Here is a 71,848-nt window from a genome sequence, read left to right as displayed (position 1 = left end):
GTTGGACTCCATGCCCTAACCCTATGGTCATCCAAATATTGTTGGGGCGGATGCTCTCATGTCCCCTCACAACTCCCAGCCGCTCCTTGGATGTCCATGAACCCAACCCTAACATATATAACCCTACCAATGCATGAACAATAGTGGACCACTGAATCTCTACACGGTTTGGCTACCGTTGTAGGATGAAACAGAGTCACGTCACTACTATTATGGGTCATTCGGCTTCAATTCCCCTACTGAAAGAATAGTAGCATGTATGGGTACCTAGCTATGCATTCTAAACCTCCTAGGTATGTCATCCAACAACCATGATAGTGTTAGGGGCATCAGTAAGCAGTGTCTCATACCACAACCCCTGGTATCCCAAGGAATGGATACCCATCAAGATACCCTCCATCATAGTTACAACACATCATCGCTCGTCATTACAAAATCAGTCATTCAACATCATACAGTAACTGAAGTACATTCAAATCATTATTCACAACATATACTAACCATGGATCATTGAAACATCCTATTACAACAAGTTATAAGAACAATGATGCATGCTAGTAGCAGATAGTTCATCATAGATCATGTCACTACATATATACAAGAATGTGTCCTTACCTATAAAAGTGTAAAAGATTACTAAAGTGCACTTAGACCTCACCCACAACAATTCCAGAGAGCTTAAAAAATCACCCAATATAGGGTTACAAAGTTACATTGTGAATGAGAGTCTAAACAGAGCAACAATTAGACTGACTGGGCTTTTGGGACCCAGCCGATCGCTTATGGCGGTTGGTTGGGCCAATCAACCGCTCTGAGTGACCTCCCTTATTATAGGCAGCAACTCAAGTCCAAAATTCCGACTTTTGATCTCCCAATTTTAATCCGATTTTGGGATGATCTAAATCCGAATTTCATCTATAAAGAGCCTACAACATAAGCACAAACCAAAACCCTAAAAATCTAATGTTTCACTAACCACATCATCTCCTTCAATTAGATCAATCATTTATTTGGACATAAGTATCCGTTTTTGAACATGATCCAATCAAGATCACTGATGGAAGAATAGAACCATTATAACTAACTATCTACAGAACCATGGAAGAAGGATTCACACTATTCTAAGAGAAAAGGAATAGGTAAATAATGTGAGATCAATTACCTCCGATTGATTTGCTAAACTGACGAGGGATTGGATTTTCCTCGCAAATCAAGCGTCCTTCACCTTCCAATACGTGCTCTCTGACTCCTAACTATCCACAACAGGCTCCACGAATATAATATTAAGTAAATAACATGTGGTTGGCTATATATAAAGGTCTAGAGAAAAATAGGTTTTAATTCTCGCAAGCAAGCACGACCGATTGCTTGGGGCAGTTGGTTGATCAATCAACTGCCTTAAGCAACTACCCCCTAGTACTTTTCAATACTTAGGTGCTTTTCTCAACCGGTTGATCCCCAACACAAACCTAACTCTAACCAACATGTGGGGGTGTTCTTACTTTGATCCTGGACATCTTCAAATTCCACTTGACTCTGGTTAATGATCCACTTTACCAGTCCATCAGGGTTTCCACTGGATCCCTTCGAGTTCCCAAAATGGTAGATTCTTCTTCAGTAGAATCCAAATCCATGGACTTAGGGGATGGATCATGGACTTCAATCCGGATTGTCCACAACTTATTCCGGCTAGACCTTCGAGTATTTGGACCTGCAATACGTATCCTAGGTGTTAGAAATATGGGGGTTGTTATAATCTCTTTCCATGCATCTGTAATCTTGGGCTACTTGACCCCTTTCCTTTTGAAAATGTTAGGATCCTGCTCTAGGATAGGATCCCTCCTCCGTGGATAGTCACGTGGTGCTAGTAGATCTGTTGTAGAAGTGGTCCTCTGACTCTGTGATCGGATGAACACACCACGTATACCACCCTCTGTCCCTAGATCTAGATGCTCTAGTCCCTACAACCCTAGAGGGACCAGCTTCTGTAAATCTAGCTCTGGCCCTCTCCTGCTCCTGGTACAGCATCTCCTTGCTCTCGGTCGACGCTTGTCTGTTGTCCCTCTCCTCCTACTTTCTGATATCAACGGGATCAACATCTCAATCTGAATCTAAATCAACTCTATAAGATGATGGTGTCCCCACCGCTTCGTCCAATGCAGCATTCACCCTCCTCTTCTCTTATTTCTTCTTCCCCTTTGCTTTCTCCAGCTCTCTTATTGCTTTCACTATATCAGCATTCACCTCAGTGCATGTGGCCACATCCTTCGAATTGCCATTGATGTGAGCCTTAAACATGCTAATGTCACCTGAGTTCAACTCTTTACCACAAAAGTTGCATTTTGTTCTAATCTTATTGCCATCAATAACAACACAATATTGCCATGCTAGATCAATCCTCCTTGTCACTGCAGCTCCTTGTGGTTGTCCCTGTGGCTGTCCTTGTCCTCGACCCTATTGTCTTCCCTATGAACCTGCTCCTCTCCCACTTCTAGACATGATAACTGTTGCATAAAAAATGATTGCATAAGCAATTAAACAAGGGTAATTTTCATCTGGACCCCCCGAGGTTTGGTTCAAGTCACTTTTAGTCCAGTTTAAGTTTTTTTTTGCATATGGCTCCCCTATGGTTTCAAGAAATGATTAAATAAGGATAAGCTTAACAGAAACGGTTAGTTTAATAAATTTTGTGACAAAAATACCCTTGTGCCTTATGGATATATATATAATTTTAGAAATCAAAACCATACCTGTTGATACTTTTTTGCTTCCTCCCACAAAGCTTCTTCATCTCCAGCATAGCCACTGGCGCCGCCACCTCCTACAACAGTGTGAGCGACGGCCAAAACCCAGGAGCAAATGAACAACTCTAACTCCAATTCCATCACTCTGTTATACCCTTTTCCTCCTTTGCTTTCACCTTTGCCGGCGCCGGCGCTTGACGATCCCAATCCGTCAAAGATTACATATGAGGCCTTGAACGAGACAAATACCAAAGAAAGCAGCAAACACAAGGCTGTAACCCCCAAGTATGGCCCTCGAGACAGCATCGGTCCCTCACACAAATAATAAGCACCTATAGCAACATCCAACAACAATCAAAATCCCCAACTTTTAAAAAAAAATGATACGCACACAAAGCAGTATATAAGTAGGACTTGAAGTTTCCGCTTCTTAATTTAGGTCTGGATTAGAATAATTTCTTAACCACATTTAGAAATTAAGTAATAATTTCTTCCGCCTCCGTTTCTGTCTCTCGTCTCATCTCATCCATGTGCAACGATGTTCACTCGATTACGCTTTACGTTCCATCGTCTCTGGTATTCATATTCGTGGTAGATCATTTCTTCTTCTCCACTTCCTCCTCTAACTTCGCCGGAGGTAAAACAGTCGGCTCAAGCTCACGCTTCGTTGGTGGAAAGGAAAATCGTGTGAAAGTAAAACTACTCTGATGTATTTGCAAACCTGGATGCAGCCTCTGTGTGCTTACTCTTGGATGGAATGAGATTACCTGTGCCCTATAATCGTATCTGTGACGGTTTAAATTGAAGAAACGGAGGAGCGGAATAAGTATGGTTTTGATCTCTAAATGTGGCTCATTCTCAAATCCTTCTCGTTGACGGCCAACATATTCCGACGCTGACCGATAATTGTTCAAAGAGAATCTAATGACTATTTATTATTTAATTATTTAATAATATCTATTTTAATTGATTAAAACTAAAATTTAAAAAAACAAATCCAAAGGACACAAGAGATTTTCGTCACAAAATTTATTAAACTAATAGTTTCTAATTAATTTTGTCCTTATTTAATCATTTCTTAAAACCACGGGGAGCCAGATGCAAAAGGAAACTTAAAATGGACTAAAAGTGACTTAGACCAAACCTCAAGAGTTCCAGATGAAAATTACCGATTAAACAATACCAAAATAATATTCTCTACAAAATGAATATTAAAATTCTTTCGACAAAAGAAAATGTTACCCTATCAAAATTGATAATGAAACCACAAGAGCAGAGTAGCACTTAAAAATACTTATATAGTTATTCCATAATTTTCAAAATCATTTCCTTTATTTGTTTCTAATTTGTTTCTTCTATTTTTTCATAATTAATTATATTTTATATTAATATTTTAATAGTTTTTGAAAAATAAAATAATTATTTATTAGATGGAAAAATATTTCTACTTTGTGACTCTGTGAGTTTGTAGTTCGGCTCATGAAGATCCACATATGTTTTTTCGATCACACAATATATATATTATACAAAAAAGTAAGCATTTATAGTGTAAGCAAATACAATTTTTTATGCACGGAGAATAAATAAATAAATAATTTAGTGAAAAAAAATTTTTTATGACCCCTCGAGTGAAAACCAGCTTAATCATTGCAACCAATACGATACATTTTAAGAATAAATGTAGACTTACGGTTATATGTTGAAGATTAAATGAAAATATTGCAAAAATGCAAGAAGTAGGAGAAAGAAGGTTTGGAAGGAGCTTTAAGAAAGATGGAACGAAAATATTGCCATTTTGCCAATGGAGGAGTAGTAGGATGGTTAGGAACCCGCTTCTCAGTGGAGAGGTCATGGGTTCAACTCCTGCCGGTATATGTAATATCCCTATCCCCATATATAAAAAGCGCCTTTGTACTGAAAAAAAAAAAAAAATATTGCCATTTTCCGCAACATCTCACTAATTCAAGTATCACCTCAAATTTCGATTCACTAAACACTAAAATGGCCGAATCTCGAGATGTTGTTCCTTTGACAATAATAATGCTAAATAATTCGGTCAATTATGTCTTTTTATTATTCTTCTTCTGAGTAAATATTCGGTCAATTATGTCACCTTCACCGATGTCAGGACCGAAATGCTGAAACTATTTCTGCGAGAGTGCGAGGTTTGTTTGTGGTTCAGAAAGTAAACCCTATTGAGGAGAAACGATTCCACCAAGAAAGGGGTACAGAGAGGCACAAAGGTCCAGAAATCTCACAGGTAACAACTTAAAACTCTCAATCTTGACCGAAATTCTGAATTTTCTTCTGAGATTCATCGCATTGTATGCCGTTTCTCAAAGGAAGTCTCTTCTGTTGCCATTACTTTGATCACCTAAATGACAAGCTAGGGTTCCTTTTGCGTGCTTTGAAATCTAGAAATTCTGTGCTCCGAATTTGGTAATTGGTTCTGGTTGTAAAGTTTTTGCATTTATCGATGCCTTATAGCTGAACAATTTACGAGGTTTTGAGGACTAGAAGCAAATAAATGGGAGAAACGAACAACACGAGACGAAGACTTGGTCGATGTTATATTGGGGTTTGCAGTCTTGTTTTACTTTTCTTCTTCTACAATCGAGAAGATATCCTTAGGAATCCATTCCTCAGGCAAGCCTCTTTTATTGTAACACCTCAATGGAACTCAGCGGGCGATCATATAGAGGTGATTCACAGGCGAGCAATTGAAGTTGATGGTAACCTGTCCACTAGTAACTTTGGAGTTGTTCAGAATAATTCGATTTCTGATCATTCACCGTGCTTTGGGTTATATGAGCACAAGGGCTACAAGAACCAATGTGAGTACCTCAGAGCAAATCCAGAGTGCTCGTCTGGAGGATTCTTGGACTACATAAGGTTCTTCTACTGCAGCTGTGAGAATGTTAGCATGTTGGGCTACGCAATTTTAGGTTTATGGCTTGTATGTCTGTTCTTTCTGTTGGGTAACACTGCAGCTGACTACTTTTGTTGTTCGCTGGAGAAACTTTCATATCTGTTGAAGCTTCCCCCAACAGTTGCTGGGGTTACTCTTCTTCCACTTGGAAATGGTGCTCCTGATGTGTTTGCTAGCATTGCCGCTTTCATGGGTTCAAATGCTGGTGAAGTGGGTCTTAATAGTGTGGTGGGTGGTGCCCTTTTTGTGACTTGTGTTGTTCTTGGAACTGTTTCTCTGTTAGTTGCGGATAAGAAAATTCAGATTGACCGGAGATGCTTTTTCAGAGATATCAGCTTCTTCCTATTTACTCTGTTTGCTCTTTCGATTATCTTGTTTAACGGTAAAGTGAGTGTTCTTGGTGCAATTGCCTTTGTCTCAATATACATTGTGTATGCTTTCTCAGTTGCAGCAAATGAGATCTTGAGGAAACATGCGAGGAGGTTGAGGTTGGATACTGTGACACCTTTGCTGCCAGTTCGAGGAAGTGTCTTTTCTCATGGAATTGAAGAGGATGACTCCATTTACAGCTCACTGCTTGATATAGATACTCAAACCAGCAGTCAACATCTCCAAACTACATTGCCACAGTGGATGTGGGCTTCAAATGTTGCAATTTATTCAGATCAATCACTGAAGTCTGGTGTGGCAGATAGCCCAAGGCCTTTATGGGGATGGAGTGATGAGGACCCTGAGATGGATACTTCATTGGTCTCCTGTTCTAAAGTGCTTGAGATGATGAAGATGCCCTTAATAATCCCAAGACAATTAACTATTCCAATAGTTGAAGAGGAGAGGTGGTCTAAAGGATATGCTGTAGCCAGTGCATCTTTGGCTCCCATTCTCTTGGCCTTCTTGTGGAACACCAGTGACAATGTGAGTTATCAAAGTGAATTTGCCGTCTATGCTTTTGGTCTTGTATTGGGTGCCATGCTTGGAATTCTCGCATTTACCTCCACAAGATCTGATCAGCCACCTCGCAAGTTCTTATTTCCATGGGTATTTGGGGGTTTCATGATGAGTATTGTTTGGTTCTACATTGTTGCCAACGAGCTCGTCGCTCTCTTGGTTGTGTTAGGTGTAATCTTAGGTATCAACCCATCGATTCTTGGATTAACCGTATTGGCATGGGGGAACTCAATGGGTGACTTAACGGCAAATGTTGCACTGGCAATGAATGGTGGAGATGGTGTACAAATAGCTCTCTCTGGATGCTATGCAGGGCCTATGTTCAATACGCTTGCTGGTTTGGGGATCTCAATGCTTTTAGGAGCCTGGTCAGTGAAACCTGCTTCATTTATGGTTCCAGAAGATATCAGCTTGTTTTATACAATTGGATTTCTTGTGTTAAGCCTTATTTGGGCTCTTATTGTTCTACCACGGAATGATATGCGGCCGAGCAGGATGTTAGGAGTAGGCCTTATAACCCTCTATTTAATATTTCTCTCTTTTAGAGTGAGCAATGCTGTCGGTTTATTGTCACTGGCTGGCCTAAGTTGACATTTGGTTTGTCCATAATTAGAAACAAAAGTGTGAAAGTGATGACACAATCTGGTTGAAAGAGACGCATATAGCTGATAGACTGTTGATGATGGTTCTTTACCTCAATGAACTTTCTGCAGAAAAAGTCTTATTCACCTGTAGGATGCCATCAAGTTGGTATGGTAATGTGAACATCATGGTTTCTACTTGTACAATACTGTGTACACCCCAAGAGAATAGAGATCAACTCTATACAAAAAGAGTCTCTTTGGTGGGGGGGGGGGGGGTGCATCTTTTTGTGGTCTTGTTTGTAACTGCAAATAAAGTGATGTTCTTTATGATACTTGACCTGACACTCAAAATGTTCACAACAATCAACTAAAGGTGCAAAGTTACAATCTTTGTGCTTGATACATTTTTTATAGTCTCATTTTATTGCTGCAAAGTGAGTAATGTTCTTTATGGTGCCTGACCTGACACCTAAAATGTGCAACAGCAGTCAATTATATATGTGAACTTCCAATCTGATGCTAAAATAATATAAGGTTTGCCATTAGTGGATGCACAATATAAGCTAGCAAACTTGACTGATTTTTATATCATATCATAGTAATATATAGAAGTATGTCCTTTGGTTCCTGGCAAACCTTTCATCTTCCGTTGGACAACAGTGTTCTATTTCTCTCCCATAAAGACTCTCATATAGTTAGTTGAAATCACGTATTCTAGTTGTTCTTTAGGGTGAAATTGTTCATTCATTATTTGCTAAATTTTCATTAGTCCATGTTGTCCTATTTTCTACCTACAAGGACTTATAAAATAAGTATAAGAAAGTAGGTATTTGAAAATTTTCAAAGGGTAAAGATGTCTATCAAACAACAGTAAAATGTTGACCATTTCGTTGTTTATTTTTTCTTGAAAGTTTTGTCCATTGTGGTTCTCGTCAAGCTTGTTGAAACAAGACCCTAGATCAAAGAGCGAAGGTGGTATTGAGAAGAACTGAATGTCAAGTGACAGAGGTAACTTCTTGAATTAATGGCGGAGCACTTGGGATCTATACTCGGTACAGAGAAAGATCGGTTTAGTTGCCCTTTTTATTTCAAGATTGGGGCTTGCAGACATGGTGATGGGTGTTCTAGGCTTCATCTGAAGGAAGCATCAGATCCTCACAAAGTCCAGAAGCACTTTGAGGTAACCCTTTTCTGTTTGTTTTCTTTGATTCACAGTATTTTGGTTCTGATAGACGTAACAAATTTATTCTTTTTCCGGTTTATTAGCCTGGATTTGTTGTTGTCCATGTCTATCAGTTAATTTTATTGTTGGATCGAGTAAGGGTTCTACCATGATTGTAAAGTTGCTCCCCCCCCCCCCTTAAAAAAATAATAAATAAATAAATTATATCCTTAGGGTCGGGATTTCTTATTTTCTTGGTTTCTCTGCCTTTCCTTCTAATTTATGTTTTTCGTGGGCTTGTTTTGTTGGATATGGTTACTGGAACCTCTCATGTTGACCTCTTCAACCAATTTTAAGAATTTAGGTCCAATGTGGGAACTCGTATGGACCTCTCCGATAGATCTAGTAAAGCCCTGAGCCATGTAAAGTGAGTTGACCTCTTTTTTTGCTGCATGTAACCACATAAAGTGAGTTGACCTTCTCTTTTTTGTAAAATTATAGGATTCCGTTGTTCCTTTCATTGGTTACTGAGATTTTTTTGATTATCTAAATTATTTAGTTGCATATTTGTTCCTCGTTTGACTGTTCAATATAGGTTTGTTCCAACAGATTTCTCTAGACTACCACCAGATTGGAATTGACCCAGATTTACTTGGGCTTAATGGGATCTTGGAATCTCCTGGTCTTGGGATTATTGTTTTTATTTTCACAAGTTTGTCATTATCATCCAGCAAGGTTAGCTTGTTGTTTACTGTAGTCATTTTTGGGAAGCTTCACTTTGGCAGAAGAAAAAATTATCAATTCTCACTTCTGATCTACATTTTAAGTTTTAAATGCATTGATCACTGTCCTGGCAGAAGGTTTTATTTTTTTCCCCACTTTTTACAGCACAGCTTCTTGTCTACTGCTGGCATATTGTACGGTAGTTTGTTGGATTATATTTATCAAGGATTTAAATCTTAAAAAAGGGATCCAGATCTTCCATTGGGACCATGCCAATCCTAAGTTCAGTCAGCAGCACTCAACTAATGCTAGTCAAGTTTTTCAGAAAGAAAGGGAAAAACAGATCTGACCAGGCAATTCCTTGGAGGAATTGCACGTTAACATAGCTTACATGCTCAGACAACTCCAATCCTTGGAACTGTGATATGCTAAGAGTTCAGTTTTTAGGACAATGTCTGTATCTTTGTATTAAGATGATAGTTGTATTTTAGCATCTATCAAGGGGATTGTATAGACTCCATGATCCTCTTGAGGCTCTTTATCACTATATTGAAATCCTCTAAGCTGGAACAATTAGGAACGATTTCATCTATGATCCTGTGTTCCTCTTTTTGCATCTTCATGGTTCCATTTTTTTTTCTTCTTTTCTTTCTGTTTTCTCATTTTGTCAAGTATTATATGTAGGTCAGGGATGCCGTTTATCTGTAACAGTGCCAAAGTTTGATAATCTCCCGGGGTTGAAAGTCAAGGTACCAAGAGATAGAAGTTTGGAGGTCACTTACAGAAGGCAGGTCTGATTTTATAATTCTATCATAAATGGATACCTGTGGGTTTACTTCTATAGATTGTTCTGGTGAAATTTCGTTATGGAAGTGTGGTCTGTAAGTTTATCATGAACTAAATTACTTGGGAGTCAGACACAGCTGTTATTGCTGAAGGGGTGCTATGCTTTCTTTTGCTATTGCATTAGAAACCCATGTTAATCTGAAAACAAATATACACATTATTGAAAATTTTTACTTGTTAAGGGATTTATCTCTAATTGATTTTATTGCAATGGATCCCTTCCTGACTTGAAGTTGGAATATATTGCAGGTCCGTGGATGTTTACTTTTATATTCAACCTCTCTTTACTCAAACTTTATTACATATCATGCTTGAGAATTCCATTTATGTAACTCATTGATGTTCAATTTATGAAGTATTCTTTTGTTCCCGAGATACAGATTGTTGTCTAATAATGGAATTTGAATCTTAATAAACAGAATCTTGTTAGTTTGAGATGAATGTTCATTCAAATATGTTGAGACGACTGAGTTTTGTATGTGCCCTGTTATTTAGTTGCAATGGGTTGATTTAGGTGCTCAATGAGCCTAAGTGATTTCCAGACACTATATAAGCTTGTAAAACAGGTTGCTGGAACAAAGCAACAAGTTATTCTGGCACTCAAATTACCAAAGGTAACCTTTTTATCTTTTCTGGTGTCAGCTGCCTTTTTTGTGCAGTTTGCCGTGGTCCTTTAATTGACATGTCATCTTGTTTTCTTCTGATTTGGTTTTCATTCCATTTTTTTTTACCATCACTGCTAATAAATTCAATTTAGTTCTTTTGGATGAATTACCAGGACAAACCTGTTGATGGTAATGTAGTACATTCAAAGCTTAAAATCACTATTCCAAGAAAGCCGGAGCTAGAGACAGTGTAGGGCCCAGAGGACCAGAGCACCAAAAGGCAACATGTATATTCAAAGAGCGTCCTTTGAACTGAGAAGTTGGTTCTAAAGTTATTAGAAATGCTTTTTCTGGGGGAAAGGGGGGTGGCTGATATTTGTGTATGTGCAGCTATTTACTTCCCGGTTTACTAATTATTTTGTTTTTTGGTGAGATTCAGGTTCTCATAGCTCCTTCATTGCAACTTCCACAAGGAAGCACGCCACAATTGCCAGAATTTCAGATACAGCTTTAGTATTTGTCCTACACCCTTGCTGTCCATTAATCTCTTGTGTTGATAGTGGTGCAAGGTTGAGTTTACCTATCTTTTAAATAATTGCTGGCGTTAAGTATTTCCTTATGTAGCATTGCGTCTTCAGAATTCCATTTGGAGACATCACAGAGGGCTTTGCACCTCTCGTCCTCTGCTGTGTCTTCAGTATCCTGCAACATATCTCATAAGGTAGGTCACTAAATTTACTTTTAATAAATTTGACTACCAAGGCATTGAAGGTATCATTGCTATGTTAACAATGGTTACACTTTTTCATTGATTAATTTGTCATAGTTTAAATTATATTTATGTCATTTTTACTCTTTTAAATGATATATGGCATGTGTAATTGATGTCAGATGCTGTCAATAATGTGCAGTAGCTAACAGAAAGCATTGGATTCTTACCTTACGAAAGAATCTTGCTCTCTCTCTCTCTCTCTCTCTCTCTCTTGCTTGGGGGTGTTTTTGGTTGTCTTTTTTTTGTTTGTGTGTGTGGGTGGTGGGGGGGGGGGGGGGGTCTGCATTTTATGTAATCTTGTTTGTAGTTGCAAATAAAGTGATGTTCTCTATGTTCTGCATCTTGTTTGCTATCTGTATTCCTGATACATTTTTTAATGGTCTCATTTATTGCTGCAAAGTGAGTAATGTTCTTTGTGATAACTGACCTCTTTTTTCTTTTTCTTTTTTTCGGTGACAAAAAGTAGCAAACTGTACTGAGTTTATTTATTTATTTTGGTAGAAAACTGGATTGAGTTTATATGTGTAAGACAATGGTAATGAAATTTTGATGTTTCATTTTACTTATAATTTTTGCTCCTCTACCCATTCAATCCTTGAAAAGACTCATTAATCTCCTTGTTGAACTCGTAAGTATTGAATCCATGGTTTTAGGTCCCTATATCATCCAACCTATGTAGAAAATAAGTATGAATTCTGAATTGCAGGAGCTGAGTTCTTGTTAGGGAATTCAGTTTGCTATAGTGGGAGATCTGTTTTGAAGGGTTGGATATTCCATGAAGACCAAAAACCAAAGCAACCTTATCTTCCAAGGGAAGAAAGGAATGTTATTTCTTATTGCCACTTTCTCACAATTTCGTTCAATATGATTCTGAGTTTGGATCCTCCAAATTGGGCAATAAAAAAAATGATAAAAATAAAATTTACATAAATAGAGACAAGGGTATTATGTAGAGATTGAAAACCAAAGCAATCTTTTTTTTGTTTTTTTTTGGGAATGATTCAAATCAATCTTCTTAGGATAGCATATATCATTGTAGAAGCAAATAATGTTATTGATCATTTAGCTTCTCTATTGCTTTCTCTCAAAATTACTCTTTGTTTCAGGATTTTCCTCCGCAATGTATTTGCTTACCTTTGTTATTTGATGCTGAAGGTTGTATTTTTCCTCGGGTTTTAGATTCAAATAAATTCTCCCATTTCAACAAAAATAAAAAAAAATTAAAGCAATCTTGTCTTTAGGGGAAAGAAACGAATCTAACCTTTATCAAAATATTTTGCTTTAAATTGAGTTTGGCAAAAGCTTTTCATGATGTTATAATGCAACTGCCCCTAACATCAACAGCCAAGAGTCAAATGGTTCCGATTCACGGAAGAGAACCATTATGATACGATGGATGCTGTGACATGCTGTTCATATAAAAAAAACAAAAAGTGTAAAGAGAGAATTTGAAAGAGATTGATTTAGTTAGCAAACATGACACCTCATAACTAAAATTTCAAGAATTTAAATCTTTAGAAACCATACAAGTTACATTAAAGAAAATATTCAACCAAGAAAGAAATAAAAAAATAAAAATAAAAGAAGAGTGCAAGCCAATGCCATCTTTTTTTGAGACTCTCCATTGGAAGAGAATAATGCTCTTTGATGCTTTTGAATCACACAATATAGCAAGTGGGGTTCATACAATGCTTGTTGAGATTTTTATTTCTGATTTTTTTTAGTATTACTACTCGTGTAGTTCAAAATCGTAAAAATGCACATTGTTATCTCCTGATGGGGGAGAGGATCCTCTAATTTCTACTTTTGAATTTTTTTTTTAATATATATAGGTAGTCCTACTACTTGTGTGTCGAAGAGGTAGGAATAGATTTACATCCTCTACAATTTTCACCCCCTCTAATTCTTTTCTAGATTGTCACACGTGATAGTTAATTATCCAAGGGTTAGAATTAGAACTCAATTAGAAACTGAATATAAATTAATCCCTAAACTTAAGCCTTAAAAAAAGAAGAGAGATTAAATTTGGAGAAATTTTAAAAATTTATTAGATTCAATTATTAGTTGGGTTTTTATTGTGACTCTTAAATACTTAACTGTCACATGTTATAATTTTAGATAGGAATTACAAGAAATTGCAGGGGTGAAAATTATAGAGGATGTGAACCTTGTTAGGAACTCATTGTTTTCCTTAAAAGATAGGTGATCGACTTTTTAGAAGAAATTTTTTTTTTGCTAAAATTTGGGATTTTTTTTAAAATTTTTTTTAAATTCTTCTTCTCCTCCCTTTTATTTTATTTTTATTTTTTCAGAGGGAATTCAAGGCACAAGTCAAGAGGAATTCGGAGAGGTAAAATAAGGGTACCCTTGGTAATAATGGTGATGCTTCACTAAGCTATCTGAGGGTGTCAATTGTGTACCGAAACCGTTTAACCATACCGAATCGCGGCATTTAAAACCGCACCGTACCGTTCAAAATTCGGTATGGTACGTACCGAAACCGAATTTCTTCGGTACGGTTCCGGTTTTAGGTACTCATACTGTCGGTACGTACCGAATTGGTACCGTACCAAATTAAGATATATAAATTGTAATTTTACAATTAAAACACTTTACCTTTTCCCTATCCCTAATTCCCTATTTCAATTTTTTGTTTCATCATTCACTCATCTTCCTAGATTTACTTGTTTTGTCTCTATTAATTAGATTTATTTGCTTTATTTATGTTAATTTCAAATTATATTGATTGGTTGATCACAATTTCATTAGGATCTTAATGAACTAATAACAAAAATGACATAAGTTCATTCGTACCAAAATTGCACCGCACTAGATATCGTGTTTAAACCGCTTTTCCGTACCGATTTAATACCAAAACCGTACCGAACCGTTTTTGTAAATACCGAAACCGTACCGTACCGTTTAAATTCGGTACGGTACGGTTCTGGTTTTCGATATTCAAAGTTGATATCGCACTGAAACCATACCAAATTACCGAAAGTGTACCGATTGACACCCTTAAACTATCAGTCTTTGTTCACTCCTTCACGGAAGCTAGTTTATGTCATAGTTTATTGACATAAACACCCTCATATTCTCCCGGCCCGATCCATAAACGCCCTTCCGAGAGGGCCAACTGGTACTTTCAAGTTTCAACCACTTGAAAGTTGAAACTTGAAAGGTATTCCTTCTGACCAACAGCTTTTCTTCCCTCAAACCAAACAAAATCCCCCTGCTTCCTCTGCTTAACTGCAATTCTGCAAATCCTCTCTCTTTTCAATTGGTTTCGAATTTATAGAGAAATCGAAGGAAGGAGAAGTGTCGATTAGACAAGATGATGCATATGACCTTCTACTGGGGTAAGAATGTTACCCTGCTAATCGATTCGTGGAAGACCAATTCATGGACGAGTTACGGTCTCACCATACTCGCTTGCTTCCTCTTCTCCGTCTTCTACCAGTACATGGAAGATCGTCGTGTCCGATTCAGACTTTTCGCTACCGTTAAGAATCCTTCCGCCGTTTCATCGATGGACACCCCTTTGCTCCTTCCGTCGTCTACAACTACAATTCGATGGAAAAATCTCGCTAGGTATGCTTCTGCTATCTTCTTCTGTATTAATTCCTCCATCGGCTATCTCTTGATGCTCGCTGTCATGTCCTTCAACGGAGGTGTCTTTTTGGCTATCGTTTTGGGGCTTTCTTTTGGGTATTTGCTCTTCAGGATCGCTGATGATGAAATTTTGGCCGTGGAGAATCCTTGCGCTTGTGCTTGACCGATTGAGATCTTTGTGAAGGTTCCTCTGTACCTGTACCTGTATGATTTCACATATAACTTTTATTTTCTTGGATTGGATTTCGTTTTGGGATCGCAATTCTGTAAATAACTCCTATTCCTCATGAATAAAATCCATACTTGTTAGGCGTTTGTACTCTTTTATCCTTTTGGTGTATCAGAGATCCTCTGCTCAAGTAAAAGGAGTTAATTTTCCCCAATTTTCTCCAAATTTTAGCTAGTTGAATGCAAAATATTGAGAACCGCTTTTTCTCTCTGTATATTCGTTAAAATTTTGGGTTATTGATCTCAATCCTCGAGTCTAGACTGACCCATAAAGATGATTCATTTGGTATTGAAGGACCAATTTCTGTGTTAATTCCACTTTTTCATGAACCCATGAATAATTTCAGATGCTCAACGTGAAGATTTATTTTGGGTGATTAGGGAATAATGCAATTTCTGATTCAATTAGATGATTTGATGTTGTCTTGCTTTAACAAATTTCTCTGTTTGTCATCATTAAAGGAGTTTCAGTTCTGGGGATGGGTCTGATTTTGTATTCGCTGTTCTTGAATTTATCTTCGTTTCTAAAAAGAGGTGCCATTAGATTTTTCACTACTAATATTCGTAAAGAGAAAGAAGACAGATGGCTGTAGAATTGATCCTCCTGTGTCAATTGATTGGGAGAAGGAATTGACATGAATGGCATTCGACCAGTAGTTGAGAAATGTTGCTGATAGCTACTAGAATAATTGTTTGGTAAACCACATGCTTTCTTAAAGGTCAAAGATGATTTCCACTAGCAAAAATGGGTAAAGTGAAAATTGATATTTAAAATTAAACATCTTAGATCTGATGCAGATGATACGCATTATTCATGTTTGAATCTGGGACGGCAGGACCCGTAGGGTTGAGAACGGAAGTGTTTACCCGTCGATCCTTCTTTCATTTGTGCGACTCGTTTATTACTTATTTTTCTTTGGATGTGACATCTAAACCGTGGTTGGTGTCTGTTTTGCCCCCCCCCCCCCCCCCGGGGGGGGTGGGGGGGGGGGGGGGTGGGGGGGGGGGCGCGTGGTTTCCCTTTGTTTCCAATAATAACATACTAAATGAGCTGAATGGTAGAGTTTTTAATAAGAAAAATCCCACCTCCAATCCCAACCCCGAACCATCTGTTAGTTTTTTTTTTTTTTATTAAAATCTATACTAAGTTTCAAAATTAATTTTTTGTACTTTTTTTAGTTTAGTTGTTTTATTAGTGTGTGGGACTCATGAGGTAAGGGTGGTAATGAAACACCCATGAATAAATGAGGCTTTTCATGACCTTAGTTATGAGGCTATTCACGATGTTGATTATGGGGTGTAAGGTGGTGATATCAATTGCAATTGATATGAGAATCTTAAAGGTCTTGATCATCGTGATGAGGTAGGTATACTGTTGACCTTCAATTCTTATTGTAATTTCATGATCATTCATGACCATTGCCATGAGTAGGATTAAGGCTATTGAATGAATTAAATATAATTCATTTAAAAGAGATGAATATGATATTTAATTCTTCATTTAGTGGGGAGGTTAGGTTAATGTGGTTTATTCCCATTAGTGGAGAAGGGACAAGTTCATTGATTCTCCATTAGTAGGGAACTGATTTTCCCCCTTATCAGGAGGTGAGTCATTGTGATTCAATGACTCAATTCATTATCTTGAGAATCTCAAGAGTGTAAGGTGTGGTTTAGGCCTATGTAAACCTAACCCCTTCCTTGCATGTGGTGTGTAATAGAGACACTCCTCACACTTATATTATTTGTTGCTAGGGGCAGGCCCATGATGCAATATTGGGGGAAAGGGGTGAAGAATAAAAGTCATATAACCTTTTTGTCGGGGAAGCACTAATGTTTTTTTACCACGCATATTGGGTGGCCTTATAAGACCCATTTGGTGTCCCACTTCTAAATTATTTTATTATATTAAAGAATAGATCCACATATATTTTGTGGGGCCTATATGTATTTGAAAAAAAAGGTAAATTATTGATAATGACATTTTTTCCGACAAAATATAGGTAAAATTAGAGCAACAATATAAAAAATATATACACATGACTTCCACGATTCCACCCTAAAAAGTTAGATGCAAGCCAAAATTTTATTTGGTAAGAAATGTAAACAATTTTTTTTTGGGTAATTTTCATCTGGACCCCCTGAGGTTTGGCGTATGTCATTTTTAGTCCAAAAGAACTAAGATTTTGCATCTCCTCCCCGTCTTTATATGGAAATTATCACTTTGCTTTGCTTTTCTTTTTTTTAATTTTTTTTTATTTTAGGGTTTAGTTATTATTTACAAAATCGACCCTCTTTCATTCCCGTTCAATCTCTAGTTCTACCATTTTTTTTTTTCCAAATTCTGTTGAGTTAGGATGTTTGGGTACTTCTCAACTAGGTTGTTCCTTGGCCTCTTCTTTTGCCCTGTCTTTGGTTCTTCTCTTTGGGTTGTTGCCTTGCTTTTGGCCGCCGCTGTTCTTGTGCTCCGTGGTTGTTCGCCTTTTCCCTTGTCCTCGCCCTTTCCGTTTGTTGTTCTGGTTGCTCTTGCCGTCTCCGCCCTTCTTTCTCCATCTTCTCTTGGCTTTTTCCTTCTTCCCTTTTGCTTGGCTTTGTCGGTTCTTCTGTGTTTCTCTCCTTGTTGTCGGTCGGTGTTCTTCGTGGGTTCTGCTTGGTTTGGCCCCACGGTTCCCGTCCTGCTTTTGCTTCCTTCTTGTCTCGTTCTCTCATTTTCTGGGTGCCCCGCTCGTCCCGCTTTCTCTGTCTGGTTGTGCGGTGGTCTTTCTTCGTTTCCGTTGGTGCTGGTTTGGGTCATGGGGTCGTTTTGACTTTCTTTCCCTTTGTTTTTTTTCTTTCATGTTTTTGTCCTTTTGCTTTTTCTATGTGGGGGTGTTTTCTGTCCCTCGGTTTTCCCTTTTTTTTGGTAAGATGCATACTAATAGTAGTTACTTCCCTACTAACTATAGATATTTTATTCACAATACAAAATCAAATACTTTGGATGAAGATAGATATAATCATGATACAAGGAAGATAATATATTTGAAGATATACCTTTGTGGAGTAGTTTTTTTTTCAAATTTTCTTATCCCATGCTTATAGAAGAGAGTTAGATCACATACAATCAAATAAACATAATATATAAACAAAAATAACAAAATAAATAATAAGATAATAATTGAGCAGAGTATCTATTGTGATAATTTTTTCCAAATTTTTTAACCCACACTTTTGATTTTTGAATACCTAATAGATTTTTTTTTTAATTTACATTAACCCACATTTATAGAACATAGAGAATAATATGATAGATGAGAGAAGAGTGGAATTGGATTGAGGATTAATTTTTAATTAGGAATGACATTTATGCCATTATTTTACCTTAAAAAATTGTTCTCATTTGGGGGGGGGGGGGTAATAATGACATCTCACTTGTGGGGATATTGGAAATTAGGGGAATCGTATAGTTTTTAAAATCCGCCCCCGAGCCCCTCTTTAGGTCCGCCCCTGTTTGTTGCTTATTGTTTTAAAGGTCTCTTCCTTTGAGTTTGTCTTAGTGTTGTGCTGTAGCTTTTGCTGCTTAAAGGGATTAGAAGAATTATCTCATCTTCTAGTTGGATGTTGTTTTATCTTGGAGGTGGTGTGAAGAACCCTTGGTAGTTGGATCATGGGTGCATCAATTACCTTAAAGACAGCACTCAAGGTGTGACTCAACCTCATTCTTTGGTGGTTTGTTCGATTGCAATATCAAGCTCTTCAAATTGGCTAAGGATCTTCATCTTTCAATTGTATTGCAATTCTATTTTGTGTTTTTTAGAATTTGTAATATAATTACCCAATAAGTTTAAGGTAATTAATTATTCAAAGATCCAATAGCAAGTCTTGGAGATGAAGACTTCAACAAAGACAAGAACAACAACATTGTGGTTGTTGATGAAGTTAACACCGAAAGAAATCCTTTAAACAATACCGTTGAAGGAAATGTCAACAAACAAGGGGACGACACATTCGTTGGCCAAGATGGTATAAAATATCCATTCTATGCCACCCATGATTCAATCCTACATATATAATCTCAATACTGATAGATCTAATCCTGGATTTGGGTATGAGGATTGTCATTGAGTTTGACAAAAGTGAATAGTTTAGAGGTCAAAACTTCAAATGGTGGAGGCAAATGTTATTGTTTGCCTTTACCCAAATTGGGGTGCATTTGCCTTGACTTAACCCACGCCAGAAAAAAGTAATGATCCTATAAAGGAGGGGAAAATGGTGGTTTGGATTCAAGTGGACTACCAATGCAAGAATCGAATTTTGAATGCGTTATCTAATGACTTATACCATGTGTATAGTTTATTAGGATATGCTTATTTGATTTGAGATGCTTTGGTTAAGAAGTATTTTCTTGAAGATGTTAGTTCAAAGAAATACTTAGTGGCTAGCTTTCTAAAATTTTAAAGAAAGATAATGATACCATATCAATCTAAATTGATTTATTTCAAATTTTGGTTGGGAATCTAGCACAAGAGAAAATGGTCATACCTGAAGAATTTGTAACCGGTGCCTTGATTGAGAAACTTCCACCTCTATGAAATGCTTTCAAGATGTTTATGAAACATAAGAAGACAAGATTGACCTTACACTAGTTGGTTGTAAGGATCAAAATTGAAAAAGAAATTAGCTCAAAGACAAGGGTGAAAAAGACCTTGGGTAATGACGCTTAAAAGCAAACTTGGTGGAAATCAACAAGCAAAACAAGAAGAGGAAAAATCATCAAGACTATAATGAGTCTTCTAAGAAGAAGAAACTGGTTTGTTTTGTTTGTAGAAATGTTGGCCATTTTAAGAAAGATTGTAAGTTCAAGAAAAAAAAAAACTGAAAAATGTGAACCTAATTGAAGATGATGTATTTGTAGCTATGATAGAAGCCAATTCGGTTGAAAAACCAAAGGATTAGTGTTGGATAGCGGTGCTACAAGACACATTTGTGGTGATCTCAAGTTGTTTTCCTCGTATTCAATGGGCTCAAATGATAAAAATGTATTTATGGAAAATTTTTAAAGTGTCCTTGTTATGAGAAAAGGTAAGGTGACTTTGAACTCACTTTGGGGAAGACTATTGTTCTCACCAATGTTCTCTCCATTGTTGGATTTTGGTTTAAAAACCAAATAATATATTATTTATATTATTTAGATAAGTTTCAAAAACATTAAAACTCTATCTCCCTAGTTTTGTTTTAGGACTCTTGTTTGATTCTTACTCTATAAAACTCTTTTGGATGTAAAGATTCCAATCCAAGCATTTTGGCAATTTGGCATATATAAGGTAAGCTAATTTACTATATTTGTTTAGTCCCACATCGGATGGAGCCATAAGTGGGGTGTGTATCGGTAGAGAGTTAAATATGGATCACGTGCATGCGCCGAGCTGGGCCAAGTCGGATGTGGATATGGCCGTGGTCCGTAGACCCTAGTCTGACTAGGCCATGGGACAATATAATATTATTTAAATAATATTAAATGTCTATGATGGGACTTAGGACTTTGGGATGTGGATCGTGGATTATGATCCAGAAAAACCCATTTTTGGGTTTTATTGTAGGGAGGTGACTATATGATCAGTCACAATTCTTTTCTTTCAGATGTGACCTTACGTACAGATGCCACTCTCTGATATAGGTGTTCATACGAGTTTAAGAATATATATATGAGAAATTAAGACAAGAGTTTCTCTCTTTGGTTTTTTAAGAAAAATTCATGTTTTGAAAAGTAAGAAAATCTCAGTTTTGCTTTCTTCTTTCTTGTGATGTATACTACCTTTGTATCTCCTTTGCAAGTAGAATTTGTCGGAGTGCTAGCCATTAGAAATAAAGGAGTTGTTGTATCTTGGAGGTGAGGACGCCAAGGTCAAATCTAGTTTGCACTTAAGGAGGCATTCAAATTCCTTAGGGAAAAGTACTGTTCATATGCCTCAACTCACCCTGTTTTAGTTCATGCTGTCTGTTTTCACTTCTTCTATTTCATACGGGTAAGTGTTTCTGACATAAGATTGTATTAATTTGTGAATCTGTTTCTTGTTGTTCGATATTGGTCTATCTATATTGTGCCTCTGGTATTTTGATTCTAACATCCATGTGCCGTATATTGAGGCGAAATCTAATTTCAACTCCTTTGCTTAATAAATAGGAATGAAGTTGGATTTTGAAAGTGATAAGACAATTATCACTAAAACCAATGTATTTGTTGGAAATGAATACCTTAGTGAGGGATTGTTTGTACTTAGTGTTTGCTAGTACTTCTTCTACTTACTTTGTTGTTTCGTCCAATTGTTTTGATTTGTGGGAAAGGAATACCTTAGTGAGGGATTGTTTGTACTTAGTGTTTGCTAGTACTTCTACTTTGTTGTTTCGTCCAATTGTTTTGACTTGTAGCATGGTAGGTTAGGCCATAATAGTGTGAAATATATCACTAAACTATGCAAATTAGACATGATCACCAATAAGGTGGAATCTCCCAAAAACAAGTGTGAAACTTGTGTAGAGGCTGAGTTAACCAAAATGCCTCACAAAATTATGGATAGAAATAGTGATATTTTGGAATTGATCCATAGTGACTATAAGTCATATGAGTCAAGGGGAAGAAACAATTATGTTATCACTTTTATAGATAATCATTCTAGATATACCATGATATATTTGCTCAAATCAAGGGATGAGGCCCGAAAGGATTTATATATTACAAAACAGAAGTTGAAAATCAATATGACAAGAAGACTAAAAGACTTGGAGCCGATAGAAGGACTAAGTATTTTAATCTTGATAAGTTTTGTAAGGAAAATTGAATTATCTATGAAATGACCACTCTGTACCAACCGGAATCAAATGGGGGTAGCAGAAAGGAAAAATAGATCTCTTAAAGAGATGATGAACTCTATGTTGTTGAGTTCTAATGTATCACTTGATATGTGGGGGGTAGCCATGTTGACATCATATTATATAAGCAAATAGAATCCCATATAACAAGACCGGTATGGTTCCATTTGAGAAATGGTTTGGTAGAAAACCAAGTATAAAACATTTACATGTTTGGGGCTGTTTGGCCAAGGTATTATTACTGGATTCCAAGAAAAGGAAATTGGGTTCCAAAACATGTGATTGTGTGTTTTTGGGGTATGTGATAAATAGCATGGCATACCGGTCAAGGTGCGATATCTCCTTTCGTTGGTTACCGAAACCAGTGAATCGGCGAATCTCAGCGAGATTTCGCCGATTTATATGAAAATTTTTGTTTAAAAATGAAAAGACCTCAATACCTCATTAATGGGTTTACACTCTATAGCTCCACGTAAGGCTAGAATTTGCTTCAAATTTCAACATCATCCCTCTTCATTTAATGCTCCACCATCCCTCTTCATTTAATCTCTACCATGTGGTCGTCCTGTCTGTTTGTTTTACTTTTTTTTTTTTTTTTTTTTTTATATATTTTAAAAACAAGGCATTTGGCTTCGATTCTTGCCATTCTTCTACAACTAAACTAGTAGAAGTAGAAAAGCCGATTGCTGCGGCAGCTCGGGGCAGGCTGAGACTCCTGCAACAATTGTAGAGGAAACACCAAAAGCAGGTCATCACAGAGAAGGTAGAGGCAGCAAAGGAGAAACCCATAGAGGAAGTCGACACCACAGTGAGCGAAGCACTCGAGGAGCCAAAGGCAAAGGAACCTGTTGCAGTAGAACAGGCATCGGCTATTGAAGAAGAAGCCGCACCACCTACTGCCCCAACTGAGGAAAAGGTAGAGGAACCCACAACCACCACCGTTGAAGAACCAAAAGCTGAGGTAGCCGAGACAAAAACCAAAGCTGAAAAAGAGATCAAGGTTGAAGAAGAGAAGGTTGTTTGTTGCTGCTCAGTAGAAACAGATTAATTTGCTATAATATAGTGTTGGGGTTTGTTTGATTTCACTGGTTATTGGCGACGTTCTGTGGCGATATTCACTGTGTTTCGCTAGTTCGCTGAGGATATCAACGTCGATTTTCCAATGATTTTTGGAAATATCGCTTTCACCTGCCATTTCGGTTTGATGTCAATCGAGATGACCGAAATTCGGCAAATTTTTGCTGAATTTCGGCGAGAAGTTGTTCCTTGATACCGGTTCATGGTAATTAAATCCATGGATGATGTTGTCGTACCAAATAGTATTAGAGAATCAAGGGACGTTGAGTTTTTTAAAAGTAGATTCCCCTTTAACTCCACTTTACCTATCAATAAGGAGAACCAATTGACCAATGGGGAATTGGATCCAATTCAAAAGTATATCAATCAAAAATTCGGTAGTAGTGTTGGAAATCAACCAAGAATGAGCAAACAACTTAAAAACCCCAAATATAAGGATGATGAATGGCTTGTTTACTTGGTAGATAAGGATCCTCTTAATTATAAAGAGGCTATCACATCACTAGATGCCATCTTTTGAACGGAGGCAATCAATAGTGAACTTGACTCAATCTTGACAAATAATGCTTAGGAATTGGTGGATCTACCAATTGGCTCTAAAACTTTGGAGACCAAGTGGATATTTCAAAAGAAGTTAAAAAGTAATGGGTCATTTGATCGTTTCAAGGCTAGACTTGTTGTCAAGGGATTTAGGTAAAAACTAAACAATGATTATTTTGACACATTTGCCCCTGTGTCAAGAATTGTCTCAATAAGGGTTATGTTGGCAATAGCGTCAATACATAACTTGGTCATCCATCAAATGGATGTAAAAACTGATTTTCTAAATGGTGATTTAGAAGAGAAAATTTACATAAAACAACCTGAAGGTTATATTGTAAAAAGACAAAAGCAAAAAGTTTGCAAGCTTAAAAAATCCTTATATGGATTGAAGCAAGCGTCTAAGAAATGGCATGATAAACTAGACAATGCTCTAATTTCAAATGGCTTTATTGTCAATGATGCCGAAATGTGCTTATATAGCAGGTTTCATAGTAGTACAAATGTATTTATTCTACTCTGTGTAAATAATATGTTGATAATGGGGACGAGCTTGGCAATAGTGAATCAAACTAAGCATATTTTGATGTCTACTTTTGACACAAAAGACTTAGGGGAAGTTGATATGATTCTTGGGATCAAGATCATTAAGCAAGGAAATAGTATTTCACTATCTCAAGCCCGTTATGTGGAAAACATACATAAAAGGTATGGCTACCATGAACTTTTAGCGATCAAAACACCTTTTGATGTTGGATGTCGTTTGAAAAGGAACTTGGGTGAACTAGTGAACATAAAAGGAATGCACAAATCATTGGTTTAGTCTCATATCTTATGAATTGTACATGTTCGGATATTGCTCTTGCAATAGGAAAGTTGAGTCAACATACTCAAAATCCAAGTAAAGAGCATTGGAGTGCAATTGATAAATTACAAAGGTGCCTAAAAGGTATTGAAGACTATAGTTTACACTATAGTGGTAAACCAACAGTTCTAGAAGGGTATTGGGATGCTAATTGGATTTCGGATACAAACGATTCCTTAACCAGTAGTGGATATGTTTTTACATTAGCAGGTGGTGCAATCTCCTAGAAGTCCACAAAGCAATCATGTGGAACAAGTTCTACCATGGAAGCTGAGTTCATAGCCTTAGAGAAGGCAAGAATAGAAGCCGAATGGCTTAGAAATTTAATGGCGGATATACCATTGTGGAAAAAATCGTCGCCATCGGTATCACTACATTGTGATAACCAAGCGGCTATTCACTAGGCATATGCACCTTAGGCACAATCTTATGCGACAATACATAGATGAAGGAATGATAGTTATCGATTATGTGAAGTCAAAAATGAATCAAGCTGACATGTTCACAAAGGCTATATCTGTCAAAAAAAACTTGGGTATTGCATCTACAGGAATGTGGTTAATGCCTAATCCTCAAGTCACATGAAATCTATATTAAGTTTCAAAATTAGTTTTTTGCATTTCTTTTAGTTTAACTGTTTTGTTAGTGTGTGGGACCCATGAGGTAAGGGTGGTAATAATGCACCCATGAGTAAAGGAGGCCTTTCATGACCTTGGTTATGAGGCTCTTCATGACATTGATCATGGGGTGTAAGGTAGTTATGATATCAATATTGCAATTGATATGAGAATCTTAAAGGTCTTGATTATGGTGATGAGGTGGGCATACTTGTAGGGTGGAATTTACTCAAATTCTAACTATTGACCTTCAAATCTTATTGTAATTTCATGACCATTTATGGCTATTTCCATGAGTGGGGTTAAGGCTATTGAATGCATTAAATCTAATTCATACAAAAGAGGTGAATATGATAACTAATTCTCCATTTAGTGGGGAGGTTAGGTTCATCTGGTTGATTCCCATTAGTGGAGAAGGGACAAGTCCATTGATTCTCCATTAGTAGGGAATTGATTCTCCCCCTTATGAGGAGGTGACTCATTGTGATTCAATGATCCAATTCATTATCTTGAGAATCTCAAGGGGTGTAAGGTTTGGTTTGGGCCTATGTAAACCTAACCCCTTCCTTGCATGTGGTGTGTAATAGAGACACTCCTCACACTTACATTATTTGTTGCTTATTGTTTTAAAGGTATCTTCCTTTGAGTTTGTCTTAGTGTTGTGCTATAGCTTTTGGCTCCTTGAATGGATTAGAAGAACTACCTCATCTTCTAGTTGGAGGTTGTTTTATCTTGGAGGTGGTGGTGCAAAGAACCCTTGGTAGTTGGGTGCATCAATTACCTTAAAGACAACACTTTAGGTATGACTCAACCTCGTTCTTTGGTGGTTCGTTCAATTGCAACATCAAGCTCTCCAATTTCGTAAGATTTGACATGATGTAAGCTAATATAAAAGAGGAATAAAAGATAAAATTAAAGTTCATGTAAACATTAAATAATATGTGCATCTTCTAATATTTGAAGTAATGAAGAATATTTTATATAAAAATTAATATGAAAATTTACCTCAAAATTCAATTCCTTGGAGTAGAGTCGTACACAATTACTTCAACAGAGTTGTATTCAAAACACAATTACTTCATGCAAAATGGTGCACAATTACTTTGACAGAGTTGTGCTCAAAACACAATTACTTCGAGCGGAATCGTGCTGATAACATGTTGTAAAATAAAGAGAATATATTAGAGACAAAGAAAAAAACTAGAACAAGATCAATCAAACTATCCATTGAGTTGAGTGAATTACATATTTATAGTAGAAGTAGCATCTTCTTTGATATGGAAAATATCGAGTCTACTAAGAAATACAATATATGATTTTTGCACACAATAAGGTGTTCTTGATGTGGAAACATAGATTATTGCTACCCAAGATAGAAGGTGCATAGAATGAAAATATTGACTGCCAACATTGTGTGTTGAGATCACTATAATCTTCAATTAAGATGAGAATGTGAATCACCAAGATTGCATGCTGAGGTGGTTGAGATCTTCAATTGGAAGAATTGTCTATTGGGGGGTGATGGATATCCACACAATCAATATTATTTATAACATCTTCGAGTTTTTTATATGCATTAGGTTTCCTAAGATTTTAATGAAAATGTTTTAGACTTGAAAAAATTACATGGCACCCACTATTTTTGGGGTGAAACTAGTGATTCTTCACTATTATTTCCAAAATTACATGGCACTCACATGCATAATTATAAGTTACCCGCAATTAAATATTTTGTTAAATGAATAGTCAAATTGCCTAAATGCCCTTATCCTTATTTAAGTCATTTAAAAATAGTATTGTGGATAACTTAAATAAGGGTAAGGACATTTAGGTAATTTTACTACTCATTTAACAACATAATTTAATTGTGGATAACTTGTAATTATGCATGTGGGTGCTATATAATTTTGGAGATAATAGTGGATGATCACTAGTTTCACCCCAATTATAGTGGGTACCGTGTAATTTTCTCTTTAAACTTTTATGACATTAAAATTTTTGGCTTAGTGGTTTGTTTCTCTTCATTCCACAACGGTTGCACAACATTGGAGTGAATTCCAACAAAGGAAAAACCGGCCGTTGGGGTGGAGGTCTTCGGCAAGGGTAGGAGGTGTTGTGGTTTCCAGCAAGAGATAGGAAGAAGATGGGTTTCCTTCACCTACCTAAGGTTATTTGGATAATTTTACTGCTCAAAGGGTATTTGGGTATTTTGAATTTCAAATTTTGAATGAGTTAAATGGGGATAAGGGCATTTAGGTCATTTTATTCCTCACTTAACAGAAAATCCTCACTATGGATAACTTGTAATTTTGAAAGTAAGTGCCATGTAATTTAGAGCATAATAGTGGATGATCACTAGTTTCACCCCAATAATAGTAGGTTTCATATAAAAAACTTAATAACATATCTACTTGGATTAGGGATCTCAATCTCAATCCAAAGGAAATAGAAAATGCTTAACTACCTTTGTAACAATGAAATTGTGACTAAGTTGTGTCACTCACAAGCCCAAGGGGTGGCTTAGTTGGAAAACGGCCAATGCTTCCACATAGGTGGTCGGAGTTTGAATCCCCTCAAGGCCAAGAGCAAAGCCACACCTATATTAATTATAAAATCTACCCTAAGGATGTAATCGATGTGCATTTAAGTTGGCCCAAATGAACCTCAAATAAAAAATAAAAAAATTGTGTCACTCACCAATTTTAATGCGTGCAAGGGTACATAACTCACAACTAAACAACACATGATGGAGTATGGGTATTTTTGGGGAGGACCAAATAAAGTATGTTAGAGAGATGCTCTCACCGATAGTGGCCATCACACCCCTTTGGAGACGCTGTTGGCATAATCTTTCTTTCCCCACATTCCAGCCCACTTTCGGTCTTTCAAAGGGGGGGGGGCCCCCCACATGCTTTGATAATTTGTCCTTGTTCTCATAGACCACTGAAAATCCCAAGCAAGCTTCCAATCCACCCACTAATATTGATGCATCTCCTTTAGTTCAACACCGACGGTAGGGCATATTTTTGGGTTCCTGGCTCAAGAAATTCTTTCGATCAATCAAGATTGTCGTTGCTTGGTTCGTGTATCTTGGTGTGTCATACAATTAGGGTTTGTAATTGTGTTTTCAAGATCTTAATCGAGTTCTTGGTTTTGCAGATTTCATTAAGACTCATAGGAAAGACCATCACCTTGGAGGTCGAAAGCTTTGATACCATCAATAACATGAAAGATGAGAGAAAGGAAGGAGGTGGCTTACCAGCGGTGAAGTTTCACAGAACTGTCGTGAAGTTTAGGCGATGTTCGCTAGTTTGCCTAAAAATCGGTGATTTTCTAGTGATTGTTACCAAATATCATTTTCGGCCCCTTTTTTATTTTGCTATCCACCGAGCCTGGCGAATTTTGCCGAAATTCGACAAAACTTCCTACTATGCAGGCTCTCACGGAACCTAGTGTATTGACAGAAACACCCTTATATTCTCTTCTTCTACTTTGTCATACCTATCTAAGAGGGCCAACTCTTATTTTAAATCAAGGTTAAAATATTTCATGATACAATATGAGGCTAACATATGCATATTTGTATTGGACACAACCAATACAATATAATCGATATATATTTCTATTGATATTGTATTAAAATACAGTGACCAGTGATGTGTCACAGTTATATTGCTGATCCCGACTAAACCTCCTCTCATTTTCGGGACGATGAGTCCTGCAAAAGGGGTTAGACGCGGGCCGGCTCGAGTGCCGGGCAACCGCCACCGATGGCTTAGTCAGACAGTGAACAGGTGAAGGTCTTGTGCAAGAGCTACACAAAACTATGTTCAGAATGTATTGGATGCTTAGCGGAGGAGCGTGTCCTTGCTTTTATATTGAAAGTGTTACCTTTTTTGTATTTGGTAAGTTTACCCGACAAGGGCTGTTGTTTCTCTTGAAATTATGCCTCTTTGCCGTTGGTCCCGCTCAATCGGCTGCCAAGTTGACCTTCCATATTGAGAGTGGTTGTCATATAAGTCCAGCGTATGTAACGCCTTGATTGAGCAGATCGGTAACTGTCTCGACTATATGACATGTTAAGCTCTCGCCCAGGTCTGATCCAGTCGGGTAGGAAACTCCCGTATCAACCAATATGATACACAATAAATCTCTTAAAATCACTTAGACCAATACAACACTCAAACACCGATACTTCAAACCTACATTTCAACTACTTGGAAGGTTTTTTTTTTTTTTTTAAAGAGAAACCATCCTCTGCAATTCTGTATTAATTGATCATCAGGATCCTCTAATAAAGAAAAGGAATTATTTCCCCCCAATTTCTCCACATTTTTTCTATTTAATTCATTGAGGATCATATGTAGTTGGGTTGAATGTAATAGGTTGAGAACCCCTTGTTCTCTCCATGTTTTTGTTAAATTTTTGGTTACTCATCTCAATCCTCGAGTCTAGACTAATCCATAAAGATGATTTATTTGGTGTTGAAGGAGCAGTTTCAGTGTTAATTCCACTCTTTCATGAACCCTAACATCTTTTTCTGGATAGCATTAGCATCCATATGTACCTATAGTCAGGGATAAATAATTCAGATGCTCAAGGTGGAAATTTACTTGGGGAATAATGCAATCCTGTTCTTGAATTTATTTTCGTTTCTAAAAAGAGGTGTCATTAGATTCTTCACTACTAATATTCATTAAATACAAGACAGATGACTGGAGAATCAATTGATTGGGAGAAGGAATTGACAAGAATGGAATTGGACCAGTAGTTGAGAAATGTTGCAGAGAGCTACTAGAACTAATTATCTGGTAAACCACATTCTTTCTTAAAGATCAAAGATGGTTTCCACTAGCAAAAATAGATAAAGTAAAAGTCAATATATAAAAATGAGCATCATAGATCTAATGCAGATGATGTGTATTATTCATGTACTATGAGTTTATACACTGTAACTCTGCCAAAAAAATCAACATGACTGATTTTTCAGTATTTTATTTATCAAAAAGATTCTTCAGTATTTCTTTTTTCAATATTTTTTTCACTTGAAGATTTAGCAAGGGTAAGTGTGTTTATTTTTCTTCTAAAATTAACAGTAGTAGGCATAAGGATACGTTTGTAATATGATAAAGTTTATTTATCAAAAAGATTCTTCAGTATTTCTTTTTTTCAATCTTTTTCTCACTTGAAGATTTAGCAAGGATAAATATGTTAATTTTTATTCTAATATCAACGGTATTAAGCATAAGGATATGTTTGTAATATAATAAATTTCGAGATTGCAGATGTAATAATTTGCTAATACAAATCTAAAACTCCTTAGAAAGATAATGGAAATCTACAGTAAATCCATAATGCTAAAAGGTGGCAACCTTGTTGTTCCTCTTTTAGGGGTAGATGGAAGTCAGGGCTATAGATCATGGAAATCTACAGTAAATCTATAACACATAGAATTGCTTAAATAATAGTTGCAGACTTCAGCAATGAGTAGACTCATCATATATATTGTCAAGAACAGCTATGACAGCAATAAGAAAAGCTTGATCAAATCCTTGTTGCACCTGCACCTGATAGAGATCTTTGCTTGGCATCATCAACTGTCTTTCCTTCCTCACTCCAACCTGCACTTGTCAGACCTACCAAGTTAATCTTCTCAAGCTCACAGTCCAGATAACTTAAACAAAGATATCCTGGGAAGGAAAGAAGTTTGCTCTTCCAAAATTGAATTTTCTAGCAGATTAACTGGACTCTCCCGTAAGATCTATTACTATATATTAGAATATAGGTTGGGTATAACTCAGATATATAACTCAATATCTCAACACATATATAGAGTAGATTCAAACAAGTGAGTATAGGTACCTGTGCAACTGTGTTTCCACAAGAATCAACAATATCACAATCTTTATCAGGAAAAGAACCCCTGACCTCAAAATCCCACTCCCTGTTAATATTGCGCTTCATAGGTCCAACATTTACTTTGATGTTCTTTGCAAGGCATGAGTTTGGCTCTTTTAGGCAAAAAACCAACTTCTCTTCTCCTTCATAGTGCACCTTGTAACCTTTCCATTTCCTATGAATGCTTAGAGCTTGAAACACGCCTTCCTGCAAGTACAGATTGAAGTTATATATACTAAGATCTGTTTAAATACAACAAGAACTGTTCTATGTTGGCTAAAATACATACACACATACATACATACCTTTCTGCGAATGAGAAGTAAAGATTCTCCATCAGCATCTCTCAGGATTAATTCTCCTTTGATGCCTAGAGTTCCACAGCCATCAACCCTAAAAATAATATTCTGGTTGCAATCCATGACTACAAATCCTCCTCCACTCACAACATGAGGCCTCTTTCTCACTGTGAGTACTGCAACTTCTGAAGCAGAACAATAGAGTTTGCTCACAATGGGCTTGATATTGGCCGTGGCAGACATTTCTTCTTCTTCTTCTTCTTCTCTTTTGCTGAGAGGCCCTTAATATCTTACTTAGAATCCACAATGAAGAACCCCCTTCTCCACCCAGTAACTAATATATAAGCAAGTGATCATGTAGTGGGAGTTTGAGAAGATATAGGGGTCTTAACCTACTTCTTCATTCAAAAGGTTTAGCAGAGACTTTCTGCTATTCACTATTCCTTATCAAGAAGATTGTAATGCAAAGCTTCAACTTTGAGTGTAGGTAGCTTCATGAATGCAGGACTTTCTATACGTCTTTGATAAAGTGTTGGTTCTTGAATTCAATAAAGGTTGTCTTTGGCTTTTTGAAATTGGGTGACAAATGCTTTAAAAGATGCTTTTGAACTTTAATCTAATGGCAAACCAGATTCGGGGGTTTGCCTTGTTAAAGTGCATAAGTTTTGCTATAGCTTTGGGGGCACTCAATTAGAATTGCTTTTTTGAAGTAAATTAAACTAATGTGCTTTGATTTTAAATGGTAGAGGATCATTCAAAGCCCTTGCTTGTTACTTACATTCTTCCTTGAAAAAAACTAAGTCAATATCCAATCTAGTTCCATGAACTAAAACTATATCAAAGGTAATATTCTAATAAAGCCTCGATTTCTTGTATTATCAAAGGGATTCAGGTCACTCTCTGGAACTTTCGTAGGTAGATTAGGAATCAACTAAAAATAATTGCAAAAAGTGAGATTGATCCATGAAATAACCCTAAGTCTTAGATCTTGACCTGTGGTTGATGTAAGGATAGATTGCTGGTCTGTGGAACCCAATGAGTGTTTTAGAACTAGGATCAGATAATCAGTTCTGATTCAAATGCGGATTTCGATTCACTTTGAATAGATCTATATTTGATTTCTAGGGTTTGCTCCAAAAAAAAAAAAAACTTGATTTCTAGGGGGATATATTTCAGTTGATTCTAACAAATTCATTTTTCAACATGTGGGGCAACTTTTTCTTTTTCCTTTTTGAATAGGAGGAGAAAAGTGTTAACGAGCGAGAGTAGTTTACCTAAACGGATCATTTTATTATACACTGTTAGGCCATTCAAGCTTTATGCGATGAGTTTGGAGTAAATCTAACTAGCTTCCCTAACCACTCTTTAGAGGACCAAGGAAAAAAAGTGTCTGAAAAGAATAACTAACCAATTCAACCAAAAAAAAGTGAGAAAGGCAAATGAGAGCTATTTATAACTTTCGAATGAGAATCTTATAGCCCAATAGAAAAACAAAAAGGGGGCAAGTTTGGCAAGATAAATCTTCCCAAATGCTGTCTTGATTTTCTGAAGTTGGGCTGAAATAGGTGAGGTTAGGATGGAGAAATCCAAAGTTGGCTGAGACTAGGCATTCATAAGTAGGCTAGAACAAACCGGCATGGGCCAAAAATGCAGTAGTCTAGAAGTTGGAAATCCCTGTTCTTTCGTTCTTTTCTTTTCTTTCTTTCTTTTTTTTTTTTTTGTTGGGGGGGGTGGGGGTGGGGAGGGGAAGGGGTGGGGGCTAAGGGAGGGGAAGGGGTAAGGGGAGAGTGTGGAGGACAGAGATTTGAACCCTCCATGACCTCCTTGGACTTATTGTCTCTATATAAGAGGTTGCCACCACTATGCTAGAAGTACATCAACATTTGTGTTTTGGGTCAGCTTGAGTTTTTCCAATATCAAACTAGCCTGGTTTATTAGCACACCTATTGGACATCACAAAATACAAGTAAAACAAAATATCTTGATCCTTCAAAAGGGTTGCCCAATTAGTAATATCAACACCATTGCAATGTTTCATATAGTTTTTGTTTCTGATTTTGCTCAGATAAATAGTTTTGGTAGTGTTTGGTATAATTATATAATTTATTTCTATTTATAAAGACTTGGAAAATACAAAAATTCAAAAAACAGGTTTAGACCGTTATAAAACTTAAAGATAACTAAAAACGATATAGTAAAGACAAGAAAGAAAATTAGGACAAGATGAAAGTAATCACACCACCACATTGTGTTGTGTGCATTTTTTATTTATAGTAGAAGTAAAAATATTTTAATATATTCTCTGACATAGAAATATCAGAGTCTACAAAGAAATACAATATATGATATTCAAATTGATTCTTGCACAATATGACCCTTGGTCTGAAAGGATAGATTCCTACTCATGATAGGGGGTGGATAGAATGAAAATGTGGATCGTCAAAATTGCATGTTAAGGTGAGCAAGATCTTTAATTAGAAGTTACATTTTTTGTATTCTCTCTTTAAGGATGATGGACATCATCTATAATCAATATTATGTATAACATGCTTCTTAGATGTCTATCAATAGATAATATATCTCATTAAAACTTTACTATGAAAAAACCTTGTGGGAAAAAAAATCTTAGTATTGGGAAAAAAATATATGTTTCTAAATAATACGTAATACTAATTGGCTCATAAAAAACCTTACTAGGAAAAACCTATGGGACTAAACTTTGGTGGATGAAAAAGGAATGCAACATGTATTTTGATAAAAATAAAAAATATAAAAAAAGAGTATTGTAATTCATAATATCTCCCCCTCAATTGAACCATATAGCTATTGTTGGGAATAGTTAATCTTGCATCTTATGTACTCGTCTCATACCAATGCCATATATTAATCTCTCCAAATTTTATTTTGGCAATGATTTGTAAAAAGATCTAATATTATATATGGATTGAATCTGTCTGACATCAATTTGTTGACTTTCAAATTTTGGTGAGATATGATTGTTCCTTTCACCTTTGATATATCATCTCCTGTCTTTTGCAATGCAAGCAACATTATCTTCATAAATTATAATGGGAGAAATTATGACCAATGTGGAATAACAAGAATTGTGGATATGTGTTATAACAGATCTTAACCTGTTGGTATCCAGAAAATTACTAATATTGGTTGGGCTAAAAATAAACCCAACGTATTGACAAGATTGAAAAGATAAAGTTGAATAAGTAAGAGTAAATTAGTGCTAACCTAAGAATAAACCAATTTTTTTTAGGCAGGCCAAAACTCAAGAAGCTAGGACGAAAACAATTCCTTATTTGAATTCAAGTTTCTATTCCTCCAAGCATTTGGGAGATTATCTCAAAACTTAGTAATTATGGGAGTTGTAATATTTACTAGGAAATTATGTGAGAGTTAGTAAGTTATAGAAATGATCTATTAGTTATGGTGGTTTTCCTTTTTAAATTCAAATATAAGGTGGTTGTGGTAGTAAATGATTATCTCTATACTTATATAAGGAGAACATAGTAAGAAGAAAACATCATCAACATCAATCAAACTAGAATTATCATATCACCCAATTTGGAGCTTTATTTTTTATTTTTAGTTTAGTTTTGCCCCTCTTCCTTCGATGATGGAGGCTTATAGACTTACAATGTAGTTTTTATGTGTTTTGGGCCTGTATTTCAAAGAGCATCTATGTTGTCTTTTGGCACGTGTTTTAGAAGATATTTGTCGTCATCAATCAAGTTGTAAACTTAGCAATTCGTAATGATCACAACGATGAAAGCTGCAACAAATTAGATGGTGATCAAGTTAGTGTAGATGGGTTCAAGTCTACCCTTAAAGGACACCATGAGTTTGTGGTGCTTTCTCCAAAAATGCAACAATTATTTTAGTTTAGATGGGTTTGAGTTTGCCCTTAAAGGACTCCATGAGTTTTCAGTCACTTTATCCAAAGAGGCGATAAAGTCCTCACACTGGGGCACCGGATAATCCAACATTCATTTGGAAGTCGAATACAAATGTTATGTCATTGCAGGAAAAATATGGAACCGAAAAGATAAAGTTGTTGACAATATTTTTGCATATTATATTATTGTTGAAATAATGTAACAAGACAATGATCTTGAACATAAATTTGTTGATGAATGTAAATAAATAAATTGATTAGTCAAAATAGAAATATGCAATTCAAACATAATTGAATTCGCTTGAAAAATAAAGTTTTTGGACTGTAGTCCAAACATTTGAAGGTGAAAGGCAATAGAATACAAATTGGTTTTTGTGCGATATGAAATGAGAAAAATGAAATTGTGGGAGTGTGGCACAAGGGTTTTCACTAAGGCCTATCATTGATTATATGAAAAAAAATTCTCTTGTAATGGATGCAAACACCTTTAGATATCTTATTAGTCCAGCAGTATATGAAATTTTGACATGTGTCTAATGGATATTATTACAGCCTATTTATATGGTTCACTCAAGTGTGAAATTTATATGAAAATTCTTGAAGGATTCAAAATGCCTGAAGCACATAAAAATTCCTAGGAAGTTTGTTCGATAAGGCTTCAGAGATGATCAGAACATATATGAAATAATCTCTTTAATGGATATTTATTAAATGAAGAGTATAAAAATGATTCAATTTATTATTGTATACTAATTAAAGGATATAAATCTAACTTCTTCTTTTTTATATATAATAACTAGATATATTAATGACTTAAGTATCATCGAAACTCATGAAGAACTTCCAAAAGCAATAGATTATTTGATAAAAGTTGAAATGAAAGAAGTTAGAAATACAAAGTTTTTTCTAAGTTTGCAAATTGATCATTTGACAAATAGATATTCATTCATCAATCAACTTTTAAAGTTACAGTTTTGAAGTGATTTTCATGAATAAGGTAGATCCATTTACTACTCTGATGGTTATGAGATCGCTCGACATAAAGAAATATTCATTTTAACCCAATGAAAACACTAAATAATTTATTGGTCTTGAAGTACCATATCTCAATGTAATCGGGACATTAATGTATCTTGCTTATAATACAAAATCGAATATAACATTTTCTATAAGTGTATTAGTAAGATTTATCTCTTCTCCAATACGAAGACATTGAAATGTTGTAAAACATATATTTCAGTATGTTCGATGAATTATTTATTTGATGTTATTTTATGAATGTGAACATCAACTTATTTGTTATGCAGATGCAGGATACTATATTTCAAACAAGTTATTTTTTCACAAGTGAATACTAGTTATTTCATGACGTTCAATAAAACAAACTATAACTGTCACTTCTTCAAATCATGTAAAGATAATAGTGATTCATGAAGTAAGTCGATAATATATTTGGTTAAGATTAATGATATAACACATTCAGGAAGAATGTGGTATTGATGCGTCCAAAATCTGCTCAGCCTTGAGATCCCTGGGGAATGACCTGCAAAATAAGGTTAGACATGGCCCGATCGTGGGGTCGGGAGGCCATCTCCAAATGTTAAGTCAGTTCAGGAACTGATCATAAAACTTTGGCTAGATGCAGAGCAAAAATTGGATATTATAGTAATGGGAACAATTCAGATACCTCGTCTGTGCGTGGGTTACTTGTTTATATAGGTTTTACTTCTTGATCCCGACCGGAAATCCATCTATTCCTGGAGACAAAGCATATTTAATCTCATCCCTAGAAAAGTCTCTACATAATCTAACATAATCATCATAAGACACGCAATGTGCAAAGCTTGATAAGAAATATAGAGGGGATTGGGCCTGAGAAGTGGTGAAGAGGTTACTGAAATAAGTCCAAATCTCTTACATGATATCAGACTCTGCAGACAGCCAATGTCCAGTACTTGATTTCAGCTTGGAGATATGATTTCGCTGTCGTTTTTGCGAGGTAACATGATGGAAAAAAGAAGTATTTTGATCACCTGCTTTCAACCACTGCACCCTCGCCCGTTGCTGCCTGAATCTCTCTTCTTCGCGTATCAAAGAAGCCAATTTCCTTGATGTTGGTGCAACCTAGAGGGGGGGTGATTAGGTTGCAACTAGTGGATTGTCCCAATTTTTCGGTTTGTCCGAAAATACAAAGTAAATTGAAAATTCAAATGAAATTAAACAATACAATCAACCACAAGACAAGTATTTTATAGTGGTTCGACTTTGCAAGTCTCGTCCACTCCTCTCTTGGCCTTGGGTATTCCACTAGTGATTCTCTTTCAATACAATGGGTAGAGATCAAACCCTTTACAATATTTGTTACGGGGCAAGAGCACCCTTTACAATCTTTGTTTATCTTAGGGCAAGAGCACCCTCTTCAATCTTTGTTCACGGGCAAGAGCACCCAACCAATCTTTGTTCACGGGCAAGAGCACCCAACCAATCTTTGTTCATGGGCAAGAGTACCCAAAACCAATTCTAATCTACCTAGACTAGAATTGAAACGGTTCAAGACAAGGATGTTACCTTAACAAGAGGTGTGACACTTTACCTCCTGTGTGTGTGTGATGCAATAAGAGTTGTATGCTCAAGATATGAAATGCATGCACCACCAAAGCCTTCAATCACCTCAAGCTTGACTTCCACAAGCTTACTTTAACACCTTGGTATGTTCTTCAAGGTTGGGGAGAAGGTGAAAGGCAAAGCACAAGGCTTTCTTGCAATTTGAGAGCTTTAGGATCACTTGGGGAGTGGGTGATCAAGTGTGAGTGTTATTGCTCTCAAATGAGGTGAATTGGGTTTATATAGAGCACCTTTGAGTGCCAAAACCCAATCCCCAACGGATAGAAAGCGCACATTTTTGTCCTTTTTTCAGCCCGGCGGACATCCGTCCGGCGACGTCATCCGTCTCAAAGTATCCGTTGCAAATAGTCGGGGATATTCTCTTTAAACTAGCCGTTATAGTCAATCGGGCCGACGGACATCCGTCTGGGCGGCTCGCGGACATCCGTCCGCCGCGGAAATTCCGTCTCGCCTCGTTGTTTTCTAAGAAACGAGTTATCGGTGCGACGGCGTCCGTCTCGCTCGGCGGACATCCGTCCGGGCTCTGTTTTCTAAACAACTTTGGGCTGGGATATGGCTTTGATTTTTGGATCCTTTTGACAATCCTAGCGTTGTACACCTTACTAACATGTCCTAGGTCACTCTAGTAACATGGATTACATATTATGGATGCATTTACATGTGTGTGTATGCAAAGGTGTCCTAAGCCCTGATTTAGCCTAAGTCTTGATCTTTGACTTGGTCTTCGACTTGATTTTGTGCAACGGTCTTCATGTCCATCTTGGCATGGTCATCTTGACTTAGACTTCATGTCCATCTTCATGTCTGTCTTGGCATGGTCATCTTGACTTAGACTTCATGTCCATCTTTATGTCTGTCTTGGCATGATCTTGGCTTTGACTTGCATATGGCTTTGACTTGGAGTTGGTCCACTTGTTCTCATCTTGAACTAAAACATCATAACTCAATATAGCCATTAGTAATTCATGCTTATTATCATCAAAACCAATAGAGGCTGATGTGGCAAATGCTGACATGGCATTTCCCAACACTTGACAATGCAACCTCTTGAACATTTATATCTTCTGCTGAATTGGAAGCTTGTAAATCAGCCAATTGTTGTTGAACTTTAAGAATTTCAATGGAAGCCACTTTTGTATTTGCCTTGCTCCATAAGCGTAAGGTCTTCGCACAATTATAGATCTTATGTTGAAGTTTGTACGCATCTGAACCCTGCTTCAACGTGGTCCAGCCCTGTAAAATGTTATCCCTGAGCTCTGGATACTCTTCTCATTTAACTTCATAATAAAATTTGTGTGGTTTCTTAACTCCTTTGAGCAGCTCTACTTCCATAGGAGTGTGGTCAGAACCAAGTCTTACATGTTTGAAAGCATGAAGATCAAGAAATAGACGTAAGAATTCAGAATTATAAAATACTAAGTCAATGTGCTCCTGAATGTGAGCATTCCCTTTCCGTTTATTGGACCACGAAAAACGACTACCAGAACTGGGCAAAGCTACCAATCCACAGCTGGTAATTGCAGAATTCAAAGCATCTAGATGAGATTGAGGTTTCCTTCTGCCACCCCTTTTATCCTGATGAGTTAGGATTGCATTAAAATCCCCTAACACCAACCAAGCACCGTGAACAGAGTGACCCAGTTGTCGCATGTCTTGCCAAACCCGTCCACGCCCTGATTGCGTTGGTGCTCCATGTACCAAGGTCACCCGAATATCTGCATCTACAACATTCCAAGAAACCATGAAATCAACAAGAGAAGTTGAAAGAGAGAAAGGGAGAATAGAACAATTCGTATTCCACATCACTGCAATGCCCCCAGATTCAGCCTTGTGGAGCAACAAGTAGCATATCCGAAAAACCCAATTTGAGCTTGATCAATTCCATGTAGTTGGCAGATTGTTTTGTTTCCAAAAGTAGAAGTAAACTTGGTTGAGAGCGTCTACATAAATGACATAAATAGGAAACTGTCAAAGACCGACCACATCCCTGGCAGTTCCACATTAAGAGCCTCATGTTGAAAATAGGAAATAACCAAAATATGACATCTTCAACTTGTTGAAAAAGCTCACTATCCACTGATAAGATACTCTCTAAAAACAGCCAAATTAAAATAAAAGCTGCTGCCCCTTTCAGCCTTTAACTTAAATAAAAAAACGGAAACAGTAGGAGCAAAAGATGATAACAGAAATCATGGCATTTTACAAAGCAAAAGCATACCAGGTACTACCCGAGAAGAACAGTAAAGCCACACATTAAACAAAATGCAAGAAAAACATATGAAATAAACTAGCCACAAGAAGAGTATACAAGGTAATTATACGAACAGAGAAGGAACGAAAATAGATGAAACCAAATAGAAGGGTTGAACTCATCTCTCCTAATTTTCTTCTTTGTATTTAATATATATTTTTTATTTTATAATAAATATCATATTTTTTATATACAAATATTAAAGTTCATAAGGAAAAAAATATGATATTCAAATTGACTATATTCACAGTATTTTTATTTTTTCAATAAAAAACAGTGCATTATGTTGTATGCATAAAAATCATTTGGTGGCTTTTAAAACGCATATGCTTGTGACTTTGTACATGTTAGATCAAAGGGAAAATTCTCAGATGATCAAATTTAAAAAATATTTAATTTTTTTCTTACTTAAATATATTCTATTTTTTTAAAGTAATTATTAAATCTCAAATTTTGTGAAAATGTTTTTGGCCCAACTAATATTTTATCATGAACTACCCAAATTACTTTCAAGTCTTTTATATAAAAACTTGTAACAAGCGTTTACCAATCCCTTCAATCTCTTGGCAATTTTAAGGCCGACAACATTTGTCTTTTGTAGCTCTCAATCCTCCTATCATCAGTTTCTTCCTTTGCAATGAAAAACTTGAAGGTAATGTCAATGCAGGATTGGTAGAATGGTATAAATTCATACTTTTTAGTGGAGAGATTGTGGGTTCGATCCTTAAAAAAAGAAGAAGAAGAAATTGAAGGTAATTTAGCTAGTTCATGATAGAATATCAAAAATGTGTTGGCCAGAAAATTTATAATTTAGTAATTTAAAAAAATAGGATTCATTCGAGTAAAACCATTTTAAAAATATTTTATCGGATAAATGCTTCTTTGCACCAGAGAAAGAAAAGAAAAGAAAAGTAAATGCTTCTTAAAATCTGACCATTTTGCCTAAGATCAAAACAGTAAAAACTCACTTAACCAGAAAATGTGCCCGATTAAAGAAAGCGCCAACCCGACCCAGTCGGGACTGCAGTCGTTCTCTGCAACTCCATACCTCAGGAGGGTTCCTCTGGGAGGACGTGTCTGCAATTCCATAGGTCAGGTAACCGCTCCCTCTAATCTCCTTCATTTACCTCAAGCTCTTATTTCTCTGTCGATCTATTTCAGTTTCACAAACCCTAACCATCCTCCTTTTATCTCTTTCACTTATCTCTGGCTCTTGTTCTCTCTCACTCTATCTCTGTTTCACGAACTGTTATCATTCAAAATCATGGTGCAAATCATTGTTTGCTGTTTTCCAAGGTCTCTGCCAAAGTATTCAAAATCTCAAGGTTCGTTCCTTGTTCTTTTTCGTTTTGTTATTCAACAAAGTTTGTCATTCACAGGGTTTGTAATAGATTGTAATGGTTAGTTGGTTGCTTGGTTCTAAGCTTTTGTTTTTTTCTCGATGAATGAGTTGGCGTTGATTTTATGGATTATCCGGTTTGCTAATGCACCCTGCCACCAAGCTTCTCGTCTCTGTCTGTACTTTATTTTTTGTTCTCTTTTGTTTCGTGGTTACTTTGGTTGATTAGAGTTACAAAGTCCATTTCTTTCAACTCCTCTGGGAGTCTGGAATGGATGAGATATTAAATCGTTGTACATGTTTTGTCTCCGGATAGTTCCATTTAAAGACTATAGTGATAAGAAAAAGCTTAACAAAAATGGACGCTGACTTCTAATCAAGTAAATACGTATTATACCAGTGCTTTAATAGTCCCAAGGACTTCTTCTAATGATAACAATGCCAGCAAGAAGAAGAAATTTAATTGTTCACCTACAAACCTCTAAAAAGGAGGCTTCGGAGTAGAAGAGGAAGAGGAGGTCAAGACCTGAAGAGATGGATGTGGACAAGGAAATAGTCTTGGTTGTTGAGAGAACTGAGTAGAAGAGGTGGAAGAGAGGGGATAAGGAACTGGAAGTATCAAGTAAGAGGAGGAAGTAAAATTCAAGTAGGTAAAAAGATGGTGAATGAAGATGGAGAAGGCTGAAGAAGAGAATTTGAATAAGTAGAAAACACAAAACGAGGAAAAAAAATGAAACACTTATGGCTGACCAGAAGAAGATTGAGAAAATGTTGTATTCAGTTCATGCCTTTCAATCTTCAGCCATAACCACAATCGAGTATGCAGCCACAACCACAACCGATTATGCAGCCACAACAATAATAGACTCTGCAGCCACAACCACAACCAATTCTGCAGCCAAAACCACAGCACCACTGGCTACAACAACAACAACTGCAATATCCTCTGCAGCAACAACACTACCAACAACAACGTGGAATATCATTTTGTCCGAGACTTGGTTCGGAACAACACCATAAGTGCACTTTGTTCTGTTAGATGATCAAATTACAGATGTGTTTACTAAGGGTTTAACATCACAAGCTTTCTTCAAGCAAGAGACAAACTCTTGCCCTTGCCAATGTAGAGTTTGAGGGGGGATGAAAGACCATAATGGATATGTTATTGTTTGAATTTGATTTTTGAATTCAATTTTTGAAATCAAATTTAAATATTGTAAATGAATATTGTACAACATCCATGTTTATTTATAAATACATAAAACTTATCCATCAAGATAAACAACTTACTTATCAAAATTAGAGTTTTTCTTTGCATTCTTTCATGGTATTAGAGCTAAGGTTTTGAGAGGATTCTTTCTTAATTCTCAATTTTCACTTTCCACTTTGTATCAAGTCGTCGTCTCCATCCACTGCTTCCTGAAATGCAATCTGAGCCTCCTAGTTGAGGATCTTACTTGTCCCGTTTTCACAAATTCACGGTCAAATATGTATGAAAACAGGGCAATAAGGAGTTAACCTAGAGTCACATTTGGGGTGGGATTGTTCCATCCAGTCGGTCCAAGGGGTTCCCCTAATCAGCCCCAAAACAGGGCAATAAGGAGTTAACCTAGAGTCACATTTGGGGTGGGATTGTTCCATCCAGTCGGTCCAAGGGGTTCCCCTAATCAGCCCCTCCCTTCATTTGGTTGATTCAGGTTCTAAATTACTTATTGGAAAAGGAATCTGAATCTAATTCAAATCCAACCCCAATATCCTATATCCTAAATCCATAAGCATTTGGTTGTCTAATTCTGTAGAATCAATTCTGATGGAATCATGATTTAACATTTAAAAACTGTTTGGTTAAAAAACAAAGTATGTGATTCACTCAAATCCACATTTTACCCTGGAGGCTGACTTGCGGCTGAGATGCTTCAATAGCTAATCTCAAAATTGAATCCAAATCTAAGACCCATTGTATAAAAAAATAGATTTATGGACCCACTTTATCAGTGAAAATCTATACAAATCATCAGAACTCTGAGTTCGTGTTATCTTCTCTAACTCGCATACCTGTACAAATCATCAGAACTCTGAGTTCGTGTTATCTTTTCTAACTCGCATACAAGACGAGTATGAAGCTTCCTCTCTCTCTCTCCTCTCTCTCTCTCTCTCTCTCTCTCTCTCTCTCTCTATCTTTCAGTCTCCTATCTAGTCTAACGAAGGATTTCTCTCTCCCCCTGTCTCTGAATTGCTCCCTTGTCTAACCAAGCATTTTTTATTTACTCTATTTACTCCTTTTTTTAATTTTTTGTAAGGGGTGGGGGTTTTTGTTGAGGCATTGTATTCCCTACGAAGCTTGGGAAATCTGATTTGATCAAACATCGGTCAGCTATCTTCTGATCAGGTATTAGATCATTTGCATGAATTAATTTTAATGAGTGATGAAAACCCTAGTTTCTCCCCATCGACTCTCTCTCTCTCTCCCCCTTCCTCCGAACAAGCTAGTGAAGGAAACCTGATAAGCCAAATTGGTTGAATCTAGTGGAGGCTGTATTGGACAGTTGGACTGAAAAGTCATCTCCAGAGGTTGTGGATTCGGATGAAGGTAGCTGAAATAATTATTTGCCCCTCTTCTCATCTTCAGACCCGTTCTGTGAAGTGCAATTAGTAATAGAGATATCTCTGGTACTGGATTCATGTTATGATTGGGTTTTGTTAAACCTCTAAAAAGAATCGGATATGATATCCCCTTACTATTTCAAAAAAGTAGAAATGTTTCCTGTTTGTTCTTCTCCAGTTTCCCCTTTTTTGGTTGTGCGCTAATGTGTTATGTATTATGCATCATAATATTACATGGTTGTAAATGATTATATAGTACGATAAGTTCAAGATAAGAAAACCATATTTTTTTTGCATATGTTCTGCAATATAACAGGTGTGGAAATTGTATGGTTCTAATGTTCAGAGGATTAGACTTGTCACTCATAGGTCCCGCCTCTGATTGCATGGGCCTAATCACAGCCTGATATGATGATTTTCAACCCTAAATTGTAGATTCTTTTTTGGCAGCTTGAATGGATTTTTTTCTTCTAGTTATCCAGATTATAGATGGTGATGGTCACATTATCAGTTGATTGTTAACCTTCTGCTTGGGACTGATCTAATGTTCGGTTCGTCTTTATTCACCAGATCCATGCTTCTCCCTACTATGATACTAGGTAATGTAGTCATTATAAAGATTATGGTTTTACTTCTGACCAAGCTACTGAAATAAAAAAGAAAAAAAAAACACGTTGAATCAGTGCTTGGCGGTATTGGGCTGAAAAATCATCCTTCGAGGTTGTGCTTGTGGTTGTTGATTGGGATGCATGTGGACTAGGGGTTCTGTGGCTTCACTGGGATATCTGTGCTGGTTTATTTGTAGCTAGTTCCCATTGGGAGATCCATTGGGAAATGATAGTGGGTGGAAGCTCTTATGTTTGAAGTTTTGCTTTTTATATTACGCCGCATGAATGAAATAAGGATTGATGGTGAGAGTGCTTAGAAAACTGTTGGACGTCTGTTTTTGTGAAGAGCAGGTGGATAAGAAGGATAGTAGTTTGGTTAGGCAATTCTAAAAAATGTAATTACTTCTTAGTGTCTGAATGTCCCTTCGCAGTTCAGTACTATTCCCAAGAGGTGGAGTACAAATGCAGTTCAACTATGAAAATGTCCAAAAGGTGGAGTAGGTTCCAAAACTCTACCACTGTTACCCTGGCTTCCCACCGTAAATTAGATCTGAGGACCAAGTACTAGAACTTCACGACATACTCCTGAATGATCTTCCTAACCTGTTGCAATTTTGAGAACTGAGGTTGTATATGCTGCTGCTTGTAGTTGGGTAGCAAAAATAACACACTTAGGCTTGCAAGACATATCATTTTCTAAATGCAATAATTTTTTTTTTCAGTTATTGCTTTTTAAAAGAAATGGCAAGAGATGCAAATTTTTTCCAAATGTAATATGGTGTTGATGGAAAAAAGGCAGTGTGGTATCACAGTAAATCAACCCTTGATGGTTATAAAATATGTTCTAAAAAAATATGTTATCATCTTGGCATGTTATAAATCATATTTTAATGCATAGTGATGCACTTAGTGGATGTATGTGTGAGGGGAACAAAGGAGAGGAGAGCAAGAAGGAAGGGGAAGAAACAGAAGGGGTCGCAGAAACTATTCCTGCAGCAAGGACTTTCCACAGAAAGGAAAGAAAAGGAAGAGGGAGAAAGAATTTTGGGCATAGAGGGGTACTGCTGATGTAATGGGAGTAGTGGGAATGAGGATATGGAGGGGGAATGAAGAAACTAGACAGCATAACAATTCTGCAGTAGGAATATGACTAGGAGATCGGAAAAAAGGGAGAGAGGGGAAGGAAAACTGACAACAGAAAGTGGGACTGCTGGTGGATTTTCTTGGGAGAGAAGAAGAGCAAGAGAGAAAAAAGAATGGAAAAACCAGAAAAGAAAGGGCAGGACTAAGGAGAAGAGGTGAGGAGGGATTTTTTCAGGAACAAAGAAGCAGCAATGGGGGAGAAAACATACTTGCCAAGAGAGGGGGGGGGGGGGGGGGAGTTTTCTGCCAGCAAGAGAGAGGGAGAGAGTTGCAGTTGTCGACCAATTTTTTTAGAGAGTTGCTAATTTTTTTCTTTCTAAATTTTCATGATTAACCCTTGTTGTTGGTTAGTAAAATTAAGGAAAAACTTTCCTAAAATAACCCTATGAATAAAAGGGAAAAAAAAACCCAATTGAATAAAATCCCGTAACACCCAAGATATGAAAGAAAAGAAACTCCCTAAGTTACCATTACAATAAATAAGCCAATAAATACAAATACTAATGTAACAAAAAGAAAAAGATGTGGTGTGGACCATGGTCCCAAGGGTCTAGATGACCCTTTCTAGCAGATATCCGTATGCCTCACTGAACCAAACTGAAAGATTCCGTCGTCTCTGTCTTTGGCTGTAATAAGTGATGGGTAGATGTGTGATGTCCCCATCGATGAATCTGATGGGAGCTGGTTTGGTCCAGCATAAGTTCTACATCATAGAAACAAATTGTGCATCAGATTGAGGCTTTCCTCAAGTATTGAGGATGGGAAATTTTGTGTATTCATGGATCTTTTTGGTATGTCTTGTTAAAGTCCATTTGGATGGATCATAGTTTCAATTTAGACGACTTTGCTTTTTCTTTCATAATGCATACATACTATACATTCTTTTGGTCACTTGGACATCCTAGCAGGGCCTGGTAGTTATACTTTCTTGCAGATACCGACATGCATTATGGAAGCTCATATTTGGACATCTAAACAGAAATTTCTTCTATATAACAAATCAGGGTTCCAAAATATCTCATGTATCCAATTGATGTGAACCTGGCATCTGAAAACCTAAAATTTGGGTTGCTATAGACCCTTGCAATCAAATGGAACTCAAATTAGATGGTTAGTAGCAGTTCTATAATTTCACTACATGATTCAAGACTCTTTGACAATGATTGTATGTCTTCCTTTATGCTTGTCTTACTGTCTGCATGTATCTTTTCATTCTTGAAAGGATGAAAATTTCACAAGTCCTAGCATTCCTAATTTTTATTTTTATTTTTGAAACAGGATTGGGCTGTTCTTCCCATTTGTCTTCAGGATCCTGGAAGGGCTTAAAAGAGCCTTTCAAACAAGAAGTTAAGAGGAGGGCATATTTCTGAAGGCGTTTCTCTTTTCTGTTGGCTCTGTAGATGGATCCTGTCATTTCTGAAGCAGCAGATGGAGGAATTCTTCCTGAATGGGCTTTCAGTTGGTTAGAATAACTCTCTTTTCTCTGCCATGCCCCAGCTAAGCTTGTTAGTTTTGGTGCTGCCTGAATTTAGAAGAAAATAAGTTCAGAACATGTTTAAAGCTGGAAACAGTTTTGTTTAATTTACATAATGTTGGATTTGTTTTTTAATTTTCATTGAAGATGTTGCCTAGATGTAATGGTCATTGTCCTTCTAGAAACCAACCTTCTGAAAATTAGAGAAGTTAAATGTTTGCAGGACTGTTAACTTCATCAAGGATAACGCTAGGCTCTAATTTACATAATGTCGGATTTGTTTTTTAATTTTCATTGAAGATATTGCCTAGATGTATGGTCATTGTCCTTCTAGAAACCAACCTTCTGAAAATTAGAGAAGTTAGATGTTTGCAGGACTGTTAACTTCATCAAGGATAACGCTAGGCTCAGTTTCCTACTTAAAGAGGCCTTTTCCTTTTGATAGTTAGGGATGAAGGAGAGTTGAACTCAATCTCTTTTTCTTTTTTTGGTAGCAAGTTGATCTTAATCTCTTAATCGGTAGTAGGTGTTGATACTTGCCAAAGGAGCTACCCCCTCAGGGTCTTGTAGAACATTTATTTCTAACTTTTTCCTCTCTTGGGATAATCTGTAGCTTTATCATATTTGCCATCTGATTTATCTTCAAATTTATAGCTCACCCTTACTACGATAGATATTTTAGAAGGCCAATGTCTCTTGCAACTATTTCTTTTCATATCCTCTTTGCTAAAACGACAGTGGTTGCTTATCAACTGAGATTTTCTCTGCAGTGACCTGGAAGTAGATTATGCATCTGAGAAGAATGCATCCATGGTGTATGCTGCATTAAATGTTGATAAGGAGGTAATGGGTGGTCTAACTTTGAAATTTACTCAGTTAGTGTATGTTTTCTTGACAACTTGAAAACAACAATTTGTAAAGCTTTTGTTCCCTTATATAACTTCTATTTTGAACTGCAGTTGCAGCCCGACAAAGTGAAAAGGCAGATGTTAGTGTCTAATGGAAGGCTTTCAGTGTGAGATTCTCTGCAGTGACTGATTATCTCATTTGTTTACACTGAGACTAATTTTATCATCCATTGTGTATTTCCATCCCGGGCTTAATTTCTTACTAAAGTAAGCTCATTCATGTTATTTTTCTGCTTCACTTGTTTTTAAACACGACAACAATAACAACCATAACCTTATCCATACTCCATGGGGCTGGATATGTGGATCCTTAAGGGTTAAGTAAAACAGACAAGAGAAATGGCCTCCTACTAATCCTCCCTTCTGGTCCCCCTTTTTTCCTCCCTGCCCCTTCCCCCCTAATCTAATCATAAATTTGTCTACACCTCCCTCCTTGATTCCCTTCTAGCTTTACCCTCCAGTGTCGAAATCCTTGCTGCCATCAACTCTCATAAACCAAATCATGCTTGTGGGCCGGATGGCTTCTGTATGGGGTTCTTCAAAGCCTCTTGGAGTTTCTTAGAGGATGACCTCATCAATGTGGCTTGTAGTTTCTTCTATAATCCCTCCCAACTTGCCTCTGTCAATCAAACCTTCCTTTGCCTCATCCCTTAAAATCCCATTGCTCCTCCCTCTATGATCTCCTCTGCAAGTTCATTACCAAAGTCCTGGCCAATCGTATTCAGCTTGTCACTCCCTCTCTTGTCAGCAAAAACCAGTCCACCTTCGTTGCAGGTAGGTCCTTGCTGATAGCATTCTCCTTTGAGCTGAGATCATTAGACGGTTTGACCACTCCTCATACTCTCTTGCAACCCTCCTCAAAATTGATCTCCACAAGTCTTTGACTCCGTACATTAGGACTTCATCCTTGATGTCTTGGTCAGATAGGATTCCCTCTTACCTTTGTCCGTTGGGTTGAAACCTGTATCTCTTCTCCCCGCTTCTTTGTAATCACTAATTGCTCTACAGCAGGCTCCTTCCCCTCCAGGGTGGGCATTTGCCTAGGTGCCTCCTTTCTCCCTACCTCTCCTCGTTAGCCCTTGAGGTCCTCTTCAGAATCATCCAATCCAACATGAACCAATACCTCATTTATCCTGTCCTAAGTGTGGAGCCCTTATCTTGCCTTTGCTTATGATCTTGTGCAAAGCTTCCCATTCCTCTATTTCTTCTCTCTTTTCCACCGTTGCCTTTGAATCCCTCACTGTCCTACACTTCAACCTTCAGAAATCTCTCCTTTTCTTGGCTGGTGTCTCCGACTCCACCAAGGCTGCTCTCCTTCAGCTCATAGGCTTCTCCTTTGGTACCTTTCATGTCCCCTACCTTAATCTTCTCCTCATCCTTGGCTGTCTTACAAACCACCATTGTTCCCCCATGCTAGACCAGATTGGGAAGAACCTTCAACTTTTGAAGGGCAAACTTCTTTCCTTATTGGGGAGGATGGTATTAGATCACTCCTCCAGTCCTTTGAATCTCCACAAAGATGAAAGCCATTCCACACCCAAAATACCATCCATGCTGCTGAGCCTGAACGCCAGCAGGTTTTGGGTGAAAATGATGCCCTAGAGTTCAATTTCCACTGTTGGGCAAGCCTCTTGACATTGCATACATTGGCCATCATCGAGCATCATGTTGAAGTTTCAGAGTTGGACGGGAAATCCCATTTCCTCTACCATCTCATGGGTGATAAAATTGTGAGTGCGCCACTATCCACGAGTATAACCATCCTTTGTTGTGTGATTTTGCCTTTGATTTTTAGTGTTCTGGGTGATTAAATTGATAATTTGACTGCCAAGGGGGTAATTTCTTCTCCTTTCTTATCCGCTGATTCTTCCTCTTTGTTTGCATGCATAAGAAGGCATTAGAATTGCTTCAAGGAGCACTGATGGTTGGGGGGAGTAGTGCTCATCACATTTGAGGCATAAACTATGCTCAACTTTAGTTTAAACTCCATTGGAGTCAACCAGGCTTTTGACCCAAGAAAAGGCCGAAAGTTTTAGGTTTTGATTGAAATTTCGGTCGAAACATATAATTTTTTTTTGAAATTTTGACCCTAGGTTTCGGGCCTTATATGACGGCCATTTCATCTAATTTCTTGTTGATTTCTTGCCTCCTACCTATTTAAAGCATAATAAACACAATGGAACTAATATTTCCCCCCCCCCCCAAAAAAAAAAAAAAAAAAAAAAACATTCAAAATTTATCATTCAAGTATACTAACAAATGACTGGTTCCGTCAAAGACAAATTGTATTGCATACAAGCATAGAATCATCAACATACATGAATTGTTTGGTAGAATGGTTACATATGCAACAAGTCAACAAAATAAAATGAAGCCCATATATCGTATATACATAATGTAGAAAATAATTATTAAAATGAAAAAATGGTAGCAAATAATAAAAAAATAAGTTTTAACAAAACACAATCATATATCATAGTCTTAGGGTAAACATATATTAATTTCAAGGCAATACAAGATCATTTTAAGACATAAACAAAACAAAAATAGAAAAAGGGAAGTTTGGAATTGTTGGGCTCATGCTTCACATTCTATTGCTATCGGAGTTTTTTTTGTAGTTGTTGTGGCGTTTTGAGGCAAAAGAGGGGCTTGAAGGCAAAGGACTTGTGGAAATTAGGTGAAAATGGGATAGAAATCAACAAAAACTGAGAAAAATAAGTTGGAATGGTCGAAATTTCGGTCGAAACCTCCGAAATGGTTGAAATCTTCGAAATTTTGGTTGAAACCTATAACTTTTCCGAAATAATGGAATTTTGTTTTGGTTTTAAAAAATGCAGGCATTTCATTTAAAATCTCGACAATTTTGACCGAAATTTCTTCTTTGACCATTAGTGCCTAGAATTTTGCTAGAAAGGTATTGAGGCTTCTAACCCCCATTGACTATATGTTGTGTGCTCTCTATTCTTGGTTATCTTCTCCAATGAATGTTTTCTAGACGAATTCATTCATAGTTTGGTATCAGTGCCATACACTGCATTGTATATTTTGGACCACATAACCAGACATGGAGGGCTCTACCGCTTGACTTGGTGACGGGTGGTGTTGCATGCATTCTTCTTCTTTTATTATGTTCTAATTTTGTTGTAGCTCTTAAGATAGAGGTTGCAGTGTTTAGATCTACGACTTCTTAGATCTTCTATGGCTTCCTGAGTTTTTTTATTTGTTTTTCCCCGAAAACCAGGTGTTTTGGTCTATTTATCTATGGTTCTTCCACAAAAGGTCCTTGATCAAAGGAGGGCTTCTCTTCTATTGACGTTTATAGCCCTGGATTAGCTCGGAATGAGTTGGAATCTTAGATAACGGATCATCTACACCTCTGATTTCAATAAGCAACACATTTAACTACTCTTTTAGCTATTGTTGATCTCTATGTCTGTGATCTCTTCTCTGCATCTCCTATCTTAAGGCTGTGTCCAATTTCCATGAGTCTTCTTCAACCACCACGAAATTCTACCTCTTCTTCATCCTCTGCTTCCAATTTAACGCCAGTCACACTTTCTTCAAACCCTAAGGTGGATCTCCTTTATGAGATTAGTTATGTTCCTGACCAGGAAAAATTACCTTCTGCAAATCAAATCCATCCCACTAATTTCCCTCTTTTAAACCCATATTCTGTTTTTCCAAAAATTTCAGAATCCAAAGTATCAAAACCTTGCTCAAGCCTCCATTGCCGCCCTCTGGTTGCCCTAGATTGCGCCCTAATCGTTGTGGTGAAGGAGGAAGAAGATGTTGCAGGGTTTTTCTGAAATACCCCTGCTTCAACGGTCTTCTCCATGGGCCACTACTTGGAGCTTTATTAAACCCCCTGCTAGCTGTTATCTTTAAAGCCCAACTCCTTCCTTATATTGATTAGGATTCATTACCTAGTCCAATGCTGGTGGTGCAGACGGCCTCATCTTAGCCCTAATCTCTTCTTTCAGTCTGGCGATAAAGATGCTCTTCAATCACATAAGGTCTTTTGCCTGAGCTGTCACTGATGTTCGCTCAAACCTTTGAGATACTTTGCTACAATTCTTCCTGCTTAAGAGTTACCATTTCCTTATATGGAGATTTTATCTATCCTAACCCAAATTGCCTTAGCAATTCCTGTTTTATGGCTACCCAATCTCAAAAGGGCTCCCCCATCTCCTGAAATTGCAGCTAGCTCAATGCTGACCCCTCAAAGACACCATGGCTGCATACACTCGTTCATCCTCCCCAACTCTGATGAGTAAGAAATAACACTCCACTCTCGCCACCCAACCCATTGGTCATCATCAGTAAGTATGGTAGTTACAACCTCCAGCGAGTCGCCTCTCGTATGGCAATTCAAGCATGGGATCTCCCGAAGTGGTCTGAGTTTCTGCCATTGTCGGATGCAGGGTTTTTGCTTTGAGATGACTCTCTGGCAATCGGTGGCTTCTTCCGAGTCCTTTGTGACATTAAAGTCTTGATTTCATCCATGAAGCTAGTCATTTGTAGTTTTAAGGAGTCAGACGTGGAGTCCAGCCCTGCAACTTGATTGGTAGCTTTCATCATCTTCTTCTCAATTTCTTCCACTCGCTCTTCCATTCTTGAATTTACCATTCCTAGCTTCTGTCTATCTCTGATACCAATTTGTTAGGAACCCGATTACAACAATGTAGCCTAATATCCCACCCCAGTTCTCCAATATGCCCCTTCTATCTCTTCCCACCAAACAAAACCTTCACAAAAAACTATCTCCCTAACTCACTCCACATCAAGACCAGGTGACTGCCAGATCAATTGATTTCATGCATTACTAGTCCTTCGCCTCTTTTCGGTTCTTGGTATAGACTTGTAAGGGGCCTAATAGAAGATAATTAGGAGATCAAGTCAAGGTAGCATTCCAGTAACATATGTGATCATCCATATAGGTACTAGTCTTCCAGATAAATCTATCAACACACGTATAGGCATCTGGTCCTAGCACATGCATATCCTTTCTTACTATTTCAATGGTCAATTTAGGGCGTCCCATATCTCTTTGAGCTCCATCTAGTCGTATCTGATCACTCCTCATAAGTGCCTCTAGTGGCCTCTTTTGGGCATGCCCATACCACCTCAAGCGGCATTCTCTTAACTTGTCTTGAACTGATGCAATATCCATGTCGGATCTAATATTAGTCTTGCCAAACATCCTCCTCAACATCCTCATCTCTGCTACACTAATTTGCTTATATGGCTTCTCTTGGTTGCCTAACATTTTACCCATAGATTATTGCCGGTTTTGACTATGTTGTAGAATTTTCCTTTGAGCTTAGTAGGCATATGTTTGTCACATAACACACCTGAAGCACCTTTTCGTTTTAACCATCTTAGCTTAATCCTTTGAGATACGTCGTCATCTATATTACCCTCATTGTTAATGGTAGAGCCCAAGTACCTAAAACATTTACTTTGCAGTATCTCTTGATCCTCGGGTCTCACAAGTCACAACTAAATTAGTCTTTCACAGTTAGATTGAAGTTAAACATTATATGTTTTGTTATTGTTCTACTTAACTTGAAACCCTTTGATTTCAAAGTTGATCACCATTGCTCCAACTTTGCATTAATCCTTTATTGTCACATCGACCAAAACGATATCATCAGCAAATAGCATGTGTGGCTAGTAAGATTGTCTACTATGAGTGCAAACAAATAGGGGCATAGAGTTGACCTTTGGTGTAACCTGATTGTAGTTGGGAGTTTATTACTTTGCTCTTTTGCAGTTCTGATATCAATCACTGTGTCCTTACACATATCTTTAACTATTTCAATGTAATTATTTAAGCTCCCTCTTCCTTAGGATCTGCCAAATGAGCTCTCTAAGTAAATAAAGATCATATGGAGGTCCTTTTTGTAAGGTCTAAAGATTTCCATAGGCCTTCTTAGCAGGTAAATAGCTTCAGTTGTCATTCTTCCAGGCATAATGCCTGATTGTTTCTTTGACATAACAATTTCTCTTCTTAGTTGGGCTTCAATGATGTTTCCCATAATTTCATTGTATGACTCATTTGTTTAATATTTCTATAATTATTAGAATTCTAGATATCGCTTCATTTTTATAAATTGACACCGGTACTTCTCCACTCATCTGGCATTTCTTTGTACTCCAAATCTTGTTAGACAACTTTGTTATCCAAGAAACACCATGTGCCACTAAGGTCTTCCATACTTCAATTGGGATCTCATCCAGTCCCTGGGTTTTTACACCCTTCGTTGTTTGTAGGGGCCTCCTTGACTTCCATCTCACTACATTTTTATAGGTGTCCATGACAAGTATTCCCTCCCACTTGAAACTCTATCCTATCCTGGTAGATCCATTTAGAAGATTATTATACAAATAGTCTCCCCATCTCTTTAAAATGTCCTCATCCTGAGTGAGTGCTCTGTCATCCTTGCTCTTGATGCATATAACATGATCCAAATTTCGATTCATCCTTTCTATTAATTTAGTGATTCTATAGATTGCATTTTCTCCTGCCTTAATGTTAAGTTTTTCATACAGGTCATCATAGGTCTTTGCTCTTGCTTTTGCCACACACTTTCTTGCTTCAATCATTGCTATACAATATCTTTGTTTATCATCAGCGTCTTTAGTTAATTGCCACGTCTTAAAATGTACCTTCCTAACCTTACTTGCTGCTTGGACTTCATTATTCCAGCGCTGCGTCTCTTTTGGCGTTTAAGACTTCTACCTTTTGAAGGCCGTAAGGCTTTCTAAGCAACTCTTTTGATGCAAATTGGGATCTCCTTCAAAGTTCCACTTTCTGTGTAGAGCCATCTTACCCTTAAAAAGGCTTCATTAGAGCTCCTTGTAGTTGCTCCCATCTTATCTTAGGGTTAGCCTGAATCACCTTCTTGTTCTTCCTTGTCCCCATGAACTTGTCTAGGACTACTACTCTATGCTGCAAAGATAGGCTCTCCCCAGGGATAACTTTGCAATCCTTACATAAGAAACTGTCAGATCTTAGTTAGGAAGAAGTCTATCTGGCTCACATGTTGCCCACTCTTGTACATAATTAGATGTTCAATCTTCTTTTTGAAGAAAGTATTTGCACTGCACAAGTCAAAAGCTATCGGGAAGTCTATTATAGAGGTGCCTCTTCATATGTCTTTCCAAATCATACCCCCATGCACCTCCTCAAAGCCAGAGTTGTCTTTGCTCAGATGTTCATTAAGGTCTCCTCCTACTATAATTGTCTCCTTGACCAAACCCTTGGATTAAATCATCCATCTGTTCTCAAAATTGTGCTTTAATACTCTCCTCCAATCCTGAATGAGGTGCATATGCCCAAAAAGAGGTTGATGGCCTCTAAGCCTAACACAAGCTTTGATAGATTTGATTCAATCCCCAAATCTTTTGACATCTACTACTTCGTTCTTAAGGTCTTTGTCCACAATTATTCCTACTCCACCTTCACTTCATTTCCCAACTACCAAAGTTTTTAGTCATCCAGTGGTTTATGACCCTTCCATCTTGTTTCCTGAATGCAAGCAACATTAATCTTTCTCCAACACATAACATCAATCAGTTCCATGCTTTTAGTCATCAAAGATCTGATGTTTCAAGATGCAAAGCTAATCTTATGTCTGCAAACAAGATTATTATTGAAAGACATGATGTAGACAGGTAATAAGTCAAATTAGAGTATCCATCAAAGATATTTGCTGATATGTATGTGCCGTTGCCTCTTGATACACCACAAGATAAATATTGTACCATAAATAAAAGTAAGATGCAGTTGATGCAAATAAAGGAAATTCTGAAGCTGGGGGTTAGGTTTAAGCACAAAGACCCAAATGAATAAAGACACAGAAATAGGGTCTCCCTTTTTGCACTAACGTAGTATTAAAAACTCCAATAATAAGCTCATAAATCGAATACATTATGGTTTCTAACTAACATTCAATCATATGGATTATCGTACCAATTGAGAGGAAGTCTTTACTATGAGAGGACATCCCCCCCCTTCAACCCTAACCCCCCCGCCTGCCGGTGTCCCGATCTTGCTTGGATCTTATCATGTGTGCTTGAGGTCTGCCTTCTATAGTTTCGCCTTCCCCTAACCAGAGTATGGGTACTCCTTGTGGGACTTGCTCTGGTGCTTATTGCCTCCTCTCTCCCTCGCCTCGTTCCTTCCCGATGCGCGTGCCCGCCCTGAGAGCCCGTGTCCCGTGTTCTCCCGCGTGGCCGTGGCCCCCCGCTTTCGTAAAGGCCCCGGTGCCGGTCCCCGCTTCCCGTGCTCGGGGTCCCGTGTTGTCTTCGCTTTTGCTTAGCTCCCCTCTCGTGTTGCTTCTTCCTCTTGCCCTTCTTCTGCCCGTGTGTGTCCGTTCTCTCGTCTTTCTCTTTCGGCTGTGGCTTTGTGGTGGTTGTTTTCCGCCCTTTGCCCCGTTTGTCCCTTCTGATAGATTCGAGTCCTGGTCGGCCTCGTTTGTCTTGTGCCCGGCTCTGTCCCCCCCTCCTTTCTTCCTTGTGGTTGCCTCCTCGTCCCTCCGGCCCTGGGCCCGTTCGTTCCCTTCCCCGTGCGGTTCTTGGTGGTTGTCATCCGGCCGTTGTGATTCCGTGGTTGGCTGCTTGCAGGTGGCAGCCTGGGTTCTATTTCTTTCGGCTCGTCCCTCCCCCCCCTTCTTCTTGGTTTGCTTTGGTGTGTGTCCATATCTATGGTTTCTTTGCTCTTCAATCTTGTTTTCCTCCTTTGTTCCTCATTAAAGTCCTTGCCTTAGATTCCGGTTTGTCCCGTCTGGTTTGCTTTGTTTGAAGTTTTGGGTTGGTTGCGATTTTCGTTTGGTATCAGAGCTCGGTTTAAGAAATAGAACACCGTGAACCGCCGTAAGTCACAAGAGGTGCAATAGGTTCCAGTCGTTTGAGCTAGCTTCTCTCTTCATACCGACTATCCATGTATTCAGCGTTTGCAGGTAACTCTTCACTTTCTCAATAAAAGTTGCGATCGTTAGGAACTGTTTATTTTGTTAGTCTGTTCTAAACCTCCTCTTCTTGCTCTACAAGTCTCTTGAACTCCGACAAGCCAGACTCATGTTAAGGACTGATAGGAACGAAACCTGGTTTCAAAAGCTCTAATAGGTCCTGCCAAGGGGAAACCTTTGGACGGCAGAAATACGCCAGCTAGCATCTGCTAAGTGGAGCGTAATACTGTAAGTGGTCCATCCAGGAAGAGTTTCGACTATTCAGTTACAAAGTCTGTGACTTGGTTGTATTCTTGGTGACTGGAGTAAGGAAGGTTGGTAACCTGGACAGCCTGATCACGAGGTAGCCCTGATCTTCAAAAGATCTTGAGGGTTTGTGTATGAGTGAAAGGTGGGAAGCAGAAGTACAAAGGTGGTTTGAACAAAGAGGTACTGTCAACCTCCAGTATCTGGACCTTGCAGGATCGGTAGTTACACAGAAGGATCTTGCACATAACCTTCATTGTGTGTACGATCGTCTGAATCTTCACTGTAGGATATCCATTAAGGATTACTATAGTTTGAAGAAACAAATCTCTGAGTTAGACACCGAGAGTCGACTCCAACATCAAAAGCTGCACAAGGAACTTAAGAATCTACGTAGTGCTATCGAACACTATCAGCCACTGCCGACAGCCAAGTAACACGGTTACTTCAGGAGACTAAGCAGCAGCTCGTCGAGGTGAAGCACTTACTTCAAAGTGTTCGACGCCTCCAGACCGGAGAAAGTGCATGACTGAAACGCCGTCGTATCCGAAGTTACAAGGGTCCAAAACTTATAAAGACGCGTTAGTCGCCACTGATCCAATTAGCAACCCAGCCAGAGGATTTCAGGCTCCTACTAGGCATCACTCAAGGTTTGATTCAAGAAGTAATTCGGCAGCAGAATACTCTGCTCTACCTCTTAGTGGATCTGACCAACAAGGTTGCAGCCCTAGACGATAAAGTCACTAGCCTCGAAGTCAGCGTTCGACGTTTGAGCTTCGCCGGCGATCTAGAGCAATCCATCGGAGCCCTCTCAACCAAGCTTGGAAGCATTACAGTTGGTCAAAACAAGCAACCTGTAGTCAAAGGACCACTGTACGTACAAGAAGACCCGAAAGACATCTACAATCGCGAAAAGGCAAAATTACGATGAGTAGATCTATGCGGTCTCTAAGTCGTTTGGCTTCTACAAGCTCGCAGCATGAGATCCCAGAAGGCCATCGGCGTACGATGCCTACCACAGAAGATCAAATTCGATCTTATCAAGTGGGCCATAGGATCCGGAGACAAGTTGCCGATACTATCAACAGAGTCTTACACCGGCAACGGTATCAACGCACGCTGGAACAACAATTGCAGCCAAATACAGAGCTGACGTTTGCCCAGCTCAGGCGTGCGCATACAACCCTCCGAGGTATTGTACACTTCCACTGCTGGAGAACCAAACAATCAGCTATACCAGCATTATTCGGAAGAACGAGTCCTGTGCACTCGGGAGGGACAACAGGTAGACTTGTCCTTCATCACTGAAGAAAGTTACCGACGACTTCTGCAGGCTGGGATGGAACACATTCATCTAGGCCTAATCATGATTAAGGTAACTGCTTTGCATCGGACACACTCAGGCGCACAGGCCTTGGTTGTCCTCGGGGATGCTAGGAGTCTTTCACGGACTCGAGTCATCGGAGCTATGGAAATTGACCTAACACATTCAATACAGTTAGTCTACTGTGCCCCAAATATGCTCCTAAGTATTTGGGATTTCTTCCGATTCTTCCAGCTCAGCATTTAGACCTCAGGATACGACTGGCATCCCGACGCAGGTAGTAACCTGCTCATTACTCGGAGCCTCATTGGGCGCATCACCAACACCAGTTATACTGGATTCAGGTATCCTATTGATACCTTGAGATCCTATCTTGCTAGTTATGGAATCCGCGTGATTCTTGGTGCCCAAGAAGTTTCTCAGCAAGGAGTACCATGGCGGCTTCAACCTTCATCTCTGGAAGCACGCACTATCCAAGTCCCCCGTAACATTCGCATGCATGACTGTGCTGATGGCTCCCTCAGTATCCCCGCTTTGGAGCCTACCAGTCACTGCCCGCCTCCCGTCCTAGTGATGCAGACTCTGAACAACATCATGTCCTCATGGGTTCCATCAGCATTGCCGACGACAATGGCACCATTTGGGACACTCTAGGCGAACCCTCCGGTCGTGCCTATGAGTTTCTGGTCTCCTATACAGCTCCTGCTACACCCTGGCCCGCCCTTGATGGTTGGGGCCCTGAGTTCCTTTCCTCTGACGACGACAATGAAGCGTCCCTCGCTTCTTCGGAAGGTGGTGGGTGGTATACCCCCATTTCCTCCTCTCTTCACCAGGACCGTCGGAATACGAGCAAGTAGACGACGCTTATTGGGACAAACTTCTTGCCCAAGCAGAAAAACTTGCCGTACAAGAGGATGAACCAGAAGAAACTTCCCAGGAGAGTGAGACTGCAGTTGAAGCACCTGCACTTATGACATGGACTACCGAAGATCATGCAAATCTAGAACTTGGTGAGGCCGAGCTCGATAAATTAATTCAACACCTTGAGCAGCAGGTTGGCATAACAGAAAGCCAGGCGCTGGCGAGTGCAGGAGAAACTTCTGCACAGTCAACATATGATCCAGGAAGCCGAAAGGTAGATGGTCCCGTCGGCTATCCTCCGGCATCTGGTACGTCTACCATTAATGTAGACCTGACAGGCTACCAAAGGCCAAGACAGCTCGCAAGCGGCTATGTGCAGCAGCAACAGATGGTAGCACTACCGCCAACATTTGCAGACCACGGCCTATTTTTGGTCCTCCCTAAGGACATTGGCCAATATGAAAACACCATCTCAGCATGGGAATCATCAGCAATTAACTACGTGAATTCAAGAAATTGGGCTGATAATACTGAAAGGTTAACCACTGTCATAGGATTACTCGGACCAGATGAAAGAAAGGTCTGGGAACAATGGCAGTTGGCATTCCCAACTGAGTGTGAGGTGATCCTCGCAGCAGCTACGAATACAAGGAATATCACAACCCAAATACGTAGGATCTTTACGTATGAAGTAGCAGCCGTAGGAAGTACAGAAGAGCAGAATAGAGCCTATGCGGATCTGGAAAGACTGACGTGCACCAACATGAAGGATATCTTCGTGTATCTGAATACCTACAAATCCTAGCGGCACGTTCAGGACGGATGTTTATATCCACTGAGCTCTTAGAAAAGCTCTTTAGAAAAATGCCTACACCATTCTCCAAGGAAATACGAAAGGCATTTGACGCAAAGTATCCAGGACTGACAATAGGAGTCCTACCAAGGATCTACTTCACCTACAAATACTTGATGGACCTATGCAAATAGGTCGCTATACAACGTGAAGTTAAAGATCTCTCATTCTGTGCAAAGATACCCCTACCCGATACTATGGGGCTCAGCAGCCAAAGGCACGATACAGTCTCAGGAAGGCAAAGACGTACAAAGGCAAGCCACATAAGACCCACGTACACGCTTTTAAAAAGGGAGACACGTGCACAAGCACAAAAGAAGTGCAAATGCTACATCTGCGGTGGAGAGGGGCATTTTGCACGAGACTGTCCTAGGTCACAAGTGAAAGTCCACTACAGCAGGGCGGAATATCTGGATAATTCCAATCTACCATAGGATTGGGATCTCGTCTTAGTTGATCAAAATGAACCTGACTTTGATGGCATTTATAGCATCACTGAAGGAGAAGAGGAATATACTGATGTCCTCACCAGCCCAGGTTCATAATGTCTTTGTTGTCACCACCCATGTTGTACAAATGGATAGACCACGGGGGACAGCAAAGTATGAGCCATCCCAAGCCTACAAAGAATGCCAACATCACCTGGATGAGGATCAGGTGATTCAGAATCACCCAGATGCAATCTGTCACATCTGTTAGCGTGTCATAGACCAAAGAATGCGATTAAGGTGTGAACTCTGTAATCATACGTTCTGCTCTATTTGTGCTACAACAGAGCTGGGACTTCGGAGTTCTGAATGGTATAAACCGGCCGAGAAGAACACCGGTTCAGCAACTGGTCTGGTAGACCGAGCCGAGTGAGCCAATAAACAGCTAGCAACCTTAGTGAAAGAACTTAAAAGGTTAGCCCCACTGGAGGAACGGCTCAAAGAAGAACGAGAGGCCCATGCAGCCCAGCTAAAAGCACAGCAAGAAGCTTATAAGCAACTACAGCTGGAGGCCCAGTTAAGAGAGGAAGCCCATGAACTGGAAAAACAGGCCATCAGGGTGACACTTGAAGAAGAAAATAAAGCCCTACGAGAAGAATTGGCCCGACTAAAGGCGAAGTCTGTCATCGCCACTTCCTCTGATGATGATGACCATTCATGTGCAGTGGTAACACATGAAACACTCCGGGTACAAGAAGAATGAACTCCTACAGCCACGATTAAATGGGTAAATCATCTTACCCATCTCTACAATATCCTAGTGCACTTCCAGTTTGGTGGACGGAATATTGAGGTACAAACTATTGTGGATACCGGCTGTCAAACCTGTTGTATCAATACAACAGCATTACCCAAAGAGTTCGTGGAAGCTTTGCCATACAAAGCCCATATTAATGGAGTTGGTAGTCGAATCGAGGTACAAGGAAAAGTCCAAACAAATGGTTACATGCAAATTGGAGGAGCCAATTATCGGATCCCCCTTATCTTTGTGGTACCAATGCAAACCGTGGCCCAATTTTTAATTGGGTGCAACTTTATTAGGTCCATGTTTGGCGGCGTCCGGTTTGAAGGGAATCAGGTTACATTCTACAAAAATGTGACCACAGTTACCACCGAGGCATCAGCAAGTCACTATGCAATCCCAGAGCTAGAAATGGATCATGACCAGTATCTGGCATTACAAGCTAAAGCCCACTTTAGTATGAAAGAAGTTGGCCCAGAATTTCAGGGGAAGCTTCGGCCCATATTGCAAAGGCTAAAGGAAGCAAAGGTCATAGGGGAAAATCCTATGGAACACTAGAAAAAGAACCAGATCAAGTGTAAACTTGACATCATCAATCCAGATCTCACCATACAGGATAAACCACTAAAGCATGTGGACCCCGCAACAAAAGAGGCGTTTAGGCGCAACATTGACCAGCTCTTGAAACAAGGGGTAATAAGGGAAAGCCAGAGTTGGCATAGGACAATGGCTATGATAGTGCGATCTGGCACTACTGTTGATGCTGAAGGAAAAGAGGTGCGAGGAAAGGAGAGAATGGTCTTCAATTACAAAACCCTCAATGACAACACTCACAAAGACCAATATTCCTTGCCAGGCATCAACACTATTCTAAGGAAAATCAATAACTCCAAGATCTACTCTAAGTTCGATCTAAAGTCCGGTTTCCATCAAATTGCAATGGATGAGTCCTCCATAGAATGGACGGCATTTCTCGCGCCATCTGGACTCTATGAATGGCTTGTCATGCCATTCGGATTAAAGAACACACCAGCTCTCTTTCAACGAAAAATGGATAAGGCTTTCAAAGGAACAGAGGATTTTATAGCTGTCTACATTGACGATATTCTCGTCTACTCGGAAGATGAAGAAAAACATTATCAACACTTAACACAAGTGCTAGACATCTGTCAGAAGAAAGGGCTGATCTTAAGCCCCACCAAGATGAAGCTCGCTGTTCCCGAAATTGACTTTTTGGGCATTCACATTGGAAGAGGGAAGATGCGGTTACAACCTCACATCATTAAGGCAATAATTGAGGTATCTGACGCGTCCTTCAAAGAGAAGCAAGGATTGAGATCATGGCTCGGAACATTGAATTATGCCCGGTCTCATATCCCAAAGCTAGGGGTCCTACTGGGCCCTCTATATCAAAAGACGAGCCCGTATGGTGACAAGAAGATGAAGCCATCTGACTGGGAACTCGTCAGGAAAATAAAGCAGATTGTCAGAAATCTGCCAGATCTGGAGATTCCCCCTCCAATAAGTTTCATTATTATTGAGTGTGATGGATGCATGGAAGGATGGGGAGGAATCTTGAAGTGGAAGCCACGTGAGCATGACTCACGCAGTCTTGAAAAGATCTCAGCCTATGCCAGTGGTCGGTTTCCGATCATCAAGAGTACTATAGACGCAGAAATTGCAGCGGCTATAAATTCACTGGAGGCTTTTAAGATCTATTATCTCGACAAACAATAGGTAACCTTAAGAACTGACTGTCAAGCTATAGTTAGTTTCTTTGGTAAATCTGTAAATCATAAGCCCTCAAGGCTACGTTGGCTTCAATTCGTGGACTACCTCACCGGAACCGGAGTTCAAGTCCACATAGAGCATATTGACGGTTCCAAGAATTATCTTGCCGACAAACTCTCAAGGCTTGCTCACTCTTCGCAAGCATGTCCAGCCACAGTGAATCATCTAATAGTCCAGATGACATACCATCCCAAGTATACTCTTGCATCAGCAGGTATATGAGGAAATACAGCCTCGAGTGCTCAAGGGCCTCGCAGTATGCGGACCTTATTCGCATCCGCCGGGTCGCTCAATCTCAACAAGTTGAAGAAACAGGGCAACGGTCTATGGCAGAATTGGAACAGGAAGCTCGTGCTGCCTTACAAGACAAACAGAGGCAGCTGCTCCGATCCATCCTAGACTTATAGAAATCTATCCGAGAAGTTGGACATATTACGGCAGCTAAAAGGGTTCTTTGCGCAAAACAACTCACCTACAATATGCTTGCTGCCCACTATGCCCCAAAAATTGAGAAATTGTATACTGCAGAGAATCGGACACACACCTGGTGTCAAGAAGAATTGGGCAAGATGGAAGAAGCAACACTAGAGATGGTGGATGCTAATGCAAAATTAGCAGAAGACGTTACCACGTGGACCCCCTAAAGTTCACAGGAAGCGTGTGGACCCTAGGCACTACTGATGGTGCCTTTACTTTGTAAAAAGCGTGTGGGGCCTACGTGCCCATCTTTGCTTTCTTTCGGTTTGCGCACCGAATCTTTTACTTTTGGCGCCACTACTTTGTGCGCCTTCTTTTCACGTGACCCGCGTGTCACTTTTGTTCATGCTTATCCGGAAGGAATCTCGAGTACTGACGATGGGGCCCTATGCGCACCCGAGTCTCGATTGTGTGCCTATATAAGCACCCAAGAGCTTAAGTCTCCACATATTGGAGTACCCATACTCTTGGTTTAGGGTGTAAGTGTTCTGCAATATTTATAGAAGTTTGCATTTGACTCTTCAATCTTTGTTTTCACTACCTTTGTTCCTCATTAAAGATCCTTAAGCCTTAAGATTCCGGTTTGTACACCAGGTCTTAGGTTTTGGGGCAGGGTTTAGGGTTTGAAGTTTTGGGTTGGTTGCGATTTTCTTTTCCTCTCATTAGTTAAACTGACTTCCTTCTCAATTGGTTACTGTATAATCCATATTGATTGAATTGTTAGTTAGAGCACCTATAATTGTATCTCTCTTGATTTATGTACGTCTTATTATTGGTAGTTTTTTTTACTACTACTGTTTAGTGCTAATAAAGTTGTCGAGTACCCTATTTCCTTTTGTCTTTATTTCATTTGGGTATTTGTGCTTATACCTGAGTACCCTATTTCCTTTTGTCTTTATTTCATTTGGGTATTTGTGCTTATACCTAACCCCCAGCTTCAGAATTTCCTTTATTTGCATCAACTGCATCTTACTTTTATTTATGGTACAATATTTATCTTGTGGTGCATCAAGTAGGCAAATGTGTTTTCTTTTCTTCTTCTTCTTTCTTTTTTTTTTTTTTTTTTTTTTTTTTTAATTTTAATTATTATTTTTAGGTAGGCTACACAACTGGTGGCTGAGACGGTCCTGAGGCAAGGAATTGGTTTGTAGTTGGGAGCAAAAAGGGATTTGTATTCAATTCAAATAGTGAGCCACTTTTTTTTTTTTTTTTTTTTTTTTTTTTCTTTTCTCCAGGTGAAAGATATATGTAGAACATTGGAAGGGAAAAAGGGGTTTGGGGGGTTTGAGACACTTGGCTCATCAAAGGCATGATGGGTTTGAGATTGGTAATCAAGGCCGAGAGATTTAGGGTTTAATGGGGTTGGGTTTATGAGATAAAATGGCTTACTCAGTTTGGGGGAGATAGAGTTCATAGGCAATAATGGAAAGGAGGGAGGGAGAGGTTGTCGTGGAGTAAATAGGTGTAGAGAGAGGTCGGTGAACGAGAAAAAAAATAAAAATAAAGAATAGGTAAGTAATAGAAGAAGGTTAGGATTTAGCTGTAGTGGGTGGGTATGGTGAGAGGTGCCAGAAAATATGAACGGATCTCAGGAAATGGGATATTTTCTGGGAGCAGAAAAGGGGTTGTTGACTTACCTTCTTGGATCCGAGTTGCAGGTGAGGTTTGAGACACCATGCTTAAGGTTTCTTCCCAGTTAGGTGTCAAGCAAACTTCAGGTGTAGACCAGAGAGATTCAGGGGAGCAAGATGCTCTCTGGTTTCACAGGCAGGGGCCGACCTTTAAAGAGAGGTCACAGTCGATTGTTATAGAGAAAGAGAATCAGCACCTGCTTGAATCTCCTTGTTTTTGAATATCTTTCTTAAATCCTGAAACTGTGGTTAGTTTAAATAAAAATTTCAAAATACTTGATGCTGAACTATCATCAATACTTGTAGATTAGATGTTACATTTGAACGATCTAGTGTCTCCCATCCTCTTATCTTATCTACTTTGGGAGGTAACCAAACCATTGCCAGAAGCAGAAGCGGTGGTATCTATTGAAAGAGTTCCACCAGCTAACATGGGGGAAACTCTATGGGGGAAACTCTGAGACTGACCGCCTCAAACACCATCGAAAAATGTCAATTCAACTTGTTACCACAATGATGAAATGAGTGTTGAAGCTCGGGTTTCTATGCTATTCTTGTGTAGCCTATTCAATCGTTTTCTTGGATTGTGCAAGGGATTATATGGTTAAAAACAATTCAGTAATACGATTTTTATGTCTAAATGAGTGGCATTCATGCAATGCAAGTCACTCGAAGATTTCCCTAGTTGTCTACCACTGCATATGCTAGTTATCTGTAACAGTTTTGGACTGAAAGCTGGAATCAAGTTGTGGTGGCTGATTCATATGCTCCATCGGGCAGTGGATAACATTACTTTCATTGTCTGTTTTAGAATTCACAGATCACTTCTTGGTTTCACCCCACTCTCATAATGTTGTTTTGTTTATTCAGGCATTTTGAAGCTGTGGAGGCAAGATTCCTTCGTGCATCATTCAGTGCATTTCTTGACATTCTAACACTTGCCACAAAAACAATTGAGCAGTGTGGTCCTAGTGTAGAATTTTGAGTTAGGTCTTCTGAACATTGAGCATAATTTGAGGCACTGCATTAAAATTTTACATTTCTTCTGGGAAGGACGAATTTTGCCCCCTTTTAAGTTTTGTTACCGTTGGATACTATGATCGAAATACAACAGATACGAACTTCACAGGGTGAGTAAATTCAGAGTTGTATGGCATAAAACGAAAAACGGTGGTGAGTTTAATTTAGAGTTGGTGTGGCACCAATGAAAAACAAAGCATTAACAACACCATGAAGTTGCCTTGGAAGTGGAGATTCTCTTCGCCTAGGCAGCCGTCCTTTAATCTTCTCTTCGCATTCACATATGGCTTGACACAAGGCTTGTCCATGGTAAACTAACATTCCATATGTGAGTGTGAATGGGAGGACGACCTGCTAGGGTGAAGAGGATCTAGACTCAGACAACAATTCCTGATCGTCTTGACCTGGGCAGTTAGTATCCCCACCATCTGGTTGTTTGTGTACCATGGGAAGGCCGTGTGTCAGCCTAACTTAGAGTGGAGTCTAGATCTTCTCCAGCTAGTTTGTGTGGTAGGTGGGGTTCTGGATGGTCTAATGGACAGGTTGGGTGGAGATGATCTAGATGGAGAGGATCTAGGATAGGATTTGTCACCTTTTGTCGGATATGGATTTATAAATCTAGAGTAGGTTTGCCCTAAGGTCTTGTTTGGTTACATGAATCCAAAGATTTCAAATCCTTGGATTCAAGAAATCTAGAGATTCATACTTTTACACTAAAAACGTGAATCTGTAGATTTATGGGTATGGGATGGATTTCACCCCATATTATAAAAGTGCCAAACAATTGCGCATTCACAAAAATCACGTCAACCAAATAATTTATGAATCCACATATTTACCAAACCGTTTATTTTATGAATTATGATTCCATATATTTGAAATCTTCAAACTCATGTAACCATACAGGCCCTTAAGTATTCTTTTATACATTTCTTTCCATCTTGATGTCCAAAAATTGTTTATAGCTCTCAGATTCTTGCAAAACAACATCAATTGTGGGTTGGCTTAGCGGTCGGGAAGCCACCTCCAAAGGATAAGTTAGTAGTTGGAATACCACAGAGTTTTGGCTAGTTGCAGAGCTTAATTGAATAACGATAATGGATTTAGATACATCTGCTTTGTGTGACCCTTTAGTTCATATAGGGCTTATCGTTTATTCTTGACCGTTGGATTCATCCTCGATCCTTCTTGGTGGCCTTCCGGTCGTAGGGTTTTTTCCCCTTCTTTTTGATGCAGTTGCGGTTTCCATTTAAAGCACGATCGTGCATCCCAAATTTCACGAGAGCACGTTTCTTTCTATCACTGTTGTGTTCCTTCACCCTTTCGCTACTAGTTAGTTCAACCTCCGAACCTGTCCCCACTAGGGTCAATGACCCGATCGTGGTTGTACCCGATTTAACGTTATTTTATCCTTATTATGAGCCCCCGGGCCAAGTGATCGGGATGAAACGACCGATGGCTTGGTTTGCTTTTTCTTGATTACAATTATCGAACATGGTAGGTAGAAGGCCAAATGTCGGATATATTATTTTCGTTTGTGCAATGGTACATTCATCGAGCCGCACCAATTTTTGGTAACCCATGCTCCTAACTCCACATGGCCCTAGGGAGCAAGCACCATCATGACGGCCTCTTCTCGAACCATCAGCGTCTTGCAACTGTTTATCCTCGGTCAATCTTGTTCGTTGAATACCACCACTCGAACTGTCATTTAGCCTCGGCCGTTGATTGAAATTGATCTCATTCGTCCAAAATCTTGTCACATCTATTTAAACCTCCTTATTCTTCAGTTGCAACTTTACCTTGTCATTTTGTGAACTCGTTTGTGTTTGAAGTCTCCAACGGGTTTTTCAAAATCACAAGCCTTCCAGTTTCCATCTACAACTTCCAGGCTTCATCTGCAACTCATTCTAAAATCAAGTATGTTTCCTAGTATTCAACTTTGTTTCTTCTTCTGTCTCCTCATTTTTTCTTTTCAAGTTCATGACCTCTACCGTTGCTTACTTAGGTTTTTAACCCTTCACCTTCTGCAAACAAAAGTTAAGAACTTGTTCTGTCTTCTCCAATGGGTAGTGGCAAAACCTTCGACGATGACTCCGTCGATCGAATGATGGACGGAGATGATTCTGCTAATCAACCTAGCCCTTCAGCCTCAATAGAGTTGTCGGGTGACAAGAATGAGAGGATCACTGACTGTTGGTTATCCTCCATTTGATCCAACCCCAAGGAACAACCAAGGAACAAGATGGAGAACATAAAAACGGCATCTTCTCAATCTTCCCGAAAGCAAAAGGCCTTCAAGCAGGTTATTGTTGGGAGTTCTCGATCGCCAAAGAGAGCTTCCCATGTTCCAAGCTCCTATGTTTCCCATGTTCATCTTGCTGAAGTGGAGGAAATTTCAAACATCTTTTCCATTCCTTTTTCCTACCTCCTCCGGGTGCTTAACCTTGATGAGAGGGTTGATTCTAGTCCTCACGAGGAATTTTTCCCTCTACGTAGACACCCTGAAAAGTGGGGTTAGGTTCCCTTTCTTTTCCACTACTTTTGCCGAAATCCTAAACCATTGGGATCTTTGTCCCAATATGCTTCTTCCGAATAGCTGGCGACATATCATCAGCTTTCTCGAGTTGTGCTTTAAACTTCAAATCATCCCTTCTCTTCCTCTGTTTTCATAGTTCTACTATCTCAGCAAATCCAACCCTCCCAACTGGGTTTTCTTCTCTAAATGCCCCGGGAGTGAACTAGGATGGTCAAACAGCATCCTTGCCAAGGGGACTTGTCCCTCTTACCACAAGGGATGGTGTCATTGGTTCCTATTTTGCCGAGTGCCCCCTTCTAATTTGAATTTCCCGAGTTGTAATATGATGAAATGCTTCTATGATACTGTGAAATCCCTAAAAATCCTAACTCGATAACTCGACATTTCAGGTTCGTGTACTGGGAGTTCAGGAAGAGGTCAACTCTTGACCATCCGAGTTGAGCCCGAAAGTTCAAAAATTGAACCTATGGGCTTGGATGATCGAGGAAAAGATCCGGCCACCTTGCTTGACTTCACTAGGAGAGAGAAAATTAATGCTAAAGGCATTAAGAGATTTTGGCATGCCCAAAAGGCTATGAAAGAGGAGTTCAAATCTCAAGTTAAATATACCATTGAGTAGGTAATTGTGTAAGGTACCTACCCCCCAAAGCTCATCACTCGGCCTTTGGATGAAGAAGATATGGGGGGGGGGTGTCGGATAGAGGCGGTTGGATAATTTATTTGACCGGTACTTTTCCAGAAAAGGGCAAATTTGGTTTTTCACCTCCTAAAAGCTTTTTAACTTTTCCAATTGATCCAAATTCGGGAATTTTGGATTTGAAGGAGAGAGAACTCGTGGAAGAGGAGAGAGAGGGGGAGAAGAAGCTTGGGGATGAAGTGTTGGAGCAAATCAACAGTGCTAAATCGTGATTTGGAGGTTTGATAGCATAAAGAGGTAGTTTGCTTCAACTTACCTAATTTTGGCCCAATTTCATGAGGTATTTGATGGGTATTTTTATTTAAATGTGATATTGGATGGCCTAGGTTGAGGGGTAAGTTTTTCGACTCCGTAGAAAGATTCGCACGGCTGTTGTGCACGTCTACGTCAAACCTCGTGCAAAACCGAGCACTTTCGACCTAGTTGACTAGGTGAGCTGCCCGCCAAATTAACCGGGTCGATTGGGGCTGAGTTGACCCGCCTTGTTGGACTAGAATTAATATCCAGTTAACCCACATTTGAGCTGTGCTCAAATTGAATCTAGAATTAAATCTAATTTAGCCTGTTTATTTGTTAGGTTAATTGAGTTTTGGGCATTCGTTAATTTTGTGTTCTGGGACTTTACGCATGAGTTCTCGTTTAATAAGTGAGGATAACATTCCATATATTATGTTATTGCATTGTGTATTTAGACTGTGATTCTTGTAGAATATCATGTTGATTGCCGTTACTTTATACAATTTTGATAATCTTGCATGTCTTACCATGTTTTTGAATAAATGATTACATGTGAATTGTGATTGATGATTTCACTTTATTGATGCATGTGGATGTATGTGACTATGAAATGGGGATTACCTATCTTGGTACTCCTAGCTCACGTTATCAGGGGTTGTGGTATGGGACACTATCCTCTGATGTCCCCAGCACTTTTAATAGTCGGTGTGTTTGTCTAGATGCATTGGTTAGGAATTCCAAGAGTGCTACTACCCTTTCGGCAGGGGTATTGAAGCCGAGTGACCCGTGATAACAGTGAATGGGGCTCTGTGTGCATCAAGCAGACCTACGGTTATCATGCAGTGGTATAGAGACATGTGTTAGAATGGGACTCGTGATCGCCCAACAGACGGTTTGAGTGTCGTGAGGGGACATGAGCAGAAACCACCCTAGCATATGTAGATGACTACAGGGTTAAGGAATGGTAAACCAAAAGACGGTGGTTAGGTGGAATGAGAAACAACATTCCTAGGTGAGAACGATATCGGACCAAAAGGGCGCTTAAGCATGAGGAAAGGTATCTGGATCTCACGTAGCACGAGACATAGTGACTTTGCATTGGGCTAGAGTAATCCTTGACACACGCCATATCTCAGGCCAATGGTGATGTGAGAGAGTGTTGACTTAATCCCCAACCATGGTTGATATGATAGGACCCAACTACCACGGTGAACCAACAGACGAGCTTAAGTGTCATAAGAGAGAGTGATGAGACTGCCTAGAGGAGGCTGGTGTGTTATCTTAAAGCATGTCTACTATAGAGACAATATAGTAGGAGATATATTCATGTTTTCATGTTCATTCTTGTATTCATTGACCATATATGCTGATATGGGTGTGTGTGTGTGTGTGTATGATCAATACATGGTGTGCGATATGTTAGACTCACTGAGTTTTGTGGAACTCATCCTCTGTGTATATTTCATTTTCTTTAGACTCTGTTGTAGGTTGTGATGACTTATATTACTTGGAGAGTCTGCCCGGTAGAGTCCTATGTGGGACCGGCGAGCGAGGACACTAAGGTAAATGATAGGATGTGTACTTGTGTGGATTTGTGCTTATGGAGTCCAGCCATTATGAGGCTTGGAGATTCTTTTATTTGGGTTGGGTTTAGGTTGTTTCCTCTTTTTCCATTGTTAGAACGCCATTTGACTTTTAAACGTTCGTTGTAATAACTCATGTCTCTCTCTTTTTCTTTTAACGATTTTGGCTTTGACTTATCTTAAGGGTGACTGTAATAACCTTAGATTCACTTTCTTTTATATTCTTGCTCTTG

General features: G+C 38.6%; 4 protein-coding genes across 7 annotated transcripts; 2 read left to right on the top strand and 2 right to left on the bottom strand.

The window, feature by feature from the left end:
- Nucleotides 1-4,824: 4,824 nt before the first annotated feature.
- LOC149011957 (cation/calcium exchanger 4-like) lies at nt 4,825-11,390 on the top strand. 3 transcript variants are annotated; one of them, XR_016174596.1, is made up of 2 exons: nt 4,825-8,385; nt 9,775-11,390. XR_016174596.1 is itself a non-coding variant. In XM_089163164.1 (2 exons), exon 2 carries the CDS (start codon nt 5,272-5,274, stop codon nt 7,210-7,212), a length of 1,941 nt encoding a protein of 646 aa, XP_089019290.1. In that variant the 5' UTR covers nt 4,825-5,004; nt 5,232-5,271; the 3' UTR covers nt 7,213-11,390. The 3 variants fall into 3 exon arrangements, 1 of the variants encoding a protein (XP_089019290.1); XR_016174597.1 differs by having other exon boundaries at nt 4,825-10,828; nt 10,981-11,390; XM_089163164.1 differs by having other exon boundaries at nt 4,825-5,004; nt 5,232-11,390.
- Nucleotides 11,391-30,303: 18,913 nt separating this feature from the next.
- LOC149011956 (protein LURP-one-related 6-like) lies at nt 30,304-31,757 on the bottom strand. The gene is made up of 3 exons (XM_089163808.1): nt 31,302-31,757; nt 30,961-31,203; nt 30,304-30,719 (listed from the first exon to the last, which is right to left on the bottom strand). Exons 1-3 carry the CDS (start codon nt 31,536-31,538, stop codon nt 30,576-30,578), a joined length of 624 nt encoding a protein of 207 aa, XP_089019934.1. The 5' UTR covers nt 31,539-31,757; the 3' UTR covers nt 30,304-30,575.
- Nucleotides 31,758-39,096: 7,339 nt separating this feature from the next.
- LOC149011955 (uncharacterized) lies at nt 39,097-39,630 on the bottom strand. The gene has a single exon (XM_089162803.1). It carries the CDS (start codon nt 39,628-39,630, stop codon nt 39,097-39,099), a length of 534 nt encoding a protein of 177 aa, XP_089018929.1.
- A 3,896-nt stretch (nt 39,631-43,526) lies between these two features.
- On the top strand, nt 43,527-67,427 carry LOC149011954 (transcription factor). 2 transcript variants are annotated; one of them, XM_089161638.1, is made up of 5 exons: nt 43,527-43,806; nt 47,051-47,234; nt 48,017-48,089; nt 48,206-48,261; nt 66,410-67,427. In XM_089161638.1, exons 2-5 carry the CDS (start codon nt 47,173-47,175, stop codon nt 66,522-66,524), a joined length of 306 nt encoding a protein of 101 aa, XP_089017764.1. In that variant the 5' UTR covers nt 43,527-43,806; nt 47,051-47,172; the 3' UTR covers nt 66,525-67,427. The 2 variants fall into 2 exon arrangements, with proteins under 2 accessions (XP_089017764.1, XP_089017765.1); XM_089161639.1 differs by lacking the exon at nt 43,527-43,806 and adding an exon at nt 43,889-44,087.
- The last annotated feature ends 4,421 nt before the right edge of the window (nt 67,428-71,848 follow it).

The sequence above is a fragment of the Hakea prostrata genome, chromosome 7, assembly GCF_041222555.1.
Source record: "Hakea prostrata isolate BN-2017 chromosome 7, UWA_Hpros_2, whole genome shotgun sequence".
NCBI classification, from domain to species: domain Eukaryota; kingdom Viridiplantae; phylum Streptophyta; class Magnoliopsida; order Proteales; family Proteaceae; genus Hakea; species Hakea prostrata.
This window is presented reverse-complemented; position numbering and strand designations above follow the sequence as displayed.

What these genes read in the sequence shown, in the direction of transcription:
- LOC149011955 (XM_089162803.1), bottom strand. Translation starts at nt 39,630, where the DNA reads ATGTGGAATACGAATTGTTCTATTCTCCCTTTCTCTCTTTCAACTTCT.
- LOC149011956 (XM_089163808.1), bottom strand. Translation starts at nt 31,538, where the DNA reads ATGTCTGCCACGGCCAATATCAAGCCCATTGTGAGCAAACTCTATTGT. An exon ending in TACTTCTCATTCGCAGAAAG is followed by an intron (nt 31,204 to 31,301) that starts GTATGTATGTAT and finishes CTGTACTTGCAG; the next exon opens with GAAGGCGTGTTTCAAGCTCT. An exon ending in GTGGAAACACAGTTGCACAG is followed by an intron (nt 30,720 to 30,960) that starts GTACCTATACTC and finishes TGACAAGTGCAG; the next exon opens with GTTGGAGTGAGGAAGGAAAG.
- LOC149011957 (XM_089163164.1), top strand. Translation starts at nt 5,272, where the DNA reads ATGGGAGAAACGAACAACACGAGACGAAGACTTGGTCGATGTTATATT.
- LOC149011954 (XM_089161638.1), top strand. Translation starts at nt 47,173, where the DNA reads ATGGATCCTGTCATTTCTGAAGCAGCAGATGGAGGAATTCTTCCTGAA. An exon ending in CCTGAATGGGCTTTCAGTTG is followed by an intron (nt 47,235 to 48,016) that starts GTTAGAATAACT and finishes TTTTCTCTGCAG; the next exon opens with TGACCTGGAAGTAGATTATG. An exon ending in TCTAATGGAAGGCTTTCAGT is followed by an intron (nt 48,262 to 66,409) that starts GTGAGATTCTCT and finishes TTGTTTATTCAG; the next exon opens with GCATTTTGAAGCTGTGGAGG.